Genomic DNA, 59,164 nt, shown 5'->3' with positions numbered 1-59,164 from the left:
TTGCCTAATAAAACATTTTCGATAAATTCAGCTTTGCTAACGATATGTAACACAAACTTTCCATTACTACAGTTTGGCATAAGCCAATATTTCTCCAAATTTGTTTGATTTCAGTCATGATTTTTACAACTGTATACATAAATTGGAAGTATTATAAAAGTGGACAAAAATATTTATCAGCAATTGTTAATAAATTGAAATATTATCATACGGAATGAAAATTTAAGCGCTACGTTTTTTTGATCCAAGACAATATTGGGAAGGCCAGTATATTTCGATGACACCGTTCGCCAACAAATTTTCAATTTTGCGCTCATATTTTTATTCATTGTTATACGTCATATTCTGCCAATCGCATGATCGATAAAAAGCACGAGGTTTCGATTGAAGGTTATTATCGGTCAAATTTCGCAAGGTTACAAGCGGTTATGCAAGACGGGCTGATTACGAAATAAATTACCTAATTATTTTGTCTTTGTCATAGCGTCGATGATTTCCTTTCGTTTTAATTATGGCATCGAGTGTACTGTTATATTAGCCCTATCTAAACGACAACACAAGTAGTATTTTACGTTCGTTTTTCGTGTTTGGAGACTTATCATTTAGAGCAGTGGTCTCAAATTTTTAGGCGCCCCCCTGCTTCGAATTTGTCAAGTCTCGCGCCCAACATCAAAAATAACAAGCTAACAATAAGCTACAAATAACAGATAGTTAGGCGAAAGTATTTTTTATTCAAAAACGCGCAGAAAATACATGGGTGGAAGGTAAATATTCAAAATAAGGCGGGTAAGATCAAATCTGACAAATATTTTTATTTGTCTTCATGTCCCTTTAAAAAATTGTCTACGCCCCCCCCCCCCCCCTTGAGGGGCGCGCCCTTTCGTCTGAGAACCACAGAATTAGGGAGGTTGTACTGTCAACCATTGCGAATATATATATATCGATAATGTGAGATGGATATCAGAAAAAGTATGATACTCGTACATTGCCAATTCTTGCTGGGCCGTCAATCATTCATTTATACCCAGTTTTTCTACCCAGATTTTGTTTTCTCATTTAGTTTAGACTTCGAGAACGTAGCTAACCTAAATGATTATTATTTTTCGTTTGGGCCTCTGCTCCGGGCGATGACGTATAAAAGAAGCCATTGATATCGAACAAACAATGTCTTAAAAAATCTCTTCACAGACTTTGCTTCACTGTCGAAGTTATTCAAGCTATATACGAGGATAACGAGCGCATATCTTGGTTTTCTCATTTGAATGAAGGATTTTTGATAGTGATCCTAAAAACATTGCCTCCCCATCTCCAAGCTGCGCTACGTTAGACATCATCACTGCAGTATTGTTTTTCTGCCACTTTTACTCCGATATACATTTTGTATGTAGCCTACAATTCATATTCCAGCATATTGTAGAAATGAACTATACCGATTACGCTACTTATTGCTATATTCTCATTCACGGGTATTGTTAATAGTATGAACATTTTCGTCGTTACCAATTGGTGTCAAGAATGATGGATTAATATTGAACGAACCAAACCCAAAGATAAGGAGCGGAGGTGAGACCATCAAACGAAAAATCCAGTAGTCAGTCAGTCAGTCGTTTATTTTTCACCAAAATGAAACATACACGTAATGTGAACAAAAATTAGAGAAAACATAAATAAAGGCATTTCATGGTGAAGGGTGACGCGAAAAAACTTAGTGTCCGTTATTTATATTACCTGACGAAATATTTAACGAGATTATCGGTCGAAAACCGAAGACTTATCGATCGATCCCCCAAAACAAAAACAGACAAATGGACAAATACATATCAACATACTTACCGATCTTAAGATCGATAAGTAATGGAGACAATTATCAATTCTGTTGCGCTAGAATGGCTAGATCGTTAACGATGTCGCCGACCCGATTGCCCGCAGGAAATCTTTCGCGATCCCCTGTTAACGCGTAGGCCAACTAAACAGCGAGTATTAAAAAGAATAGCGGCGCTTGTGTTGTGTTTTGGAAATGGTCTATTTAGATAACTCAGATGCCGGGTCTGTGATCGGAATATTGCATATTTAGGAGCCAATTTCGACGCTTCACTGTCCCTTGTATTTGAAGATAATGTTTCTCGCAAATTACTTGACGACTAAATTGGTTGATTTTGTTACTCGGATTATATACTGTTTGGTTGCACGGCCCTATTGTTCAACACCAATGCATGCAATCATTATGCTTTCCTGAAGAAGACACGGAATGTTACAGAAATCAATTTCAGTGTGCAAAATCATCATTTAAATCTTCGCTGTCGAAGTAATCCAAGCTATGTAATCGCGCATATCCATCTATTTCGGTTTGTTCATTTGAATGAAGGATTTTTGATAGTGATCCTAAAAACATCGCTTCCCCTACCCCTAGCTACGCCTATGTTAGACTTCAACAGGAGTGTCTCACTGCAGTATTGTTTTTTGCGTCTCACTTGATGTGATTCGCACAAGCTCAAATATATATATTCTTTGCAACGCAAAGGAATTAAGTTACTCGCACATACTAGATTAAACTAAATTAAAAAGTCGTTTCGCTGGCCGCACACCATTCAAAATTGGCACTTCTTTGCGGGTCGCACAACTTTTCGTTGTGTACCGCATTTGGCCTGCGGGCCGCAGGTTGCATACCCTTGTGCTACATAATAACGGTACGGACAAAACAGACATCGTTGATAACTTCACGAAGAATCTATCATTCGAGCTTTCCTGAATTCATCGATAAGCGACTTAATCAATTAATCGCATGATTAGCAATTGCACGAGGTAATTACTATTTAAGGTTATTATCGATTAAATGCTGAAAAGAAATCTTCGGCGATACAACGTTGTGATATTATTTATGAAAGTGATAATTATGAAATCAATTCGCGTTAAATAAACTTCATTTTCCAGACAGTTAAAATCTGTCACACACCGAATAAAACAAAGAAGGAACCGAGGAGGGGTGCTCATGGAAAGCCAAAGTTGGTCGAGAAGAATATAGAGCTGCAAAATAGTCAGGATGAAACGAGAAAAGTTGAGTGCCAATGGTCAAAGCAATTGTCCAATATAATAATCCTATTTTTCAACAGAACAAGCGATTGACAGTCAGATCGGGTATCATTTGTGTCAGAGCAAATGTTGTATCAGTGATTTACGTTATCATTTTCGGATTAAATATTAGTATTCAATCTTATCACATATTTTATCAACTGTCATGCTGATATGAAATCCATACAATTATACCTATTACACTATATTTTATATAAGATATCTATAATCTGAAGCAGCGCAACAGCTTTACACGATTACACGGTTAGCTATTCCCATATATATATATCGTTGAATTAGCTTGGTAGTCGGGCGTGAGATCGTTTTTGTCTCGCGGTAAATCCAGCTTATCCGCGTTACTGCTCGATGACTAGTATATATTGATTTTTCCTTCCTTGCTTCAATTTTACTGCATGTACAGTGCGTGTTACAGCAGCATGCTGACGAATAAAAAAACTGATTGTGTACCATCAGTATTCCTCTTCTCCCATGGGAAAAAATGATGAAAGTTTCTATTTTGTATTCGCCGCAAGGTGTCGCTATGTACTAAAGGAGGTGTGACCAAAACAAAGGTTACTATCGGTCACACACAAACAGACAAAAGACGATGTCTGTGGTACCGTAACCATAGTACGATTTAGTTGCATAATATTGTCGTCAGAGTTTCAGGTCTTTGTCAGAGTTGTGTTTTTGTTTGCTTGCATATGGTATAGCCCGATACGGTTAAGGATATGACGGGAAGTTTTTTTGGTACTGGTACGGTGAATCACATGAACATGAGACGTAAGACACGCCAAACAGTGCATTGTTTTGCTGACATGATGACTTTTGATAGTCTTTTCGCGATCCCTCGGCTATGCAGTTCAAATATTGTACTTTTTTCTTCCAATAAATTTACTTAATTCCTACCATTTGTTTAAATGTACAATGTTTTTGCACGACGAAAAAAAAATATCTGAATCAGAGTGTGTTAGACGCCCGAACACAGGAATAATACGGTTCGCGTTTTTGATCTACATTCATTTTTTCATGTCAGCATGTGTAAGATGCTGAGATGGGTGAACTGGCACATGTATTTTTACATGTTTTAAAACTTTATTACCGTTTTGCTAGTTTTCCCAAGCGTTTGTGTGTTCATTGTTTTGTGATTTTTTTTTTTTGGGAATCAAAATAAACTTATACTTTATAATAAGGTAGTAGTGGCCATAATACAGTAATAGTCAGATAGTTGTCAGTATCTGTGATGTGCCCTGGTTAGGCTTTTAAGAGTTTCAAAATATTTTATTTTCGAATTAGAATGTTACGATTCAAATATTTCCAAATTTGATTCTGTTTAGTATAAACCATATTATCATTGACTTTCTTTAATTTTTTAATGACTACAGAAAAATATGTTATTATATGATAGTGATAAACTAAAGAATTGTAAAGATACTTTCTGAAATATTATTTTTTTTATATAGAATCTAGCCATTTTTTTCCGATATCCGGATATTGCTTAGAATTGATGTTGAGTTGCCCTTGTGGTATTTCAGTATTTAATTCTCTTTTCATTAGTTTTAGCCTGTCACGAAAAAAATGAATATATATTCCGAGTTTCTATATTAAAAGTATATAATGTCATTTCTTGGTCCCAACATGCCTAGTCAATTTTTTTTCAAAACTTTGTATTTTTGTGACTTTGCATAGTGAATCAACACTCTAAAATGTGTTCCCTAAAAAACTTTTTTCGTCGGTCTGATACAAGAAAAATGTTAACGACGTTGTGGATATATTGTAAACAAACCTGTCACTGTAGGAGAGTTGTGAGAAGTTGTTGTTTTAACTGTTTATTTTATTAGTTTTTAACAGATTTTATCTATAAAAGTTCACTGTATTACTAAAATGGATACAACAAAGATTTTTACATTTTTTATCTCGTTTATATTGATTATGGGAAATACCGCAGCTAATTCCGAAGAAAAGTTGGACAGAAAACTACATTTTAACACATTTGATAAAAATGATCACAAGAAAATAGCATCGAATATCAACGCCGGTGAACTTCAACGTAAGCCCATTGTGCTTGTGCCTGGTGTTCTCGGGAGCCGATTGCAAGCCAAGGTAAATTTGAGTTATTCACCAGGATGGCTTTGTGAAAAAATACGAGACTGGTTTGATATTTGGTTGAATATTGAAGAACTCACACCGTTTTATGTAAATTGTTGGGTTTATGATATTAGTATGAGGTACGACAATCGAACAAAAAAGGTCGCGAACCAGGAAGGAGTAAAAACCAGGATATTAGATTTTGGACAAACTGAAGATTTTGAATATTTGGATAGTGATCACTATGCCCCAGGAAGTCCGTACTTCACCGAACTCGTAGAATCTCTGATCAAGTTTGGATATAAGCGTGGGGATGATTTAAAAGGTGCTCCTTACGACTGGCGAATTACTCCGTCACAAAGTACGGGATTTCTTCAAAACCTAACTAAACTGATAGAAAATAATTATTACGAACATTTCAATCGTAAAGTTGTCCTAATGGGACATAGCATGGGAAATATGTTTACGTATTATATGCTACGCACGAAACCCCAGGAATGGAAGGACAAATTCATCGATTCGTTCATATCTGTTAGTAGTCCGTACATTGGCTCAGTCAAAGCAGTAAAAGCCATCACATCTGGAGAAACAGAGGGCCACGATTTTGCTCTTCCTAAATTGAAGCTGAGAACTGCAACTCGTACTTTTTCATCATCATACTTTCTTCTACCTCGCCCTGAATTTTGGCCAAAAGACAAACTTCATGTTGTTGATACATTGATTAAAAATTATACAGTGTTTGAATACAAGGCTCTATTTGAAAGAATCGGCTGCAAACATTGTTATGAAATTTGGGATAAATATGGCACTGAACTTGGGGATATGGGACCTCCAAATGTGCCAGTACATTGTGTTTATTCATCACAAATACCGACACCAGAACTTTTGATTTACGATCCCGATTTATTTCCTGACGGTACACCGGTATTAAAAACTGGCGACGGTGATGGTACGGTGAATGTTTTCAGCAGTTCATATTGTCTGAAATGGAAAAAATCACAGAAACAGCCTGTATATGAAGTATATTTACCTGGCAACACTCATGTTGAAATTCTCAACAATGCAACTTTACATAACTACATTAAAAAAGTGGCAACCTTGAATCAAGGTGCTAAACTGGACAAGTTCGACACCTTATAACACGTTTCATAACATTGACAATTCGGTACTCCTGAAGTATGCGCATCAAGATGTCGCATAACCGGAACCCTAACCTGGTACACAACCTGAATTCAAGTTGTGCGCCATCTTAGTGCGCATACTCCCGGAGGTCCAACAATTCTACTGTAATTAATTCATTATGCACTTCTTCATGTCTGGTTCAGTGTTAAATATATGAAGTAACAACAAAAATGTATGTAGATTCGTTTTGTTGGACATATTATGTTTGGAATAGCCACCCCGCACCCAACAATGAAAAATAACAGTCCAGCCTAAATATGTCCATTTCAGGCAGCATATTTGGTTCAGGTGTTCACTTTTGGTTTAGTTTTTTGCCTCCCAAATGTCCATTATTCCTAGTGTACACGTTATTGCTATATTCATTGATCAGCCTTGCTAACAACTAGTCAATACCAGTCAAGTAATCCAAATTTGAATACTTTCTTTTATTGCTTTTGACAAGTCATTTGACAATAACTGTATTCGTAAAAGTTTGGTTTGACTGAAAATGGTTCTGAATGTTCTAATGATTATATTTCCAGTTAAATATATTAGCTGATTTGTATGGTCATGTTTTCAAGTTTTTCGTATTGACTGGAACAAACACTGAATATTTTCAATGGAAGTGTAGTATTAAGTACTCTTTACTAATCTGGTAACTAATCATAGGTTAATGAAGCAATATTCACCAATGTATTTCAATAAAAATTTACATGAGTTTAAAATGTCTGTTCTTTTCATTTTTCAAGTTTTGAGCTAAAGCCCTCGAATTTTCATCAAATTTTCCACTTAAAGTGCCAGTAAGCTGTCCAGATTTTGTTCGTATTGTGATGCTATTTTCTTATGATTTTTCGCATAGAACATCTAAACAGTTCAATTATACTTCCATTCGCAAGAATCAAGTCTTGATTAAAATCAAAAATAAATCTTGATTCTAATGATTTTTGGAATTTGTATAATATTCTCAGGATTACCATTTAATCAATAAATCAATAGTAATTGAGATTTATCAATAATAAATCGATAAAAAAAGCAAGTTTGTTGTGTAATATTATGTTGCTTAAAGCAATGAAGAATTTTATGGTATCCTATATTTTAAGTGAATACTACACATTTTGAATAGCTAAATTGAATTTTAAAGATTATTTTCCAAGTATTTCACTGGTTACCTAGATTCTCTGCTGCTTTGTTTAAATGTCTTGTAGTTAACTAGAACATGTTTTAATTTTTCAAACACCTCTGCATGTCTCTCCATTTTTTTTCGGATGTTTTATTATTAATTGTCACGCATAAAATTGTATCATCAATAAGAGAATAGTTGTGCTGTTAGTCTAATGTTAAATATGACTGAAAGTGCAATTTCCTTAATATATGCCCCCCCCCCAAAAAAAAACATACCGGTATGCTACTCTTAGTCTTTCAAACCTTCATTCCAAAAAAGTTCTAGAGCATGGGTAGGCAATTGCTTTTCCGAGTGGGTCAGTTACAGATAATATACTTGGTAACTGCACTGGGTCGTAGGCTCAAAACTCAATATGAAACTTTGAATGAAAAAGCTAGGCCAACGTTTATATAATAATAAGCACAATGTAACAATCGACGTCATTGTGACGTTATTTATATTAAAAAACTATAGCCTAGTCATGATTTCAGCAAACATTTCGGTAGACCGGATCCGGCTCATTGGCCTAATTTGCTCATCCCTGCTCTTGACATCTATTCATTGTTATGGAAGAATAAGATACTGTTTTTTGTTATAGCAATGTTTCTTCCTGTTTGGAATTGCCCATAAAATTTATTACACATCGGGTAGAGTGGTAGTATGTGGGTTTGGAATATAATAAATGAAATATAATATGTATCACAATATTGTTTCTCAAATACTTACTCGTTTTAATGCTTCATATAACTTTGGAAAACTCTTATCTATTGCTATTAAATAATTTAACACATTTTTTGTCACCATAAATACTAATGGATATCGATAAGCTTATCCATAGTCACACATTACACTATTATATTATACATGATTGATAGCAATAACTGGTTTAAAGGTGTTACATACAGTATAAGAAATTAGGTAAGCTGTCTGCTGTTTTGGAAATGTAGCAGGCTAGCAGCCTCCAAAACCGATGCAACATGAATGATGAATCATTCAATAAAAAACTTATATGGCTGATGAGATTGCTTGAAATTGCTTCACTAACATATAGGTTTTCTTTGTTTATTGAGCTCTTAGTTAGGGCTCGTTATTTCCACTCTTCAGAAAATTTTTACAGTAAATCATTTTTCTATCTTTTGTATAAAATAATTTGTTCATGTTGTCTCGTTCACCAGTTTTATTATAGAGCTTTCACCTACTTTTTTATGGTGCATAAATGTGTAAGTAAACATGGCTGACTGTTTGTGATCAATAGCGAGCATGTGATCAAATATTTATGTAATTCCTTTTCTGCAGAGATTTTAAATTTATAGCCTTATATAACATTTGGAACCACTATTTCATGTTTTGAACAAAGATTTCGCAACCATGTTCTTTGCAACTAATTTTTGACAATTTTGTTATTAGAACCTCATGTAGTCTAAATACAGCATGTACAGACAATTTTGCCTGATTTTATAGTAATATTTAATTGAAAATTTCATCTCTGTTTATTAATAGTTCCTACGGTGCTTGTAGCTCTTATTTATCCTACAATAAAGTTTATTTAACTTTACAATTGTTATTACTTTAAAATCGGGCAAAATTTTTTGGACACTCTGTATACTATGACTTCTATAAGAAGGTCGTCATGGGCATTTTTGCGTCTATGGTTGAATGAGTAATTTAAATTAGTCTATTAACTGACTTAATAATGTATACAGTACAAACTTGTTCGATGTATATTAAAACTATTTAGAGTCGAGAAGACTCTTGGATTAAATAGAATAGTCATTTTATTTCTTGCTACATCAACTTTGCATTATTTGCTTAAGGATCTCCACCATTGCAAAGGCATAGGGGAAGAAAAGGTATTGAGTTTTGCGTAACCCCAACTGATAGTAAATTGGCATTTTTGGTTTGAATCCAGCGCTTAGATATTGGGTGAACATTAATCTTGACAATGTTACTTTTTATTGAAGGTACCTTTATTCCTTTTGTTCAAAAACTTGCTTTATCACAATCCAATCCTTTTCCATATTTTATCATGAACATCTGACTTTGAGTTTATTTGAAAAACAAACAATATTGTGAGTTTTGATAAAGGACAATCAGGTTAATTTACCCAAAGAGAATTTTTTGAAAATAACTTATAAACTATATTTATATACTTTAAGTATTGTCTTCGGTCACGATCCTAATATAAAACGCTGGGCTTGTTCGTTGAATAATATCTAAAAATCTTTCGTAAGACAATTTTAAATATTATTGGACACTGCTTGTGCTTGATAACCAATGCCAAATGTTGAAAATCTGTATTCTGAAAATGTAAAAATCAATGTTTAACTAAAAGAAAATATTTAACTTTTTAAAACAACATTCTTAAATCTGGATAATTGAAGAGTTTTGTAGGTTGACGATTATAGGTCTTTCCAGTGATCAGCAGTCGGCACAAATCATTACTAAGCGAGTGCCTAACAAAATTTTGAATGGTTTAAATCGAATAGCTGCTATAGAAACTGGTTCAGAACATGAGTAGCATGCTCGACATTGTACTGTTTTTATTTGTAATGAATTATTTATTAAAATCTTTCGAATCAGGCCAAGATCTCTTACGTTAGAAGTGAAACAATTATTTGCCTCCATAATTTACCTCATGAGAAAAATCCTAGCCATTTATTTATTGTGACTACTGGACATGTTCGAATAAACTATTTCTATCCATTAACTGGCTATTTGTTGTATATAAATTTCATGTGATATTCTCAATTATTGAAATATTGATAATTTGTGTTATTTTAAATTATGCAGATAAAGCAATAAAAATCTCATTTGTACTTTGGTGTATGTTGTCAAAAGCTTGAATGTAGTGTTGTTTGAGATAATAGACTATGGGACTTAATTGAAAACTAAGTCATAGCTCATCCTGCTAATACGCCTGTCATCGCACTTCTAATTAATTACCTTCCGTGAGTTCGTAGGTTCGAATCTCATGAGCGATATTCAAATGCAAGAGGATTGACAGACTCCCCGTCATAGGGTGGTTCACATAAGAAAACGCTGGTCTGTTATAGCATCCTCTACCACCAAGTCCATGCATTTAAAACTAATAACCGGCTAGCAAATTCCATACCCATCTTGTCGTCTTTCCAGGGATAAAAATGATATCTTATTCTCAAATCATTTCTAGTCTTTCAGTCTTCTCTATGCCACCCTTCATTCGAATGACTCTATTTTGAGACTGGCAAATGTTGTCAATACATTATTAAATCTTTTTTAAAATAAAAAGTTTAATAAGTGAATGCGACTTTTTTTCACTGTTGCTTTCAATGTCGACTATGCATCAAACCTGTCATGCGATTTGTAAAAAATGCGACCTGGGAATGAAGCTGACTTGATGCAAGTTTCAATGACTCAACTTTCAAAATTTGCTGATTCAACTTGAGGATCTATGACTCGAATTTAAAATATGCTGACTTGACTCAAGATTCGATTGGTCCATGATCTAGCTGAGATCATGTAATTCAAATATAGCTTTCTGATTTCACTCTAGGCCCATGACGAGACGTGGCTCAAATTTTAAAATTCGTTGACTTGTCTTGACGATCGTGATTTGTCTCAGCGTTTGGAATGTACCCAGCATCGATTTATGGTAATACTAAAAAAAACTGTTCTAAATAGATAATTTATTCATTCAAAATTTATCTCACATAAATACACAAACAAAATATATTAACACCATAACTAGGTAAAAATTCAAAAGTACTCAATTGTTCAAGTATTTTCAGAAAATAGGTAAAGACTAGAATTCTAGTAGATTCAGCGAGAAGTGTACAAAAATAGGAAGCAAGGTCTGGCCAATATAATGCCAGGGTCCAAGGACATCTTCAATAACAAAAAACTACTCTTACATTGGCACACTAGTTGACATAAAATAGCAGTCAGTATCCAAACTTGTTAAGACTTTTGTGTCATTTATTACATAGTTGATTTGCCAGCTTGTGATATAGAAAAGAAAGAAGCCCTATTCATATAGAGAGAATCATGATGTACAGCGTACAGCCTAACGTACCCCCTCTCCTCCCCCCCCCCCCCAAAAAAAAAAAAATTATTTGGAACATATTCTAGAGAGAACATAACTTTTATGCAATGCATCCTAGAGAACTAAATTTTTTAGGTACAATCATACACAGAGTTCAAGTGTTAAATAAATTTTCATAGAAATACTTCATAAGTGATTGATGAGTTTTGTTTTTTCGATTACCCTGTACTTGTTAGAACATCACATTAAACAATCAAAGTTATTTCGAAAGCTGGAATTCTGAGTCAAAAATATCAACTGAAGCTTGAAGATCCAAATTTTGTTATCATGTGGTCGAATAGCAAATTTCTTGAAGGTATAAAATAAAGCCAGAGTCCAAATTTTTGTCAACCAGGCCAGGAGTATTTTTAATGGCTCAAAGTAATTAGTTAAATTGTTTTTTTTTTGTCCACAGCATCCATTGATGCCATGAATACACGATCAAAATTTGTAAAATAGGAAGACATTTGGATTGAAAGGTGAATTGCAGCAAATAGCATCACTGCTAATAATTTGTTCATTTCTGTAGCTAGGTAGAAAACAATAATTCATTCTGCTGGGGGTTCAGATTCCTCTGTTGCGGGTGCCGGCTCTTCTTCAGTTGCAGGTGCTGGTTCTTCTTCAGCAGGGGGTGCCTCACCCTCTTCCTTTTCTGTTGTATCTTCAGCTACTTTTTCCTCTTCTGTGGGTTTTGCTGCGTTCTCCGTTTCAGCTGGGATTTCTGATACAGAAGCCTCTCCACCTTCTGTTGTGGCTGTCATTGCAGCAGGAGTGTTTGCCCCCTGAAAATCAATAATACAGATGAATAGTATTGATGTCTACTTTGCCCACGGAACAAATTTTTAATTTAGTTCAATCTGTTATGTGAATTCCAATCCCTTTGTGTTACAAAGCCTATACCTGAGTACAATTTATTATCTATGCATATGATGTTTGACAGTTAGCTTGTGCGAAGCAAACAACACATGTCATAAAATCAATAACCATTTTTGTGCCTGCAACCAGTAGTGGCATTCAGCTGGTTCGCACCGGTTCTATAGAACCGTCTCACAGAATTTTATGACATCAGCGAATCGGTTAGAATTACATGACTTTTTGTAACAGAATCGCCTGAAAATATGACATTTGTGTGATGGAACCGGCTGACAAAAAATTTGAATCCCATCACTGGCTGCAACTACTCTCATGTTAAATAAAGGTGCGCCCACGGTTTCATCCAATTATTTGTATCTGCCCCACTTTCATTAACACCCCTGCATACCCCTGGCCTAATGGTTAAAATGCTAGACGATGGCATCGCAGATTCAAATTCTCTGTCGCCACCTCACCAAGGGTGTAATAAATCGGGTAGATAATGCCGACCGGGAAAATTTCAGTCCTTCCAAACTATAATAAATCCCTACCCTTGTACAGAGCCTTGTTCAGAAGGAAACGTGTGTGAATACGTTGTATAAAAAACTTCTGACTAGAATATGAATCCTGGGTGCCCGTATATTGTGATAAATATTTGCTTGTAATATGCCTTCAAGGCCACTAATAAGGTGAATGATTCAGCAAATCTCAAAATTATCAGAGCAAAGCAAAATGTATAGAGAATAAACATTTGTGCAAACAAGATCAAATGTCTTTGAGGCAAGAGCTCATTATTAAATCATCAACCTATCATTCTGGTGTTTTTTATATTACTCCAGGGTATTTGTGGCATTCTTCTGAACAAAGCCAATGCAGACGGACTTTGCCTTAAAATTATTTTTGCTTAAAACCAGGTCGAACATCCAGTCATAAATATTTCAACAAGTTTAAAATTGTTACATTGTGTCTCGGTTGATTCAAAGCTGTAAAAGTCCTCCCTTATACATTTATTGATTCCATATTATCATATACAGGGTGTCCATGAAGTCTTGAAATTTTTTATAATTGCAAAGTGAATTTATCGATACCATATATTGTTTGGCCTTCACAGATGTATTAAATGAAGTAAAAATACTTGAACAATTATTAATTAGAAAACAACAAACCTGGTGAAGATGTATTAGGAACTGACTTTATAACAAAACTGAAATTGCAAATGGATTTTATCGATACCATATATTGTTTTCGCCCTCACAATTTCTAGGTGTTTAAGGTGTCCATAAGATTAATTTTGTATATGAAGTCAGTTCTCAATATATCTTGACCAGGTTTGTTGTTTTTCAAAACTGAAATTGCAAATGGATTTTATCGATACCATATATTGTTTTCGCCCTCACAGATGTACCAAATGAAGTAAAAATACTTAAACAATTACTGATTGAAAAACAACAAACCTGGTTAAGATATATTGAGAACTGACTTCATACACAAAATTAACCTTATGGACACATTAAACGCCTAGAAACGCTCTGGGCAATAAGTCACAAATTAGTGTAGCCAAAACACAAACCCTTTATTATAACATAGATACATCATTTACATCTATCTGACATGAGGCTCAGGATGTTGCGTTCTATCACCTCTCAGATTCTCAAAGATCCAGTTGCGTAATAGGTATTATTATATAATTGGTTGATTATTTTGATGTTATGGCTGCTCTGAATAAGTATTAAGGCAAGCAGCTATGTTAAAAGAAGTATATCATATCACTGTCTATCACTTTGCTGGTATCTGCACAATTTAGTACATCCTGATGGATATTTTCTTCATTAGAATTTTCAGCTTCTTTGCTATCACTGAACAAATCACCTTCCAATACTGTCTTCATTTATTTTACATTGGTGATACAATCGAAAAATTACAATCAAACCATATACATATAACAATTAATTGCACCCAAAATAATCACAAATTCACAATGATTTCTACGAAAATACTGCATTCAAAACTGCAACACGTCTAGAGGAAATTTTCTAAAATTTGTAATACAGTAATATATATATGGAACTATGTAAAGCAGATATACAGTCATAAAATCAGACAACTGAGCAAAAAAGGAGTTTATAGTTGAAGAATGGTCACAATCTAAAATTCACTCAAGATGTTATACAAAGTATTGGATGAAACAATATCAAATCGATATACCATCGATATCTGATGTTTTTGACAATTTGTGGATTTTTCAATTATATGAGTATCTGCTCCTAGCAAGGTCAGGTGTGCTCATTCAGAGTTGGAGAAAACCCACACGTTTGACTATTGAAATGGGCTACAATGAAATACAGAAAAGTATTACAAATATGAGATTGAAAAATAAGCTTTCCAGACTAAATTTATATGGTAAAAAATCTTACAATTTTATGGAATAGACAAAATAAAAGCATTTGAAGTTTCTAAATTGGAATGTTTCTATAATGAAGGATGGTTCAAAACACTGCATTTTGATAGGAAAAACTTTAGATGTGAAAACAACGTAACAAATATTTGTGTTGAATTTTTCCACATACTGTCTACTCTGAACAAGGCTTTTGAGCAGTAAGCATAATACAGTATCAGAAATAGATAAGGACACTATATTAAAGAGACATTGATAAGCGAATTCAAAAGAGTGCAAAGGGTATAGTGAGTGCTATACAGGTTATGGACTCAATCTCAATATGGCACAAAAGGTTGAAAAGTTAAATTAAAATCAGTAAGAAGCTTATGCCCAACAGGGCATAAAAAGCTGACAGACAAAAGTAATTTTAGTAAGCATGAGAGTTTACGGAATTCAGTTGAAACATCTCCAATTCACAATGTTCTGAATTTTGATTTGTAATGAAGTATATAAAAAGTAAGAATAACGCAACCTGAATGCCGTCTCATCTTGATGGATGAGGCAGACTTTATATTTTTCGATTGTTATTATAGCGATTCGACCTTACAATTCATTATAATCTTCATCTTTCTAGTTACCGTTAAATAGGGCCATAAAGTCTTGAAACTTTTAAAATTGCAATGGGAATTTATCTATCCCAATTATTGTTTTGGCCCTCACAGATGTATCAAATGAAGTAAAAATACAATACTGATTAAAAAACAGCAAACCTGGTTAAGATATATTGAGAACTGACTTAATGACAAAATTGAAATTGTAAAGGGACTTTATGGACAGTCGTTCAGACATCCTTGCGACAATGGCAACGTACGGATCTAAAGTAGGAAGTATACAAAGATCCTGCTGTTGAATACACATTTACTAGAACCTCAAGTATACTTTGAGGTTTTTTTCGTGTGTGGGGTAAGATAAAATAATATTTAAAAATTTATTTTTTGCCATGGGATCGAATTTACTGATCTTCCTCAACGTCATCTTGATCCATCATCTCCTCTAAAGCAGTGTCAATATCCACACCCTGTTCTTCGTGCGCCTTTCCAAACATACGTGTAAACTTAGAATGCGAGTGCCCTCCAGACCTGGGTGGAGATTTAGGCGGGTGTGGTGCTATCGGGGTTGCTGGGGCTTTTGAACTTTGCAGCACGCTAGGCTGTGCTGATTGTTCAGATAGCATGTACATGGGGGGTGGAGCAGGGGCGGGAACAAAGCTAGATTCTTCATTTTTAAGAGTGGTAAGTGCAAGGCCACTAACTTTTGATGAACTTCCTAATGAGGAGGGCTCTTCTGTGAGATGCAGAGCCACTGATTGCTGTTGTCCAGAATTGGAGGAAGGTTTATCACTCAAATCTAATGCTTCTTGTTCAGAATATTCCAACGAGGCAGCAATACCATTAAGAGGCTGGTAAGAAGCATCCATAGCTATTGAGGAAGTGTGTTCTAAAGTTACAAGTTTGTTTTCCAACGGCATTGCTGCTGAATCTTCGAACTCAGGTAAAGATGCAGTATCTTCTTTGTCATTATCGGCATCCATAGCAGCAGCCATTGATTGGTCAACATCTTCAGGATTGTCCATTTTCATAGCAAACAAGCGATTATTAATGCCTGCATTACCTTTATACAGTGCTTGTGCATGGCTTTGTTCGAATTCTGAACAATCAGGCTCTTCTTCTTCACTACGAAGAAGGGGAATAGAAATACTTGCTTCATTCTCTGGCTCATAGGCTAATGGAAGAGACTCCCCTCCAACCGGGTAGATAATAGGGGCCGTTGATGATGTGGGCAGACCAGACATTGCCAATGAAGATGTCTGTTGTAGCGTTTCATCAGCTATTTCGGTCAATATCTCTTTAATTATTTCAGCAGGTTCTTCAATTATTGGTTCAATAGACGACACATTTCCAATTCCATTATCTGGGGTTTGCGCAGGATGAGAAAACTTTTCATATTTCTCCAAGTCCGGTGTTTTAGCCTGGTGAAGATATATTGAGAACTGACTTTATAACAAAACTGAAACTGCAAAGGGATTTTATCGATACCATATATTGTTTTCACCTTCACAGATGTATTGAATGAAGTGAAAATACCTAAACAATTACTGATTGAAAAACAACAGAACTGGTTAAGATATATTGAGAACTAACTTCATATACAAAATTAACCTTATGGACACCTTAAACACCTAGACACGCTCTGGGCAATAAGTCACAAATTAGTGTAGCCAAAATACAAACCCTTTTTTTAACATAGATACATCATTTACATCTATCTGACAAGAGGCTCAGGATGTCGTGTTCTATCACCTCTCAGATTCTCAAAAACCCAGTTAAGTATTATTATCCTAGAATAGGCCAATTGTTGTGATGTTATGGCTGCTCTGAACAAGTATTAGGGCAAGCAGACACAAGAAGTACGGTGTATTATATCTCTTGTCTGTCATTTTGTTGAGATCTGCACAATTTAGGGGAATTCCATAGTGTATGTACCAGTTTAGGCCAAATATTAATTCAGATTTCCTTATTTTAGTTCTATTACGAGTTCAGGAATGTCTGTGTTAGCCAAGTGAATATACCCCCTGTCCATAGGTTTCAGTCCCTTTACATAACTTGATGTAAAATAGGCAAACAAAATTAGTTACCTTTATATTGGCACATACACTTCTGGAGCACCCTATTTAGTATAAAGTGGTGAATGTTTCATTAGATTTTCAGTTAAGCTCCTATGCTATAACTATACAAATTGCCTTCCAATACTGTTTTCATTTATTTTACATTGGTCACAAACAAACTATATATACCAATTAATTGCACCCAAAATAATTACAAAATTCACAATGATTCCTACAAAAATAATGCATTTCAGACTGAAACGTGTGTAAGAGAAAATGCCTACAATATGTAATATATATATGCAACAATGTAAAGCAACAAAAGGGATTAATAGTGGATGAATGGTCACTACCTGAAATTCCCTCAATATGGTATACGAAGTGTTAAATGAAACAATATTAAATCAATATACCGTCGATATCTGATGTTTTTGACAATTTGTGGATTTTTCAATTATATGAGTATCTGCTCTTAGCAAGGTCAGGTGTGCTTATTCAAATTTGAGGGAAACACACACGTTTGACTATTGAAATGTGCTACAATGAAATACAGAAAAGTATTACAAATATGAGATTGAAAAATAAGCTTTCCAGACTAAATTTATATGGTAAAAATCGTACAATTTTATGAAATAGATAAAATAAAAGCATTTGAAGTTTCTATAATGAAGGACGGTTGAAAACACTGCATTTTAAATGGAAGAACTTTAGATGGGAAAACAAAGTGAAAATGTTCATGCTAAATTTTTCACATACTGTCTACTCTGAACAAGAATCTTGAGCAGAAAGCAAAATACAGTATTTGAAAATAAGATAAAACCACTATATTAAAGAGACATTCATAAGCAAATTATAAAAGGGTGGTATAGTAAGTGCCGTACAGGTTAAGGACCTCAATCTCAATAAAGCACAAGTAGATGAGAAGTTAAATTAGAGTCAGTAAGAAGCCCAACAGGTATGTGAGTTTTCAGTAAGCTGAAACGCTTCCCGAATTGTTTAAACAACAAATGGATACATAGAAGAAGTTGCTCAGTGGGTTGCTTGATGCGGTAATTACGTTTCAGGACAAAGAGTGTCTTTCCAGGTTAATCCGGAACACATCACCAATTTTAGATCTTGGCAAATGTTTACCATAAGTTATACTGACCCCAAAATGATGAAACCTGCAAGTCAGCTTAATTTTGAATGTCATTTTATATATTTAGACAAGAGTAGTTAATATTAAGCCGACAGAAAAAGTAATGTCAGTAAGTATGGAAGTTCACTGAATGTAGTTGGAACATCATTCAAAGCATGATGTTTTGTATTTTTGAAAATAGATGACACAAAACTTACAAGGAAGTACGCAATGCAACCTGGATGCTGTCTCATCTTGGTGAATCATCCATAAATACCAATTTACTTGGAAATAGATGAGACAGACTAGGTTATTCCAATCCTATATTTCACGATTCTTATTATAGTGATTTAACCCGGCAATTATTAAAATCTTTGTAGTTATATATTGTTTTTTCTGAAGAAGTAGAATATGATCCGACGAAAGCTTGCAAATATACTTGCTATTTTGTGGAAAGAGATTATATTTATCTTTATAATACTATTTCGTTCAAACACCCTTGTGGCAATGGTAACATTCTGATCTAAAGTAGACAAAGGGCTTGCAGTCCAATACACATTTACTAGAACCTCAAGTATATTTGACAAATCTTTTTATTTGTTTGGGGTGGGATGAAATAATATTTGAAAATTTTTATTTTGCCACAGAATTGAATTCACTGATCTTCCTCGACGTCATCTTGATCCATCATTTCCTCTAAAGCAGTGTCAATATCCACGGCCTGTTCTTGGGGTGCCTTTCCATTCATGGGTGCTGCAAACTTAGAGACTTTTCCTTTGAACTTCCGAGATGCTTTTAGACTATCCGTGGGTGGAGATTTAGGCGGGTGTGGTGCCATCGGAGGTGCTGATTGTTCAGATAACATGTGTATTGGTGGTGGGGCAGGGGCGGGAACAAAACTAGATTCTTCATTTTCAAGAGTGGTAAGTGCAAGGCCACTAACAATAGGAACTGATGATGAACTGCGATCTGAGGAAGTCTCTTCTGTGAGCTGCAGAGCCACTGATTGCTGTTGAGCAGAATTGGGTCTAGAATTGGAGGAAGGTTTATCACTCAAGTCTAATGCTTCCTCTTCTTGTTCAAAATATTCCAACGGGGCAGCAAGACCATTAAGAGGCTGGTAAGAAGCATCCATAGCTATTGAGGAAGTGTGCTTTAAAGTTACAAGTTTGTTTTCCAACGGCATTGCCGCTGAATCTTCGAACCCATGTAAAGATGCAGTATCTTCTTTGTCATTATCTGCATCCATAGCAGCAGCCATTGATTGGTCAACATCTTCAGGATCTTCCATTCCCATAGCGAAGAAGAGATCATCAACACCCGCATCATCTCTATACGATGCTTGTGCCTGGCTTTGTTTGGATTCTGAACGATCAGGCTCTTCTTTTTCGCTACGAAGAAGTGGAATTGAAATACTTGCTTCGATCTCTGGCTCATAGGCTAATGGAAGAGACTCCCCTCCAACTGGGTAGATAATAGGCGCTGTTGATGAATTGGGCAAACCAGACATTGCAGATGAAGATGTCTGCTGTAGCGTTTCATCAGCTATTTCGGTCAATATCTCGTTATTTATTTCAGCAGGCTCTTCAATTCTTGGTTCAATAGACGACACATTTCTTATTTCATTATCTGGGGTTTGTGCAGGATAAGAAAAATTTTCATGTTTCTCCAAGTCCGGTGTTTTAGTTTGGTCTTTTACAAGAATTCTCCAAGCTTCTCCATCTCTGGGCTTTTCTGGTGATTCTACTTCTCTAGTTTGATCCTCTGCTTGTCTCTGAAAATCATCCTCCATGTTGTGTCCAATTATATCATCTTCATCCAAGCTATCATGCAGGATTCGTTCGTCGCATTCCATTTTTTGTCCATCTTGAGTTGTTAAATCTACAGTTTCCTCATTATTTTCAACTGTTTTATCCACGATTTCAACCAGACCACCAGGATGTTCTCTAAAGGTATATTTTTCAGCTGTTGAATCGTCCTCGTTTTCATATGCTTCATCTTTGCTTGATTTTTTACCTTCTTGAAATAAATCTTCATGTGAATGACTTCGTAATTCTAAATCTGGTTTCGGTGAGGAAATTTCTGTCGAACTCGTTTGTTTCAATTCACTCATACTTTCATCACCACCAGTGGGCGAAATAGAGCGATAAGAAGGGGGTAGACTGATGGGGTAAATTTCATGAGCGTTTGGTTTTTTCATTTCCCTGTCGCCAACGATAAAATCAGTTTCTTCAGTATCTTGAATTGAGCGAGTTGTTTCCAAATTCAAATATTCATCAGCAGTTTCTTCTCTAATTTCAATCAAAGCTGCTTCCGTATCTTCTCCAGTTTTTAAAGGAGTATAAACTTCATTGCCATCCTGTTTTTCATTGTCGTACATGTATTGAGGCGTCTGGTGTGATTCCCTTTCAGAAGCAGGACTTTCAGCTGGCTGTTCAGGCTCATCACCATGTTCTGAAACCTCCGCATCAACAGTCACCTCATAAATAACATTCCCCTTCAAATTTGTTTTTATCCCCGACTCTTCACCTTTGACTGGTTCAACTTCATCTTTAATTTCCGACGTTCCAACAACTGATTCTGATTGTTCAGAATCTTGGGTCATGGGTGAATCTTGCTTCTTCTCCTGAGTTGTAGAAGTCAGTTTGGCTCCCTGTTCAATCTCCTGCAAAAGAGATGATCGTGGTGTAGGCGGTTCTGGGTCTTGCGTTGTGATAGGTTTTGAATCCATACTATCTTCAAGCTCTTCAATGAGTTTCCCATGCAAAGGGTGATGTGCATCATGGACATGTTTCTGAACCCGGCTCATTTCATTTCCGCCATCTGATTTATCTGCCTTCTCAGCATTCGCACTATCTTCAACTGTTTTAGAGTCGTAAGACAAATTATGGCTCTCATTAGGAGTGTCTGTACTCCATGGAACTGAACCAGGAAGAGGAGAGGAAAGCTGGGGCAAATCCGGATAAATTTTAGAGTAAGAATCATCTGCATCCTCGGCGGGTGAAGAAGGGCTTACTGCAGGTTTGAATCCTGAATCAGATGAATTAATAGAAGCTTCACTCGCAGATTTGACCTTCGAAACTGTTGGCTCTTCTTGCAGTTGAGAAGAAGTGTTTTCTCCCACACTAGTATAAGATGTACTTTTAACTTCGTCTTCTCTATGTGGCTGGAATGCCAGATTCTCTTCAGCTAAGTGTGAACTTAAGCTAGATTGAGATTCGCTTTCCACATGTCGCTCAGAATATCCCACTTGATATTCTGTAGATCTGGTAACAGTGCTAGAATCTGTAGAAATTTGACTCTTGGATGAAATTCCTTCATTACTTCTTGGTGTCCTCTGCAAAGAAATGAATAATTACATTATTTATTGAAAAAACAACTTAAATTTCATTACAGACTTTAAATTGACTGGAAGAACATTTGCTAAGTTTATTACACAAACATTCATTACACGACAAAGCATTAAACAGGGTACAGAACTAACATTCAAAAATTTAAAAGGTTTGGAAAAAAGCTAATTCACCTCATAGCTATCACCCAAAATATCTTTATAAATTTGGCTATCACAACATTCAAACTAAAGTTTGGAAATACAACATATATTTGTACAAAAATTTTGGGAAGGATGAGAAATTATCAACACACTAGTTACCATAAAAAAAAAGGGACGAGCAAGGACTCAGTAAAAAACAAGTAAATTTTAAAGGTGTATATTAAAGATATATAAATAGATTGTAGGCCAAAAACACACAATAACCAGCCAATTTTTACAGGGCATCCTCACACCCTACTGTACAATCAATAACATCAAAATTAGGGCTGGACACTTCGAATCGATTCGAATAGTGAATTATTCGAATCGGTTCAGAGCAAATTTCGATTCGTCGTCATCCTTTTTTTTTTCTTTCTGCAAATGGTCGAGGTGAATTACCCAAATTTTTTTTTTGATGTTTTCAGTAATTCATTTGTTGACAGGACCAATTACAATGAAAAAAGTGACAGTTACATATTTCTCCCAAGTATTCGAGATCTAATTCGAAAAAAATATTTGATTTGATTCTGAAATCATCAGGTATTCGAAATAGCCCAGCCCTAATTAAAATAGAACGAGTTAAACAGCATGCAAAAGTACTGACCTTACAACACTGAATACTCATGCAGACATCGACAAATCAACATGCAGATGAGAAGATTCATTTGTTTCTACTGATCCATCTACGAGGTGTTCAATTATTAAGATGATGAATTTATTTGTGCACAGAAATTAGGTAGGCCTATACAGCTACGGTACAAGTGTATATTGAAGAGGAAATCTCTACGCAGTTTAGCTGTTACGCGTGTACTCTAGATAAGTCTAAACTTATTGCAGCTTATTGTGATGAACCTAACTCAAATTCAAAAATCTTGACCCTTATAGAACTGACATGTCCAAACTATGACCTGCTGGCCAAATCCGGCCCGTTGGGTAATTCAATCTTGCCCGCCTGATGCTGCCACAACCAAACTAAATCAAAATTTTGGTGCTTTAGATGAAAAATAGCATATAATAAATTTGTTCAGATATCGATTAAATTTAGTTTGAGCACGAAGCTTATTGTTTCAACTTTTGCTTTCATAACACTGTAAATATTTTTCATGAAATGTACTTTTTACATCACACTTACATGGCCCGCCAGTCTTGGTGGGCAATATTCTTGGCCCCGAGTTCAAAAACCTTGCCCACCCCTGTTCTAAAGCTTATAAACGGTCCAAGAGGCAAAAGCTGCTAATATTGCCTTAAATCCCATATTCTTGCTTAGATACTAGTTCTGATATGCGAATGCCACAAATGCAAGAATGTGGGAGTGGTGGAAACTGTCACTAATGTGAGTAAAACGGTGAAACATCTAAAATGAAGATTTTATCTTGTCTGATTCATATTTAAACCAGATAAAAATACAACAATCTGAGAGCTATCCAGGACTACAAACCTCAGTTACCATCTTACATAGTAGTTAGGATTTAATATAACTCGAGGCGCCAATCAAATTTCGCTTAAACGAAATTAAAAAGGGTCTTTATTGGATATTTTTTTTTGAACTACGGTACTTTGTCTTTTTCAAACATTTTCTCCCTTTCTTATGAATCCACTACCATGATTTGTGTCTCCGCACAATTAAATGAAATACACAATCCTACAATACCAATCTATTACAATACAATGAAGGACATTGATCCAGAATTACACTTCTGAACGGCACACACACAATTGATTACAAACACTGAAGACAATACATATTTCGCAAGATGCAGCAATAGATACACTGAACAAGATCGTTCAACTACCAAATTTTCACAGAATAGAATTCAAATATTCATTTGTTTTCAAAGTTAAAATTTAATTCGCAACAAACTGTCTTAAGAAGACTTTATGACCATACGCAGTTAGGACAGCTTAATCGTATGACAAACAACAGACTCTCTCTTGTATGGTTATCAGTCTCAGGCAGATAAGGGAATAGCTGAACAATTTAAGCGTATGCCCAGACTTGCTATGACGCGGGAAGCTGCTACTGAACAGTGGTTATGTGAGCCACTAGATGTCAATGAGAGCTCTATCTTTTTCCTCACATATAATCAACCTCCCCATGATAAAATTCTAATCTGACTAGATAATTAGCGAGATGATGGGAAGTGTATTTCCAATGTTTAACAAATTTAATGTTTATTTTGAAACAAAGCAAAAACCCACTACTTTGAATTATGCTTGTGCAAAAACAGCCAATGACAAACCTACAACACACCGGTATGATTAAGAAAGAGGAGTATATCAGTATAATATATCTGAACAATTGTGTTTGTGATTTTTAGCAGTGCTGTAATGGATGATGTTTATACTAGCCAAGTGCAATTTAGGCCCGTCTATCAATATCACTATAATAAAATAGTAGTATGTAAGCTTTCTTTGAGCAAACTTTTGCTGGTGAGCTGTGACTAGCGCCATATGATTAGTGCAAAACATTTGCAATGAAAAACAAGTTTTCAATAAAATTTTTAGGCACTCACCCCAGTAGGTGAAGAATCTTCTTCATCTTCTAAAACTGCTGTGAGACTAGGAGCTCCTGGTCTGTTTGTCAAGTCTTTAAGTGTTGGTTCTGGTGGACGATTTTCAATTCTTCTTGCCTGGTAAAAATAATTGCTTCAGTAGTAAATATTGTACTTTGAATTTTTTTTTTATCTTTGCTAGGATATTGATGACAAACTCAAAGTTTCAAATTTACAAATAATGATACAAGCAAATATCAAGGGCTTTAAACCAGTAGGATGAAACTTAAAAAAGATGTTTTGATAAAATGAGTTATAATTTGATAAAACTACCAGATAACTACCAGAATAAAAAGCAGCTATATTGTTGTAATCTGTTTTAGAAGCTCTTTTGTCTTACTACCTTCAATATTGACAAATATTCCATGCTAGATTAAATAGTGATTTCTCAAACAAAACATATCTGATCAGGAGCTTTCAAATAAACAATTTGGTGATAATGTTATATACATAATTAGAAGTAATACATTATATACAGTGGAGGGCTTCAAATTTTTTGTCAGCCGATTCCATCATACAATTGTCATATTTTCAGGCGGTTCTGTTACAAAAAGTCATGTAATGCTAACCGATTCGCTGATCTCATGAAACTCTGTGAGACGGTTCTATAGAACCGGTGCGAACCGGCTGAATCCCACTACTGATAATATATTTGGTAATTTTAAAATCTAGTTTTATTAGCTAAGAAAACACACTTGAAACATCAAATATTTTGAAACAATTTCAATTTTAGCCTGGTTCTGTTTCAAATTCAAACTGTCACTGACCTGCAAATGATTTCTTAGTGTTTCTTTTCTCTTAATTGAACAAAATGCTTCTATTTATTTCTAACCTAATATGAAGCTTTCATATACAAGCCAATTCTGACTTTATTTGACCAATATCTTACATTCAGTGGCGTGCTTAAAAGGGGACCAAAGGGGTAGCATGTTATAGGGGTGAGTTTGTTGCTTAGTTTGTCGATTTAAATAATAATATTACAAACATTTTACTCTTACTGACATTTAATTTATTTATTCTCATGTATGAGAACATCTTTAATTTGTTTATCCCTAAATTATTTTTGAAGTTAGGTACAAGGTGCAGCATTATCAGAAACTCGCCCCGGGCAGCAGAAAAGTTTGACACGCCACTGCTCACATTCTTTCTGTTCTGAGAACTTCTGACACAACCATTAGTATCTGTTTCAGTCCCTGTCTGAATTATCCAACCTCTTTCATAAAACGTAACAATCTCTGGATGGTTACTGACCCTGACACATAGTAAACTCTAATCTTTGCTGTAATTCCAAACTCTGTGTTTTTATATCTCAAATTTAATCAGAAAAATTATACTGCTTTTAGCTAATGCATAAAAACTCATAAATAAATTGACAGTTCTTCAATAAATGAACACAGAATCCAATACTATATAAATCAATTAATTCTCCATAATGATCCATCTCAACAATAAATAAACTCATTCTTGAACTTCACCAACTTTTTCTCTGCAATGGAAATAATGGGAAAAATAAACAGAAAGAATTTGTTAGTGTCTGACTATTTTAACCAAAATATAATAAAGCTATGTTAATAAGGCGAGTGCTTGCGCACCGCACAGATCTCTTGAAGTTCCTGGGAACCTTTCCTAGCAACTAGTCATATTTAATTACTTAATAACTTGCTGTAAGATCAATATATTTCACCAACTCAAAAACTTTTTTTTCTAACAAATCCTGATTGCCATGCTGTTTGGTATCACTATAGCAAAATAGAATCAAATTACATAACCTTATAGTGTACTGGCAAATATCTTCCATATATGAAAGAAAATTATTGCATACAGATTATACTTCATTTTAAAATTCATTCAATATATCTATAATATAGCAAATTTTCACTCATTCAAGATATACCATTATGATAATTGCCTTGAAAAGGTGAGAATTAACCACAGTTATTAACTATAAAATTTGATCTTCAAAATATCAAAATAGATTTTTATACATTTTTATTTTATACATCCTATTATTATTCAATGAAGGTTAATTTATACCAAAGTTCATTGACCGAGAGCCAATATTGGAAGCCTAAATTTATTTGCGGGCCAGGAGTGCCCGCAAGGGGCCGATACTGACATATATAATTGAGATATCGAATTGTTAATATATCGAACTGAATTGTTGGGAATATACGCATGCTTAAACTGTGATAATGACATAACAATTGGTGGTATCTAGAACACAAAGGAAACGTTTTGGGAACCACTGACTTAAATCATTTTGATAGGGAAAGTAAATGGATGTTTAAACATCAAACTATGAAATCTCTTTTCAAGTCAAAATAGATTCTTGTACAGTAAGAAGTATTTAATTGAACCTACTCCATAATGAGATAAGCTTGATTCATAAACAACTGACCTTTTGTTCTTCAATTTCTCTCATTCTAATCGTCTTAGCTTCTTCTGAGAGTTGTTCAGAAAGAATATCTTCCATTTCAGCAGCTCGTAATTCATCATTGAGTTGTCGATCTTTTGCTGATAACTGCACAAAAATGAAAAAATTTAGATACAAAACAACGGATAGACTCCAGTAAGTGACCCAGTGCTAGTTCAATTCAATGCATTCCAGTTCCTGTATACCTACACTGAAAGACTTGATGATACTTGGCAAATGATAAATTGACAAATACCATAATGTCCTATAAGTAAGCCAATGTTAGTCTAATTCGACAATTTAAACAAAACATGGTTATGTACCATAAACTGTTATTATAGTCAACTCAAATTTGCAGTTTGGATATTTCAAATGATTTGATGATGTATAGATGATTGTTTAATTAGGATGAAATGTAGTTAAATGCTTTATTCATAGTTAATTTTCAAATACAATATATTTTTATCTCAAATGTGGTTTCAATTTAATTAGTTCTATTTGGCAATAGTTATTTTTCACGATTTTTTTGAAAACATTCGTTTGAGCGAACAAATTCAAACAAAAATTTATAACTCGAATTGCAGCTTTCACTGACTACCTTCTTCTATAAAGCTTTCAATCAAAATTTGTGTTATTGAAGTGACAAATTATATGAAACAGTTCACATATTAACCTCAGCGATTCAACTCTCGATGCATAATTCTGTGCAGAAGACAGATTTGCATTGATTGATTTCTTGAAATTTTTGAAAACTCTATTTTTTATGATAAGTTAAAGTACGGTACCGGTAGCTTATATGACCATTAACTTATAGGTGCTTTTAACAGAAAATGACATAAGTTACAACGATCAATCAATCAATCAATTTTATTTCGGTCACTCTGGTATGAAACAAAACAGTAACAAACGAACAAACACAAAACACAGAGGACCTGGAGGACGGGCATAACTTAAAGAAAAGTTTAAAACGTGAAAATACGCGTCCGTCCCGTGAGATGTACAATGGGTTAAAACCAAACAAATGGAAATAGTGGAATATAAAAAAGAGGAAACTTGTTTTTACCAATTTATCTGCAGCTTCATTTTCCTTGAATTTGTACAAAAAATGTGCGATATATTCCACTGGATCCATGGGCCGTTTTTCAACAACTTCGCAGAGCGCTTCTGTCAAAACTGATCCCAGGTGTTTCTTCAAATACTCAGAATCCATTTTATAATTTTGTTATTTAAAACTAAATACAGATATTTTCGCAAAACTTTATAGATATTCACAGTACAATTGCGACCTCAAGATCGAAAAACCTGCAAAACTAAATGTGCGACTGAAGTAAAGTTTCGTTTTATTCCAACGGTTGCTAATGGTTACTGTAATTTCGCTACAGCGAATTCTAGTGATAAATCAAGATGGATTTACATATTTATCCTGTGGGAGACGAATGACGATAAAATGAAGTAACAATAGATAGATAGATAATGATTTATTTCCGATACATGTACATAATACAATGAGCATAAGCAAACAACAATAAGCATAAAAATGTATACGGAAGGGGACGGGCAAGACTTCCAAGGTCAACAAGGTCGACCGACCCTTAAGGTAAGATTCTACCAAGACAGGACACTCTAAAGCAGGCATCATAATTACAATAGAAGAAATATAAATTTTTGAGTTTTAAGCCCGGTTAAGAGGCCCCAGAAATCAATTCCCCGAAAGTATTGGAATAGGAATAAATATTAAAAGGAACAAGAACATCACATGATTACGCAGATCATGTTTTTAATAGTAATTGAAAAAGCGAAAAAAAAGAGAAAGAATAAGAAGGGCGTCGGGCTAATTACAATTAATTAAACTTTATGTTAGACACGAATCAAATCGTGAGAATGAGGCAATTTCTATGAATAGGTGAAAAATTAAAAATACCATACTTCCCAAGCTATATAGTACATATAATTATTACTTCAGACTATATATAATAGCATCTTCAATAATTTTCACAAAGACATATGAATAATCCATATATAAGATGGTGAATTCCTATCCATTTTATAAATCTGATAGCATATACTGAGATTTGCACGATATTTCATCATATTATGATCCGCTGTGATCCAATATAACTAATTCTAATCTATTGTCCAATTTATAGTTCAACAATACAAGTAACCAGTGAATTATTTTGTAACACATTTAGTTGTTTTGCACAAATTTGTATGCATCTGTTACGACCCTTGTTTTGTCGTTGGCGTGATGTCCATATTGACAGATATTCTGAACTTGGATACTTATTTCATAGACTGCCGGTACGCCTATTGTCTACACATCGAATCGCAGTATTGCTGTTTTCATTTTGCATATATAAAACCATCAAATCACGTTCTCTATCCCATACCCTTGCATATTTTTTCCATCTATTCAAAACGACCGAACTAGGACTTGCACGGGTCACGTGTCTTTGTTTAGGCTACTGGACGGCAAAAAAACAAAAACGCCCATTTAGCTCCTGTTAGTTGCAAGTTGGATTATACGTTTCCGTTTTGTTTGGCTGTTGAAAATGGGTATTTCGTATTGTTCCGTTGGCTGTACGTATAGTACAAGTACGAAATGGATCTTCAGTTATATTCCACTGTTTTCAAAAGATCTGGAACGTCGCGCAATGTGGATATCATCTATTGGAGGGACTGCTTGATGTCAAGTCTAGAAGTCATCTCGCTTGTGTTTCACTGTTTGCGGACAGCACTTCGTTGATGGTGAATGATGATGTGCCGTTATCAATTTCTTTAAATATTCATAAGGCCTACTTGCTTGTCTACTTACAGACTTGACTTGTGTAAGGAATTAATCATCAATTACCATAAGGTATTGTTTCCTTACTTAGCAGGTACCGGTAATCTATTAGTAAGTGTGAAAAGTTGAATAGACAACTAAAGTTTAATTAACGCCAGTGCTCATGCAAAAAATAACCAGAATTCAATTAAATTCGCCATCTAGGAATACCCTCGCCACCGCCTCTCTGATCACCCTGGTAGTTTCGCAGGTACCAATCCCATGCGGAGATAGTTATGTGCGTGAGGATTGCAGCTCTTCTCCCACTGAGGGTGGTTCACACGGCCGCCGGCGACGTTCCGGATCTTTTAAAAACAGTGGACTATAACTGAAGATCCATTTCGTTGTCTATACGTACAGCCAACGGAACAATACGAAATACCCATTTTCAACAGCCAAACAAAACGGAAACGTATTATCCGACTTGCAACTGACAGGAGCCAAATGGACGTTTTTGTTTATTTGCCGTCCAGTAAACAAAGTCACGTGACCCGTGCAAGTCCTCTATAGTCTATATTGCTTTCTTGTGTTGAAAATTTTAATTTAAAGAGTTGGGAACTAATTGAATCTCGCAACTTATCGAAAATATCCTGACCGGACACTTAAAACATCTTTGTCATGTTTATGCTTTGTGAGCATTGATTGCGAGATTAAATTTTTTTTTATGTTGGACATAATTTAATTTCTCCGTAAAATAAAAGCATGATATCTTGCGGAAGTGAACTAAACTTGCGCTTCAAGGAAAATTTCCATCCTTCATTGTCGTGTCCAACTGGGGTCGAGAGTAAATATATATATATACATTTTACCTAATACCAAAAACAATTTGGGCACAATGAGTCACAAGAATTCCATATACGTAAACCTATTTATTCATGGCTGTAGTTTCATCAACTTTAGCAGGTGATTCTTCGAACTTATTTGTTTTCAATCGTTTGTAATCCGGTTCAACTGATAAAATGAACAAAACTAATGCAACAGAAATGCAAATTGCTGCGATTGTCGCGATGCCAATGTCGAAATTTTCTTTCAATATTCTCATGATGCTCGTCCAAAAGAATAATCCCAAACTCGTGATTCCACCAAATACAGGCATCATACGCAACTTGTTATTTGGGTAAGTTGTTTCCATTAGGAATTCTACAACAGCTGGACCGTATATACAACGACTGGAAAGAGCCGCAGTGTACCCGATGTATATGAGCGGCAATATTTTGTATGTATGCGCGTAATAAAGGCAACAAAAAGACAAAATTGCTGTCGTGGCACCTATAAAAAAGGAATGAATCGTTTATTTTAGAAAAAATATTATGAACCTTCTTGCAACATACAGATTGAAATAATCGTCTGTAAAAAAAAAATGTCACAGAAAAATATCGTCCCTACAAATACATACCACATGTATGGAAAATTACGAATCCACATATATATATATATATATAGTAAAAATATGTGATACCAAAATTTGCCCCAAGACCCGAGATTTCATAATATTTCAATAGACATAGTTTTTGTAAATCAAAGGTGCACTACCACGATGTATTAGAGCTGGGTATAATGATATAAAAAGTGTACAAAATCTGAAAGTTTCAACTAAAACACTGGTATCTTTTGTACAAAGCTCCCGCCAAAAAACACCCCAGTCAACGGTCGAAATAAGGATATTAGTAATTATCTAATAAGCGCCTGTGTTAGGAATGCAGATTGCGATGAAAATTCAATTATTTCCTAAACCTAATTCTAACCCCAACGAAAAAATTACTAATTTGTTATTTTACAACGTGGCGGGGGTGTATTTCCCAAGTCTCACATTTTTCATTAGTGACGGGGCTTTGTACCAAAAATCCAAAAACTGAATATTCCTCACCTATTATCGAGACCAATTTGAAAGATTTATATTTATCCAAGATTCGACCGGTTACGATTACTATAAGTGACGTCACTGAAGCCCGTATGGTAGAAATGTCGCCTGGTATCCTATTGTCAAGTTCAGGGAATGATGACAGAACAAATGATGGCATCAGAAACACTGCGTAAGACTGTGCAACATCACCAAAAAACATGGCTAAACTGAGCAAAATGAACGGCTTCAAGTAAATAGCATTCCATACTGCTTTCAATCGGCTTCTTTGTGTTGTAGTTTTAGGTGAGATAGCAACAGATATGAGAATGTCTTCCTGGGACCTATTAGGTGGAGACGGAGGGTCATTGTCGCAGTAAAGTACAGCCAGCACGAGCGCAATTAGCAAAACGATACTGAAAAATCCATGTGTAGCTGTAAACAATATTTTTACCGGGATGAACTCAGTGCCGCTGCCGTCAACAGGAAAATCGACGTTCGGGATAGCGTATGGGTATATCAGAGAGCTAATAATGCCAGCCAAAGTTTTAGCAAACACGGGTAGCACAAAGGCAGTCGCGGTTTCATTTTGAGGAAACCATGCAGCTGCTAAGAGAACTTGCGCAGTGCGGGTCACACCGTTGATAAAAGCCATAATGATTCGTCCCAGTGCCGTGACGTAGAACAATTGTCTGAAATAGAGTAAAATGCATTTACACAGTGTTACACTTTTGTTATATAGGCAGTTATATCTTAACCGGCTTTGTATTATTTTAATTCACTTTTTTGACTTGTACAAAATGGTAAAGATATGTAAATATTGTATAAGTATAAACCGATATGAGGGATATTGATATTTTGACGCCAAACCTGTTATTGTTTCGTGTACCGAAACTTCTGTTTACTTGATATTTATATATACTGTTTTCTTCGTATGACAAAATGAAATAAACTCTTTTTCTCTAATACACCTTCGTATGCCCATCAATATTTGCACAAAGCGCGTGAAATTATTCTCAAAACGAAAGCTTACCTTGAAACAAATCCGATTGTGCATAGGATAGTACCAATTAGAAGTAAAGTTAGCATTCCCAGAATTAGAGCTCGCAAAGATAAAGTATCACCAAAGTAGGCTACACCAAAGCCCACAGGAAAAGCGACCAGTAACCCAACAACAGCTAACATATCTGCTTGATACGGAGTAATGTCGTAAAACGATGCTACGACATCATGTAAGACAACGAATCCGTTTGTGATGTAGACTGGAATGAAAGTAATACCGCAGAGTATCACAAGTAGAAGCCATCTTCGAGGGTACGCCTTGTATTCCATCGTGTGTTATTTTATAATGCTCAATCCTAAAATATGAAATAGTGAGATTAACTAGTTAGCTCAACGTTTCCCAACCGAGTGGGAATTCCCCAGGGGAAATTTTGATGTTGTCGGGCAGAAAATATCACTTTGCATTTACAGTATATTAAAAAAAATATCGTTTAGTTTTGTTATAATGGGTATTTATGAATACATTATGTGTTATTCAAACTGTGCAAAAGCCAGTTTGGCTAACTTCACGCCGTGTAGTTAGCTATTGAATAAGATAGTTTGGAATTACCTTCCCAGTCTATTGAGTACACAGTAGTTTATGCCTGAACTATTGATAGCGTTTTCCCCTGACGTTACAGCTGAAGATAGTAAAAATGGTTATCGTTTAATTCCTTGTAGCTCTGAATCTGACTAGTCAGTCGACTTTTGATAGCCAACTATGACAAATTTAAATCAATTTCGGCGATTCAGAGTTAATAACTCTTATATATATACTTATTATGTATTCTCAAAAGAAACCAAAAACCATTTGAGCAGTCTTACAAAGACAGTCATATGAGGGCCTTACAAAAGTATGTGTACCAATATAGAGGTCAATAATTTTGTTCACCTCCTTTGAAGCCTATAAGCCTTTGAAGGGGTATATTCACTCGGCTAACATAGACAGTCCCCAAACTCGTAATAGAACTAAAATGAGGAAAATCGGAATAAAATCATGGCCTGACCCTAACCTGGTACACACGCTACGGGAGTGCCCATCTGAGCGTGCCTGGTTCTATTTGTCTCTATACAAAATGCGTATTATATATACTCTGATACTTCACATCGTTACATTTTCTACATTGTAAACGATATTGGATTGAGCTCATACTTCACAATGTCTCAACCTATACGTATAAAAGATAACATCACGCACAAAATCTTTCGTGTCACATATATTTTTGTTTGTATTGAAATATGACAAGACTATTGATCGAGCATACGTGGACTTTAGAGCAAAAGAGTTGGGCCCTCGAAGAATATGTGGAAGATGGTTTGCTGTCAATGTAAGTTTTTTATATCTTGTATATTGCATTATGGGTACTCTCGAAGTATGTGAACCAAGATGACGTACACCGGAACGTAGTATGTGTATCAGCCTATCAGGTTAGGGTTAGGCCATAATTTTATTCCAATTTTACTTATTTTAGTTCTATTACGAGTTCGGGGACTGGCCAAGTGACTCCCGTAGTATTTGTATCTGAAATTATGGCCTAACCCTAACCTGGTACACATACCACACTCCGGTGTCCGCCATCTTGGTTCACATACTTCGGGAGTACCGCATTGTGAACTCATACTAATATTGAGATATATTATATTTGCAATTTTTACTAGAATCATTCACATTGTAATGCGATTTAAAACACAGCCCCATTCGCTAGTTTTGAATTGGCATAAAAAGAACTATTTGAAATTTGTTCAGACCTATATATACAAACAAGTGAACATGGTTAAAATTATGATTAATTGCCATAATACTATATGAAACATCGCCTTATATTTTCTTACTGCGCAGATTGATAAACAATGCATATTTGCTCCATTCGAAATACACTTTATAAAATTTTATTACGCTCTCCTCATTTTAGTCCTATTACGAGTTTGAAGACTGTCTGTGTTAGCCAAGTGAATATACCCCGTCCATAGGTTTCAGTCCCTTTACACAACCTGATGTAAAATAGGAGAACAAAATTAGTTACCTCCATATTGGTACACAGGCTTCTAAACCGCCGCGCGTGAGGGACACAAGGTACACTACTATTGTAATAACCAGTGGTTTCATTATCTGTGGCCTCCTGACAAATACTCTCAACGCTTGTGGCCCCTGCTTTTTCATAAAAATGCTTAGTTTGGGGCTTTTAACGCGTTTGTATCAGGTATTTTATGCGCTATGCTTAATAAGAGATATGCCAACAATAAATAAGAGCGAAATAATAAATGCATTACAGTAGAAGAAACCGCAGTCAGCTTGCTTTTAATCAGTGGTTCTCTAACTTTTTAAGCCGCGTCCCCGTATTAGAATTTGTCAAGTCTCGCACCCCACCGAGAAAATAACTAGCTAACAATAAGCAACTAATAACAGATTGTAAGGCGAAAATATGTTTTTATATACAAATAAGGCGGGAAATATCAAATCTATCAAATATTTTTATTTCTAATTAACTTCACTCCCCCTCAAAAAATTGCTTTGTGGGGCACGCCACACCTTTTGAGAACTACTGCTTCTAATTATTGTATACATCGCGAATATTGAAGGCATCTTCTCATGCCCATTAAAAAATTTGTTCGACTGCCCTTCGGCAGGACCCAGTTTGAAATTCTGATATAGGTCCATTTTCTTAGTAAGGAGAAATTTTAGCAGCGGATGAATGGTGTAACTAATCACGTCCCATAATTTAGAAAAGATTTATCAGATGTTTTCATCATAGTATGTGCGGTGAGTTAATTTTAAGCGGGTTGATCTCACCATGATCAACACCTCAGTCAGACTGTGATACATTTAAAATGATATGCAAAAGAGAAGGGTCTTAATTTCTTTTTGAGTATTGTTGCCTGATAACCAGCTTCCCCTTCCTCACATAATAAAACTGGAATACTAGTGAATGATGTAATATGCGAACGATAGTTTTATTGGAGAAAATTCGAGTTGACTTTCAAACAACATCTCGTTAAGTGCGGATCACTTTTAGGGCGACATAGGAAATCGGAGAAGTGGCTTCGATCAGAATTGAAAGACTTTGGAAAATGTGTGTGATTATATTTTCATTACGAGTCCCTTTTTTCTATTACGACGCTAAAAAAAAAAAAAGAAACAAAAAAATCAATACTCAAATATTTTTGCACTTTTGAAATAATAAAATTCTAATTAAAAGTCACGTTTGCAGTTATTTTTAATGTGTTTACAATAATGAATATTACATTTTATTGGGACACACTGTATATATACTGTAATTATTCATTTTACCTTTCGGTGCCTGCAACAATTTGAGCCATGAGTCACAAGACCCCCATAGACGTAAACTTATTTTTTCATTGTAGTAGTTTCATTAACTGTAGCAGGTGAGTTTACATCAAGTTGTGTAAAGGGACCGAAACCCAGGGGCAAAGGTTGTATTCACTTGAATAACAGAGACAGTCCCCGAACTCGTAATAGATCCAAGAACAGGGAGATACAAGAAGAATAGATACAAAGAAGAGGGAGAATACTACCAACATGATCAACAACAACATAATAACAAAACTATCAATATGTACAATTCGTGTCCAATAATTTGAGACATTTATGTTACCTTACATAGACGGCAAACTATCTTCCACCAAACCATCTTTGTATGCTTCAAAGACAACTTTTTTGCTCTAAAGACTACGTGCACTGGATCAATAGTGTCATATTTCCAGACAAACGATATTTCCAGACAAACGAAATATATGTGACATGAAAATTTTTTTGAGTGATGTTATTCTTTATACGTGTAGGTTGAGACATTGTGAAGTATGAGTTCGATCCAATATATATATCGTTTACAATGCAGAATATGTAGCGATATGAAGTAACAGAGTATACGCATTCTGTATAGAGACGAATAGAATCAGGCACGCTCAGATGGGTATTCCCGTAATGTGTGTGTACCATGTTAGTGTTAGAGTCTTAGACCATAATTTTATTCCTATTGTCATTAATTTAGTTGATGTAAATTTAATTTAGTTGATGTAAAGAAGACTTAATTAGTTACCTCCATATTGGTATACATACACACTTCTAGAACGCCATCATATGACTGTTCCTGTGAGATTGCTCAAATGGCACTCGATTTGTTTCGTAAATGCATAAAAGTCTAAGATATATATATAAGTGTGTTAACTCTGATTCGCCAAAATTTACAGAAAAATTTGTTATAGTTAGGATAGGATGTACATATTTATCCCAGGATCATATAGCGAACCACGGCATAGTTACCGGTTATCATTTCAGGTGGGGTACGGCATTAGTTATCCATTTAATTGTTTTCGGAAGCATGGACTTGATGGCGGGGGAAGCCGTAACTGACCAGCGGTTACCGTTACGAGAACCACCATGCGGTGGCTAGGATTCCAGCAATCCTCTCGCACATGACCCTATATGGCTATCATATATAGCGAGAGAAATCAAACGGTAACGAACGCTTTTTGTAATATATAAATATAAGCAAAGGTATTGTAATTAGCCATCAGTAAATACAGAACCTATTTTTATTATCTTCAGCTCTTTCAGGCATAAACTATTGTGTACTGAAGGGACTGGGTAGGCTATTCCAAACTATATTACCGCCTCCCTATTCCCGTTAGTAAACCAGAAATCACGCGGGCCTCAAGCAACGGCGGAGATGCATACCGGCTTGTTCAATAACTAACTACACGAAGTCAATATTTTTTTTTCAAAAACGAGCGAGAACAATTGGTTTGAAGTTATATAAGGCTTGAGAATAGTAATTTCTGGATTAAAATAGGATACTTCCGTAGTATGTGCACCAAGATGGCGCACAACCTGAACATAGTATGAGAACCAGGTTAGGGTTCAGGTTGTGCACCAATACTACGGCAGCGTCTACAATAGATATCTAGTGTGTACATTGTACAATTGAGGGTTTCGTTATGATGAAATAATATGCACCGAACGCCCGTTGATATGATAGACGCAGACAATGCGACATTGCATCCAATAACTTTTTATTTTACCCAATGGGAGGCTCCAAACAATGAAATTGGAGTAGAATAAATTTTGAAAAACGATTTTGCATACTACCAGTCTCGTTCAATGATTTTCCGGACCTCCTGAAGTATTCCATATTTATAATAGAGAGAGAAATGAAAATAAGACGACCAAATCGTTGACCAAACCACGGCCACTCGCTGGGTCAACGTTTCAAGTGGGGGAATGGAATAGCTAACTGAGTAATCTATTTATTTATATTTGGCTCAGGCATTAGAAAATAACACATGATGGAATACACGGCGTACCCTCGAAGATGGCTTCTACTTCTGATACTCTGCGTTCTCACGTTCAGTCCAGTTTATATTACAAATGGATTCGTTGTCTTACATGATGTCGTAGAATCGTTTTACGACATTACTCCGTATCAAGCAGATATGTTAGCTGTTGTTGGGTTTTTGACAACCTTCCCTGTGGGCTTTGTTGTAGCTTACTTTGGTGATACTTTATCTTTGCGAATCCTAATGTTGGGAATGCTGACTTTACTTCTAATTGGTACTATCCTATGCACAATCGGATTCATTTCAGGGTAAGCTTTCGATTTGGGTGTTATTTCACGCGCTTTATGCAAATATTGGTGGACATACGAAGGTGTATTAGAGAAAGAAAGAGAGAGAGAGTTTATTTCATTCTGTCAAATGAAGAAAACAATCTATATATATACAAATATCAAATAAACGAATGTTTAGGTAAACGACTGGGAGGCAACGATACGACTTTTGGGGGTCATCGAAGTCAATTGCCACCCAATTCAATTAAATAGGCATAAAAATAACAGGTTCGGCGTCAGTATATCAATATCTCTCATGTGGATTTACTTATACAATATTTACATGAATTTACTATTTTCTATTATGATTTTTAAAATAGTTAAAAACCTAAATAAAAGTAAATTAAAATAAAACAAAGCCGGTTAAGGTATAACAAACAATATAACAAAATTGTAACATTGTGTAAATACATTTTACTCTTTTCCAGACAATTGTTTTACGTCACGGCCCTGGGACGAATCATTATGGATTGTTTCATGTATACCCGTACTGCGCAAGTTCTCTTAGCAGCTGCATGGTTTCCTCAAAATGAAACCGCGACGGCCTATGTGCTTCCCGTGTTTGCTAAGACTTTGGCTGGCATTATTAGCTCACTGATATACTCACACGCTATCCCGAAAGTTGATTTTCCTACTGATGGGAACGGTACTGAGTTTATCGCAGTAAAAATCTTGTTTACTGCTACGCATGGATTTTTCAGTATCGTTTTGCTAATTGCGCTCGTGCTGGCTGTACTTTACTGCGACAATGACCCTCCGTCTCCACCTAATAGGTCCCAGGAAAACATTCTCATATCTGTTGCTAACTCACTTCATACTACCACACAACGAAGCCGATTGATGGCGGTATGGAATGCTATTTACTTGAAGCCGTTTATTTTGCTCAGTTTAGCCATGTTTTTTGGTGATGTCGCACAGTCTTACGCAATATACCTAATGCCGTCATTTGTTTTATCGTCATTTCCTGAACTTGACAATAGAATACCAGGCGACATTTCGACCATACGGGATTCAGTGACATCGCTTATAGTGATTGCAACCGGTCGAATCTTGGATAAATATAAATCTTTCAAATTGGTCTCGATAATAGGTGAGGAATGTTCATTATTTGGATCTTTTGTACAAAGTCTCATCACTAATAAAAAATATGAGAATTGAGATAAACACGTTTCAAAATAAAAAACGAGTTGGTGACCAGAGACCGCCGACTTATCGATCTTCCGCATGTTTAGTTAGTAGGCGATCCCCCAAAACTTCGCTATGACTCAATATCAACACCGCGTGTCCCATCACTAATTAATTAATAACTCGCTAATTATATATAAATTATCCAAAAACACTGTGCTTCTGGTCCGAGATATGATGAATGCACATGCAAATTTTAGAGCAGATTCAACCTCGCTTTTGTATATTTCGTATTATTTCGGATATTGCGTAACATACGAAAGTGTCTAACAGACAAACAAACAGACAAATACCTATCAACATACTTACTGATCGAGATCGATAAGTAATTAATAATTATCCTGTTGGGGTTCGGAATTATTTAGAAATATGCGCAGTCTACATTACTAACCCAAACTCCAATTGGATAATTACTAATTTTCGTATTTTGGGCGGCGCGGTGGGTGATTTATGCTTTGTACAAAAGATTCAAGTATTTTAGGTAAACTGTTCAGATTTCAAGTTTTTTTCTGTCTGCATAAATGTTTCTACATTATTATACCTAGCTTTAACACATCATGGTAGTGCACCTATGATGGAGATGAAAATTTTGAATTTCACATATCTTCACGGCGCTCCCGAATATTTGCACCAAGATGGCGCACAACCTGAACATAGTATGTGTACCAGTTTAGTGTTATCAGGTTGTGCACCATCTTGGTACACATACTTTTCAGCATCATTTTTCACTATGTGGGTTCGTAATTTGCCGTATTGTTTATAATTTTAGCTGCCTGTGTGAAGTGTATAAAATACGGCACTACTTAAGTATGTGAACCAAGATGGCGGACACCGGAACGTAGTATGTGTACCAGGCTAGAATTAGGATATGATTTTAGGTACAAATACTACTCTGTTGTCCGCCATCTTGGTACGCATACTTCAGGAGTACCTAAAATACACATTCTATGTATTGTATGAAAGATATTTTTCTGCGACATCTACTCCACAGGCGATTATTTAAATTTTATGAGCAGTCCTACTCGCCTCATACCAATATTCTGTATGTTCAGAAATATATAATAGTTTGGCCAAAATAAAATTTTCGATTTTGTTCTTTCACAGGGGGCATGACAGCAATTTTGTCTTTTTGTTGCCTTTATTATGCACATACACACAAAGTATTGCCGCTTATATACATCGGGTACACTGCGGCTCTTTCCAGTCGTTGTATTTACGGTCCAGCTGTTGTAGAATTTCTAATGGAAACAACCTACCCGAATGACAAGTTGCGTATGATGCCTCTATTTGGTGGAATCACGAGTTTGGGATTATTCTTTTGGACGAGTATCATGAGAATATTGGAAGAAAATTTCAACATTGGCATCGCGACAATCACAGCAATTTGCATTTCTGTTACATTTGTTTTGTTCATTTTATCAGTTGAACCGGATTACAAACGATTGAAAACAAATAAGTTCGAGGGATCACCTGCTCAAGTTGATGAAACTACAGCCATGAATAAATAAGTTTATGTCTATGAATGTTTACCCGACCTTTAACCCCAGAAAAATTTCTCTTATACTTTCCCTTGCAAGATTTTCGATGCCTATTTTAAAAATGTTTTTGCTATTTGTCGCTTGCATTTATATTAAAAATATAAATTCAAGTGCTACTTACATGAACTGATAGCTAATTGTAGCCTACTCTATCGCAGCATTTTCGGGACCTATTTTTAATTATTGCAATCAAACTAAAGTTTCTCGGGAGACAAAATAACAATCAATCATTTTTATACGAGTATTTTTGTGCGATGCGATGTTTACAACCAAGCTTAAATATATGTCTGTTATTCAATTGTCTGTTCTTCAATTGTTTCGTCAATGTTAACTAATTGTTGATTGATCATTGCCACGGTAATAAACAGTGAAATCGATGCTCGGGGAAACATCCATGTAGGTCTCGTGAATCGTGGTCGTGGCTCCAATTGTTTTTGGAGCTCAATGGTGAAATGTGTAAATCTGTATACTTTCGATGGCTGTGAGAAACCGCGATGGAAGATGAAACATTTTATTTTAACGAAAATTTAGTTTGCTTCTATGGACTTTTCCCCGACCTTTAACCCCTGACAATATTCTTCCTATATTTTACTAAACAATTCTCAGTGCTTATTTTAGGAGTAGTTTCGCGACTTTTAAGAGTGGTTTCGCAACTCTCGCGACTGTAAAATTGGGTTCAAACCATCATTATATTCATCGCATACAACAATCTGTTTTTTTAAAAGTACCGGTAAAAATTTTAGCCTAGTCTATCCCAGCTATTTCTACACTTATTTTTTATTACTGCAATTAAACTGACACTTCTAAGAAGACAAAGTGATCATTGAAATATTATGAAGTCAGGTTGGGGCACTCCTCCCTCTCTCTCTCATATATAAAAAAAAATCTTGGTATTTAGTCGTTATACTCGGCCAGGGATACTCAACTAGCGGACCGCGGTACGAAACCGGACTTCCGGAATATTTGGTTGCGACCGCATCCACCTAATTACTTATCGATCTTGATCGGTAAGTATGTTGATAGATATTTGTTTGTCTGTCTGTCTGTCTTAGACACTTTCGTATGTCACGAAGGCGAGGTTGAATCTGCTCCAAATTTTGCATGTGCATTCATCATATCTCGGATCTATTGATTTTGGATGAATTATGTCGTATAATTAGCTAGTTATTACTTAATTAGTGATTGAACACGCGGTGTCGCTATTGAGTCAGAGCGAAGGATACACGCCGCTAGATCGATAAGTCGGCGGTCTCTAATTGCCATCTCGTTCTTTATTTTGTATCATTAACTCTACTTTGGATTTGTGAAGGGTTCCATTTTATTAAATGACTTTATAAGTTTTAAAGCTTATTTTATAAATTGCTCACATTTGCATCTGACTATATATGGAACGAACTGTAACGCCATACTAAATAATGCGAATAGATTATTATATATATTTAGAGCAGCAGCGGTGGTGTTATTTTATGGCGGGGACAAAAGATCCCAAAATACTCGAAGCATTGTTTTAACTAGAATTTTGCGAATTGACCCGACACAAAATTTCATAAAGCAAGGTTCGATAGAACTTGAAACTTGAAATACGTCTAAGGGCGCCGCCAGAATTACAAAAAGAGTGTGTGGAAACCGAAAGAAATCTGGAAATTTCCATGAAACGATCGCTACAATTCGGCAGACCACTTGTGGAAAAAAAAAATTTTTTAACAGATAGTGTCTGTTCTGTTAGTCGGGTATTGATTTTGCAGTTGCGCACAAAGTATTTAATTGACGAGTAATCGGAGTACATTTATATTGTCTTGCTTTATTAATTTAATTGTGTTGTGTTTAATTTAATTGTGTCGACAAAAGATAACGGCTACGAAATATCACGACTATAAAAACTGTTTCAATCTGTCTGATATCTAGTTTTGATTCCTGATAATAAAGAAAAGAAATAAAGAATTATGTGTGGTACGAATCAAATACTCAAAAGGTCCGCATTCCTACCGCAGTCCACCAGTTGAGTATCCCTGCCCGAGTATATCCAAGGTTTGTTGTATAAGAAGGAGATAGAGAGAGGAGTGCCCCGACCGGAATTCATAGGTAAATATACTACAAAATTCCACTTTACCAGATTATTTTTCCGCAAGTAGCTTACGTCGACGATGCATCTTGTTTTCGATCGAAAAATATGACTCCGTCACCACGCTTATCACGGAAGCAATTGACAAGCAATACGCAAGAATGGCGCCAAACTATGTCATTACATAAGATATCATCAACACAAAATTGTATTTGTTTCTTCTTGTTTTTATTATTTTATTCTCAAAACTGCAATTAAATGTTATTTTGATTTTTTCAAAAGGGTGAAAAACCCTGGAGAACCACCAAAAACCGTGCAAAAACAGTGAAAGCTCACTTAAAACCTTTTGAAAACGTGCAAAAACCGTGAAACTGCAACACATTTTAATGTTACTTTGATTTATTCTTACACGCAAAAGTGCGTTTTGATATTGTTCAAACTAAACCTTACTTGAGTTATCATTTCCATTTTGTTTCGGAGAAAACCTCAAACATTTGAGATCAACTCCTTGAGATATTCAAATTTTAATAATTTTAAGCAATTTCTGGTTATTTTATTTTTGATCATCATGTTAGTATTATTATTTTTTAATGTTTACTTGAAACTTTTCGTGAAAGCGACTTCAAGACAAGGCCATATACAAGAAATCACTCATCTATAAATGGCCAATGGTTCCTTGATTTGACGTCACTTTCTTAGAAAAGGTGGAAAGGTAAACATGATTAGATTCCAGAGGCTGAGGGTCGGGACCCTTTGTGAAATGTAAAAATAAGAGCATTTTTCGTAGCTTGGAACATTTTTTTGGCCCTCAAGGCTCTAGAAAACTCATGTTATCCCGGCAATTAGAAATTTCAGAATTATCGAAAAAATTAATGAATCGCCGACTGGAACAAATACCACAAATTCCCGGTGTATCACCAGCACCCGAATACAAGAAGCATTTCTCAAATATATGGACACGAATGCCTCTTTTTAACAACAATTCTCCTGAAATCATATTATGGAAGAAACTGGAACTACGTACTACTACGATAACTTTCGTGTACCGGTATCATGGTATCGGTGCCCGGATTGTCCGAGCTTTTCCATGTTCTGTGACGATGATGATTCATGCTCTCATTTTCAACATGGACTAAAATACCAAATAATCCGAGCCACAACTGTATTACCAAATCTATTTAGTACCGGTACCGTAGCCCAACTTACCATCTTAGCAATTGATGGTAACTGGGAAATTGATGACAACTGGGCAATTCGGCGTTAGGAGACAGCAACTATAATCGACTTGGCGATATCTTTTAAGGAATATTTTGCTAGACATTTCACTCCTGTCAACTAATTTGATATCCAGTTCGGCAATTCTTACAGAATTATTAGTATACATGATGTGGCAAGATTTTTTTCTTTATTTGTTTGTAGATTTTTTTTTCTTAAGTAATAATCTTACATTTCTCTTTTTGTTCTCTTCTAATTTTATTATGTGATTGTGTGAGTGTGTATTAATATTGATTGAGCAATTTAATATTAATGAGTGAGCAAACACGTCCCCCTCCCTGTTGACAACATCTTATAATCTAAAATCTGTACGATCTAAACTTTACTTAAGGTTTCGTCTGCTCTACTGATTCTGTAATCAGTTTCATTTATTTGTTTCATCAGGTATTTTATAGTTCAAGTATGGAGTCAAAATAAACTTTTACTTATACCCACTGAGAAAGCTTCCGACTTTCGCAAATCACGACATCCGCTGACATGCGTTTGCGGAACCACTAAAATTAATTTCTAATTTTGTTGACATCACCACACAAAACGTCGAAGTGAAAACCGAATCCCATACAACCAACAGAAATTTTTGAAATACATAACAGTTTCATATTCAATTTTGAGCCACCTCCGGCCCAGTAACCAAGTCTATAATCTGTAACTGACCCAATTCAAAAGGTAATTCCTCATCCCTGCGTTAGACTTATTAAAGCATCGCTGGTTACAATCTCGTGCCCAAATCTCATGCCCATTATCTAACCCAGGACGCAATAAATTAGATAGGCAATGCCGAACCGTGAAGATTTCGTTCCGTCCAAAATAAGGTGCCTCTTCCTTACCAGTAGCGTGTCTACGTAAAATTGCGCACATGGCAAAGTTTTAATATGTACCTCTTGGTTGAAAATTTTAAACTACTGTCGTTGAAGTGAGAAACTTGTACGTTATTATTTGAGTGAATTTCTCAATTTGAAATTATTGCATTTAAAATATTTTACGAATAAGACTTTTGACACTCTTGCGCCTCTGTCCAAACGTCGCTCATGGCGCAAGCCGTAGCTGCCATACCCTAGATACGCCACTTCTGACATCACGGTGGCTGTTTTTCTAGGACCTTATGCGGGGCGAGCAGCGTGTAAATATACGTCATAAAAAAACAGCCACTTATCGTTTTGTGGTATTCAAGAAAAAAAACCACGCCATGTTTTCAAATACCAAATTATTATCATCGCAAATTGCATTCCTAACTCCAACTTGATAATTACTAATTTTTCCTTTTTGAGGGTTGGCGAAGGTGTTTTTTGTGGGGCTTTGTACTAAAGATCCACATTTTGTTGAGTTGGTCAAATTACACTAGAACGCAAGTAAGTTTACTGTATTTGCTTGTTTTCAAAATGGTCTCGTTCTTGGTACATATTTGGATTTACATTTTTTTATTCGATTTATCGTCAGTTGAATTACTTTTCCGCAGCAAATACTATTTCGACATTTATGTTCCGAGCGCGCTTTATAAGCTTCGGTTTCCCGATTTCACGATTATTATTGTGTTTCATGGTTTCAGTGCGAAGTAGTCAGAGGTATGTGGTTTTATTTTAGTTGATTTAACAACGACTCCCAAATTTTCGTCGGTGTTCAGAGTGCGACTTCTCGCCGTTATCGAGTCGAGTATCGTATCATAGCTATCGTCAAATTTACGTTTCAAGGGTAGATCTCATATTTGAAAAATTTGAATTATGATAAAAAAAACTATGCAACTCAATGGTATGTTTATTCCTGCTACAACGTCCTTGCATTATACACATACGGATCCACTAGCGCAAAGGCATTGAGGAAAGATTGGCAGTTAGTCGCGCGTAACCTCTACAGATAGTTATATTTAAAAAATATTGTTTATATTGTGGTCAAGTTTTATTTTTTGTAATCCCCAACACATGAGATATCTAATTTTTTGAGTGGCCTTAAATATATCAAATAACATGTGAATATAGCATGATGTAAAGGATTAGTTTTCAAACCCATTTATAAAAAAATAAACTATGCGTGGGTTTCATTTTATTTTGAAGTGAATTGTATACTATATAATGATCACTACCAATTATCATTACGTAAATTATTATTTAAATGATATTCAGCTTCAACAAGGATACATACAATTATGTGGAGTTAGTATAAAAAAGTGATGGAAAGTTGAAAGGTTATGGATAGTGATGATACTTTGTTGTCTTTTCTCTCTCACGACGCTCAAATTTATCTACTTTTTATTATTTCAATGCAGCCCATATAGACTTGAAGTAAAATCATGGATTCTTCGTTACCTGAAATCATGAAAAATATAAATGAAACGGAGGAATTATTTAAAGGATTCCAAGACACGGAAGATCCGTTTGGGGATTATTATTACCTTCCTGAGCATTTTAACTCATCAGAATTTGAATTCACACCGTTATGTGGCCTTGATGTATCGAGACCAAATAATCTTGCTGCGATAATTCTGACTACAATAACTTCAATAGTTGGAATTATTTTGAACTCCGGAGCAATATTTCTGATGACTGTTTTAAAAGAATACAAAAAATCGACACAGTTTTGGTAAGTTTTTCTATATGCCTAGTTTATAAACGTTTGCTGTGGACATGAATAAAGGACAGGGAAGTAGCCAGGGATTTTCAAAAGGGGGGTGGGGAGAAGATTCAAAACATGAAAAGGTAAAAATGAATCATAAAAAGTTGGAAACTATTGCATTATATGATTAGACAATACAATTCACTTTATATTTCCATTCCTGAGATTTTAAATAAGGCATATATATCTGTATCAGATTAAAACGGTCTTTATAAGCTTAATAAGTGTTTTAAAAGTACAACCGCACGAAAGTTCAATACATTCTCTTATTTTTTGCTCGTTTATTTCTTGCCCAAGCCGCGTATTTTTGTAATTTTTTTTTTGCATGTGTGCTGGGGTGTAGGACTGGGCACTCGATTCGAATATTTGATTATTCGAATTATTCGAATCGGTTCAGAGCAAAATTTCGAATCGCCATAATTTTTTTTTCCACCAATGGTCGATGTCAATTCTCCAATTTTTTTTCGTCGAAGCCATTTTTTTTCAATGCCATTCTGACATATGACCATTTTTTGAGTGAGTTAAAGATAAATAATTGTTTTTTATTGCGTGTGAACGCTCAGCAATCTGGACAAGTGATGTATTCTATGTTTCCAGTGATTTATTTGTTGACAGGTCCAATTACAATAAAAAAGTCGCATACAATTACATATTTCTCCCAAGTATTCGAGATTCGATTAGAAAAAAATATTCGATTTGATTCTGAACTCACCAGGTATTCGAAAATGCCCAGCCCTACTGAGGTGTGTCCGGAAAATTCGTCATAAGAAATTTCGCCTCTTAGGCAAAATCGCCGCAAGAGCATTTTGCTGTAAAACTAGTATCCGTGATGAAAACAGTTAGGTTTATAGGGTCAGGGTATGCTCTTAAATAACGAATCTGTCTAAATAAAAAAGATACTTCAAAAGTCTATCTGTTTTTATCAAAAATACTTGTTTTACAGCAAAATGCTCTTGCGGCGATTTTATCATGCGGCGATATTTCCCATGCGGCGAGATTTTCTACGGAAAAATTTCCTGCGGCGAATTTCCTAGTACCGTGCTGAGGAGCGGGCACATAGTATTTCTCACATGGTATCTATCTATGAAGTCTTAATTATAACTCCTATTTCAGGTTATTTCTTCAACTTCTGATTTCAAACCTGATCTTCCTAGTTTTCCTTTTCCTACAAACTATAAATGAATTGAACAAACGTTGGATCATGGGATCGGTGCTGTGTAAACTCGGAGAAGCCTCAATGTTTTCAAGTCACAATGCCGGAGTTATCTTCCTTTTGGTAAATATCCTGATCAAACTATTTTATTCAAAAGTCTTGCTGCATACTAACACAAATGTATTTCTGTAACATTACGTCTGACCGGGGTCATAGTTGAAAAGTGCTTGTCTGCATAAGTCTGACCCCTTTCAGACGAAGCGTTACAAAAATACATTTGTCTTAGTGTGCAGTAAGACTAAGTATTACATAGTATGGTCATCTTTTTTCTTGCTACATGCGTTACACGCATATGGATACATTTCCACGAAGGCACAGAGCAAGGAAAGGTAGTTAGTCTTTCGCAACCCCACTGATAGCTATTCTGATTAAATTGACTTTTTGTATGAATTACATTGTGAAAAATATAACCATATCGTATGTGATACGGATTTTTTAAAGTTACGCCGCCGAAGGGTAATACCTATAGGATGCACAATGATTTTTCTTCATAGTCACAATCACAGTATTATGTTTAACATAATGGAGAAGAACTCATTGTATTTTACCTCCGCTATACAGGGACTTAGCCACGAATTTTCAAATGGAGAAGCGGGGGTTCGGAAATTTCTAATTGCCAAGTTAGATTGTATCAGATAGAGAGTCCGTGGGTTTTTAAAAGCCTTGAGGGTCTCAAAAAACGTTTCGAACTACGTAAAATTGCTATGTGTGATACAGAATAATGCTTTTTTGGTGCTCCAGAAGTATGCGCACCAAGATGTCGCACAACCTGAATCCTAACCGGTACACACATAATATGTTAAGGTTGTGCGCCATCTTGGTGTGCATACTTCTGGAGGTCCGCTTTTTTACATTAAAAAGGGGGGAAAGGTCTCCAACCTCATTTCTGATTGCCTCTGCTTAACGGAGTGCTATATGTTTCCTACTACAGGGCACATTTTTCAAGTTGTTCGCGAAAAAATATCAAAAGTTTTAACGCAACGGAACAGTATTAACATGATTTATCATCGATTTTTTTCAGACTTGCAACATATGGGAAATCGTTTCTCGATTTACTTGTAAATTGCCTTCGATCGTTGAACGTTGGAATCAGAACGAGATTGTCGAGATTGCGAAAAAAGTTCTCATTTTTGTTTGTATTTGGACCCCATGTGCTCTCATTAACTTGCCTTTATATAAATACAATAATCTTAACGATTGTGATCAATGTGTTCTGGGATTCCCATTCGAAGCTAAAGAACTTTGCCCAATGGTAAGATTTTTTTGTCTGATCTATGAGTGTCAACTCACAGAGGAATATTTTTTGTATAATTTGTTTGACGTAAGATTCTGGGCGTTAGACTAAGAGTGAGTAGAGTACTGATAGAGGAGTTGCAATTAACCACTGACGATAAGAGCGCTACAGTGGCTCTCAAACTTTTTAGAAGTTGTCAAGTCTCGCTCCCTACCTCAAAAATAACTAGCTGGCAATATGCTACAAATAACAGATAGTACGGCGAAAGGGTGCTCCCGAAGTATGCGAACCAATATGGCGGACAACGGAACGTGACATGGGTAACAGGTTAGGGTTAGGCGATAATTTTTTTTCCAATTTTCCTTATTTTAGTCCTATTATCAGTTCGAAGACTAGCCAAAAGCATCCCATAGTATTTATACCTAAAATCATGGCCTAACCCTAACCTAGTACACATATTACATTCCGATGTCCGCCATCTTGGTTCGCATACTTCGGGAGCCCCGGCGAAAGTATGTTTTATTCAAAGAAACACGTTGCAAATACGTGGATGGAATGTAAATAATGAAATAAATGAAAAGTTTTAAAATGTAAATATCCAAAATAAGGCGGACACGATTAAATATATATAACAAATATTTTATTTAAATTTACGGCCCCTCAAAAATTGTCTACGGCCCATGTGCGGCGCGCCCCACAGTTTGAGAATCACTGAGAATCTCTATTGATTTTGAATAAAATTGCTTCTTTCGTTTCAGTTGGGCTTAGATATTTCGAGTTGTGAAGATATGATGGAGTTTGTTGATACAATCGGATCCGAAGAAGACGACGAACCTTACGTCGAATCCGAAAGCGGCGACTTCTATGAGTTTCCAGTAATCGATCCAAAATTTGACCAAATTCTTAACTTGACAAGATTAGAGGAATTGACAGCTTGCAAGTGAGTGGGTCTTCATTAGTATGAATAGGATAGAATTTACATATTTATCACGGGAGAGGGGGAAGCCGTTAAGACGACTGAATCAGATGGCGAACCACAACCCCTTGTCCGGTTACCAGTCCATGTCTAGTATGGGATTAGTTAGTCAGGTTTTTGTTTTCGGAAGCATTGGCTTGGCTTGGTGGTGGAGGAAGCCGTAACCGACCAGCATGCACGTGAACCACCCTACGGCGGCGAGGAGTCCTGCATTCCTTTGGCACATAACTATCCCCGCATTGGATTCGAACCTGCGAACCTACCTAGGGTAATCAGAGGTGCAGTGGCGCGCGTATACCCAACGCTTATCACGTGCGCCATACCGTGATAAATAGGCCAATAAGATTGCGTTATGTGGCGGACCACCACCTCTCGTTCGGTTACCAGTTCAGGTCGTATATAAAAATAATTAGCTCTTATTCTAGTAATCTTCATTCCGCCTTCCTATGCATAAAACTCCTTTTCCGTTTGTAGTTGTCTGTTCGGGGCTCCCGAAGTAGGCGAACCAAGATGGCGGGCATCGGAATGTAATATGTGTACTAGCTTATGGTTAGGCCATAATTTTAGGTATAAATACTACGGGAGGCTCATGGCTAGTCTTCGAACTGATAATAGGACTAAAATGAGGAAAATTGGAAAAAAATTATCGCCTAACCCTAACCTGTTACCCATGTTACGTTCCGATGTCCGCCATCTTGGTTCGCATACTTCGGGAGCACCGTCTGTTCTTCTCTTTAATTGACCATAAGCTAATGATACTCTTAACTTTTGTGCGATTTGAAATAGTTTATAATGTTTGTTTGAATATGTATTACAAGAATTCTGAATAAGTAAACAGCAGTATGGTCTACGGCTTTTCATTTCCATATTTAGGTGGTGGTAGATGTTTGAAACAAGCAATAAAACTATTTGTAATTTATAAAAATGTGTATGTATTTGACTGACAATCTGAACTGTTATATATATGTCCTGGAAATCACCGGTCAAGAGTATTGGTAATTCTAAACACGATTACAAAGTAAAATTTCCCTAAAAAATTAAATTCCGCCCTGAGAAGAAATTCCCCCGGTTGGAAAATAGTATGTTAACCGGTTAAAGGTACACAATCAGTAGTGGGATTCGGCCGGTTCGCACCGGTTCTATAGAACCGTCTCACGGAATTTCATGAGGTTGCATGTCTTTTTGAAACAGAACCGCCTAAAAATTCAACATTTGTAAGATGGAACCGGCTGACAAAAAATTTGAATCCCACCACTGTTCACAATGTATACAGACTTGGTGGGTATTCAAACGAAAAATCACTTCCACATCTGATTCACTGCTCTGGAGTCACCATATGATGCATAAAGGGTTTCTATGGAATACGTGCGCTAGATTTCAAATAAAAAAATTGGGATCTTTCATATAAAGCCCCGCCAAAAAACACTCCGACAAGGATCAAAATAGGAAAATTAGTAAATATGCAATTAGGGTTATGAATGCAGTTTAGGCTTGGAATTCATATTTTCAAATAATTTTTAACCCCAACTGGATAATTACTACTTTTTTATTTAAAAAAGTGGTAGGTGGTTTTCTCAAATCTCACATTTTTTTTATTAGCCTTTGTACAAAAGATTGAAATATTGCATGAAAATTCAAACACATCGAAAATCCCGTTTTTACTTCATGAAGTCGCAAAACAGCCTAATACAAATTTTCCTTGCAGAAAAATCTTTCCATTCAGCCGCTTATGTTACAACTTGTCGTTTAGATACGAGGAACCGGGCTCATTTTTCGTCTGGCTGTTGGCATCCTTCACATTGTTTTACGCATCGCCGATTCCTATTATGGTTGTTATGGGATGTTTCTGGATTTATGACATCATACAACGAACACAGAAAGGAAAAAACAACGCCAAAAACAAGGTAGGATTTACATTTTTTAATCCTCTTTCTTTTAAAGCTTAGTGTTTACATTGCAGGGGAATTAACTATTTTGATCTAGACGTGCGAGACAATAGCTACGACAATCTAGAATTTAATTAAGTCAACCCACGGATATTAGGATTGTAATATTTTTTGGATGAAAAGCAGCAAATACATCCGAGTCAGTAATAAAATTACCTTTTCTTAATTAGGGACATTAATAGTTTCATTCCGATTTCCTGTTTTTTACTTCTATTACGAGTTCGGGGACTGTCTGTGTTAGCCAAGTGAATATCCCCCTGCACATAGGTTTCAGTTTACTTACACAACTTGCTGTAAAGTAGACAAAAAAAATTTAGTTACTTCCATGTTGGTACACACACTTCCGGAGCGCCGAAACGTCTATATATACAACAAATCACCATCTTTTAGGTTCCAAATCTACAAAAAATTGAACAACAGATGCCAGTTCAATTGACCTGAATTTATACACAGAAAGTATTTCGAATATTGTTATTGTTATAGACTTGCTGCCGCTTCAATAACTGACCATAGATCTACTCGATATTTATTTTTCCTTATGGAGCAATGTATTGTGTATTATTATAGCCATGTTCAAAATATTTGAATTCGAGACTTATTGCCAAAAATAGTTCGATGACTTACGTCAGTTTTCAAACCAAATGCAAGTGATTGCCTATCTATTTGTCAATCAAATAGGCGCAATAGAAGTATCGAATGAGTTTCCAATCTTAATCATCGCATCCGCGCGATAGTTTCAAGGGCAAATGTCGCCGATAGTTATTGATAATTGTTTTTGAACAGCAAATATCGACCTAAACATTTTCGCAATTAATTCAAATTTACAACATTCTGAATTGTAATTGCGTGTTTTAGAGTTCAAGGGGAAAACGAACGTTATATTCACTTGGTTAACACAGACAGTCGCCAGACTCGTAATAGAAATAAAATTAAAAAAAATCGGAATAAATTATGGCCTAACCTGGTACACATACCACCGGAGTACCGATTATTCGATACGAATAGGTGATCGGTGGGATAAATTATTTGCGTACTCCATACAACTGCTGAGCACCCACGAAGCGAATACTGAACTGAAAATATCAATACAAGTTTTGAAGTATTGCTCTGCATAGTATCGTGGCTATTGATCATAAATAAACAACAGAATGTGACGTCAATGTAACCAAAACTGACGTCATAATGATGATTCAAATTGACATGAAGTGATGGTACGACGTTCCACTAACCCGCCGAACTGACTAGTACCCAAGTACAGTGTTTACACCAGACAACGTTTTTTTGAAGTGAAGCCCAAATAGTGAAATTTAAAAAGATTTCAAGGCCAAACAATTTTGTTGGAAATTTCATAATTTAACCACGTAATAAACTTGTTAATTTGTTTAGTTGAAATGAACGTAACGTATGATCGTTTAATATATGAACAAAAACCCTTAGGCAAAAAATTTATATGTAATGTGATAATGTTCGATTTATAGAACTTTTTTGTGTATCACTGCCATAATTGAAATATATTGGAGGCCCATTAGAAAAAGCTCGGCGGCCTACTATTAGGCCGCGGCCCACGGTTTGCCGACCACTGGTTTACGCAAAGGCCCAGGAGTGTGCAACCTGCGGCCCGCGGGCCGAATGCTGCCCCCAAGGAAAATTTGTGCGGCCCGCTGAGCAGCGCCACTTTTGAATGGTGTGCAGCCCACGAAACGAGTTTTTAATTTAATCTAGTATGTGAGAATAATTCCAATTCCTTTGCGTTACAATGCCTATATCTATGCTTGTGCAAAGTCAACAATGCATGTCACAAGATCAATAAGCCAATTTTTTGTGTCTGAAACTACTAGAAAGCGTATGTTAATTAAAAGTGCGGCCCGCGGTTTCATCCAGTTATTGGTATCTGACCCTCGTGTATTAAAGGTTGCACACCCATGCATTAATCCATTATTTTTCTCCTTTAGAATCTCACGACACCAATAATTCTTGCATTGAATGTTGCTTTCTTCCTGTGTTGGACGCCATGGAACGTCATCCACATGAAGAAGGCTTACGGTGGAATAGAAGGACGGAGCGGAAAAGAGTGTTCTTCACTCATCAGTTATGCTCGGTTCTCAGCTTTGGTTTATAATGTTGTTGCTCCTGTTATATATGTGTAAGTTGTTTTTAATCAAAGTTAATTTAAGCCATCTTGTAAAGCAGTTAGTTTTAAGTTTTAGGCTAGTTTGAGGTTGCCGCTGACAAGTAGACCGAATGGTCATCGCGGTTATCCTGCCACCCGGTACAAATATTTTTGTGAGCTTACTTGTTTTCAATTTTGTTATGCTTTGCCGAGATGGCTAATAAAAAACGATTTGATTGATTGATTGAGTTACACAGAACTAAGTTTTAAAAGAAATATCACAAAATCCATGCATCTGAAACAAATAACTGGCTAACTAATTCCATATCCGACATGGAATGGTAACAGGACGAGAGGGCGTGGTTCGCCATATGATTGAGAGGTATTATTGTCCTTTCTCTCCCCTGGGATAAGACTCTGTGCTATAGACTCTGTATAGAGCGTTAATGACATATGTACAGTTAACCGATATGCCCATTTCATGACACTTTGGATGCCAGATATGGTCCAGATATCCAAGGCAATTTCATGAAAAATAATCAAAAACTATTACGTTCGGCAACTATACGTCATAGCTAGAACAACGCACGTTAAAGATTTCACTTTGCATACTCATTACGAGGTGTGATAAATTTGGTACTATCACCCCACCGAGTGCTGCATTGTAAAAATTACCTCAATGTCAAAATATTGCCCTGCCAATAACATAATTATGCCGGATCAATTATCAACATAGATGAAAAATAGCTGGGTTAAAAGATTAACACTTATAAAAATACGTTATTTTTTTAAAATTCAATTAAGATGTCAGTTTTTCGTCTAGATGCCTCGTTATTTTGTTAAAAAGTCCTATAAGCAAAAATTATTTTTTTTACCTTTTACAGTCAGAATGAGTCAATATTGAGTATACTTCACTGTCACCCTTTTGACGAAATTTTTTGTACGTTCCCACGACCTATTTCAGACTAGAAAATGTCAAAATTTGACGTAAATTACGCATTTTGTCCTGAATATGCTTCCAGGTGATGCCAATCAAGGATGTAATTGGAGAATTAAATGGCTGTAGTTGCCAGAAATAGTGGGGTTACTTAAAATGAACTTTTCATAAACAACCGTGCCACGTTCGCCATCCGCGTTTCCAGTTTCGAAAAGAATGACATTTATGAATTTTTTGTAAATAAACTGCTTGTAAGGCAAATCGGGTGATATTTTTTTTGTTTTAAGGTTGCGCATAGGAATACGTAAACAAGTATTCAGACTAAATTGGTTCCCCCTGCCAAACACGCACTACTCGTTCAATGAGCCTGCAATAATATTATAATTAGACAAATGGCAACAAAACGCAGAAAAGTTGATGCCAAGTGCAAAGGGTTCAATGGCGCCGAAAATATCCAAATGAAATTTTTTGAGATGCAATGCAATGAGGAAATAAATTGATATTTTATTTCGAGATATGTATCACTGCTTGATTTTTATGATAAAAAGGATCATCCGTTCGGTTTTCAACTTTTCTAAAATATGTGTAGCCCGCCAATGACTTGCGATCCTCAATTTTGGCCCGTGAGTGACAGAAGGTTGCCGACCCCTGGGTTGGGCCATAATTTTATTCCGATTTTCCTTATTTGAGTTTTATTACAAGTTCGGGAGCTGTCTGTGTTACCCAAATGAATATAGCCCCTTGTCCATTGGTTTCAGTCCCTTTACACAACTGTATGTGAAGTGGGCGAACAAAATTAGTTACCCCAATATTGATACACAAACTTCTGGAGCCCCGAAACAAGTAATCAGACTAAATATATTCCCTTATCTACCAGCACGTACTAAAATATTTGAAGATGCTTTTCTCGGAACCAAATTTAAATATGTCTTTTACGGCAGGGTTTATCACATTTTTGGTGTTATGGAGTCCGTGAAAAGGTTGACTATTATTTACGAAGCCCCATAATAAATTTATAAAAATAAAAATTGAATTACCGTCATGTTGCCAAATTTCGACGCTACCGTTTTCCAATCTTATGAATGCCGTTTTATGCTTCTTTGGACAGTTATAAAATTTGCCCAGTCATTATTTTAATAAGTAAACAAATAGCTCGCGGAGTCCCCTAGGTTTCTCTCATAGAGCCCCCGGGCTCCGTACGGAGCATTTTGAGAATCTATGTTTTACTTGACTATGATAAACTGAATATATATATATCTTCAAATTTTATATTGTTTTCGAGGCCATTCCTCTTTGTTTGATTGAGACAAACCACGCAATAAAATCAAATTTTAAAACTATTGATCTTGGTTAGAACTTGTGATGGCAAGAGGCTTTTAACGACTGCAACCGACAACGGCGCTGTTTAAGCTGGCCCTGTATTGAATATTCGAGTAACGCCCATATTTCATTTTATTTTTCTCGAAATACTCGTCAATACTGGCAAATACCGAAAAAATAATCTAAAAAATTTGTTTTCAAATATAAAAATATTTCAAAAGTTTCAACTTTTTTTAATTTTTTTCAGATCATTGACAGGGAAGTTTAGAAGGCGATTGGTGACGTCAGTAACTACGTCAGCAAACTTTTTTTCTCGACTACTGAACAAGAAAGAAAAAGATTGGCCTGAGTTCAATGAGATCACCACTACATCTGTAAACGACGAAGAGCAAGGACACGAAAATAATAAAACGGAAATCGCTGGACAAAATAAAGACATGACTTTGGCGAGAAAATCGCCGCCACAAGATACGAGTGTCTAGGACATTCGCAGAAAGAATTTTCGAGCTAAGAGTCCTGATTGGCACTCACTATCGTATTTAACCCCTCAATGAGGAGAATTTCGTAAACGAAACTTACTAAAAGTGACGTCGTTATTCGGTTTTGATTCGTATTTTGCAAATTCAGTAAATTTGAGCTGTTATTGCATCACTGACTCCGCTATGTGACGTCATATGGCAAAAACTGTGACATCATAATAACGCTTGAAAGATTGAACACATACTCAATGATACTCAGTCTTCACGCCAATAAATAAAGAATATTCTATTTTATCGGTTCGTCTCTGTTTATAATGACGAAGAGATACTAATCTTGATGACACGATTCAGTATCAAGTCGTTTTCGGCTGAAATTCTCGATTGCGTTCGGGGAATTATGATTCCCGGGAATTTACATTGCTGAGCGGCTTCGTAAATATTATTAACAATCCCCAACTTGAATATTTATGAGCTTGAGCGACAAAGTGTCTACACGTCCATTCGAAGTTCTACTGAGAATATTATCAATAATTATGAGGTTTCTATTTTAAATTTACAATATATTTTATGTGTTTATCTAACTTTCATATTTTCAAATGTTCCGGATTTCCGAACTTTCAATTTCAATTCCCAGCCCAAATATCTACAAGCGTGAGAGACAAAGTATTTACACAAGTTTTCGAAGTTCTACTACAAATAATATTATTATTTAGTGTTTCTTATGTCTCTAGTGTTTCACTCTATTTTAGATTTACGAGATTTTTTTGTGTGTTCACCCAAGTAAGCTTTGCCGGATTTCCGGACTTTTGTTTAGCGAGAATTTTCACAATTTTTATTTCGCTTTCACATGAATAAACTTTTATGAGACTGAACGTATTGGGTTTTTGAAATTGCGTTTAATGAGAAAACTGAACAGGTAGAAACAGCATCCCTGGAAAGTTATCACCCAATTGTGAAATATTATGTTTGTTCTATTTGTGCGAAGCTTTTCTGCGCCTTTAGCTGTACTATATGGATGAATGTTACTATATGCGGGTACTTACTCCCGTGCTATCAAACACGCGTTAGCGGGGTGAACCCCGATTTGAACTCTTTAGAGGTCAATCGGATAGATTGTAATGTCAAATGTTCGTATATTGTAAAATTGCACGTCACAGATAGGTCGATACAAAGAAAGCTTTGGACACTCACGTAGTATGTGTACCAGGTTAGCGTTAGGCCATAATTTTATTTTCATTATTTTAGAAATTTAGATCTATTACGAGTTCGGGGTCTGTCTTTGTTAGTCGAGTGAATATATCCATAGGTTTCCGTCCCTTTACACAACTTGATGTAATATAGACGAACAAAATTTGTTACTTCAATATTGGTGCACACACTTCTGGAGCGCCTTCAATTCTGCTTTAACCGGCATCACGCACACAGTGCTTCAGTGATTTCACTATTGGGCATATGAATGCTGGTTGACCTCAACATTTCGCGAGTTAATAGCTAAAACGTTGAACAAACTATGACGCATATTATCATTTAATTGACCTACATTTTCTTTGAAAATGCTGTAATCTTATAACATGTTGCCATTTATGGTAATTGCGGGTATTTTATGAGACTATTTTGTAGAAACCCCCGCCATTAATGCCAAAATGTGAGATTTGAAAGAAACACCCCACAACTTTTTACGGGCGCTTTCTGCAAAATATACTTTTTATGATCATCTTGTAAAATGCAGACAGGGTAACCTGATGGGTTTGCTTGTAATCAATTTTGTAAGAAGTAACAATGCAAGGAACGCAATTCAGTAATTTAAAAGCCATCTCACGCGGGAAAAAAGCATAAACAAAACAATTAAAATTAGCGCATGTGGGAAACACCAGAGTATAAATTTACATTTTTCAGTTCCGGGAT

General features: G+C 35.7%; 4 protein-coding genes across 4 annotated transcripts; 2 read left to right on the top strand and 2 right to left on the bottom strand.

Moving 5' to 3' along the window:
• Positions 1 to 4,888: 4,888 nt before the first annotated feature.
• Positions 4,889 to 10,296, top strand: LOC120327684 (lysosomal phospholipase A and acyltransferase-like). Its single transcript, XM_078114186.1, has one exon. The coding sequence runs from the start codon at positions 4,954 to 4,956 to the stop codon at positions 6,295 to 6,297; it is 1,344 nt and encodes a 447-aa protein (XP_077970312.1). The 5' UTR covers positions 4,889 to 4,953; the 3' UTR covers positions 6,298 to 10,296.
• A 6,527-nt stretch (positions 10,297 to 16,823) lies between these two features.
• LOC120328708 (uncharacterized) lies at positions 16,824 to 28,392 on the bottom strand. Its single transcript, XM_039395240.2, has 4 exons — positions 28,112 to 28,392; positions 27,034 to 27,156; positions 24,597 to 24,713; positions 16,824 to 21,888 (listed from the first exon to the last, which is right to left on the bottom strand). Exons 1-4 carry the CDS (start codon positions 28,256 to 28,258, stop codon positions 19,207 to 19,209), a joined length of 3,069 nt encoding a protein of 1,022 aa, XP_039251174.2. The 5' UTR covers positions 28,259 to 28,392; the 3' UTR covers positions 16,824 to 19,206.
• A 2,345-nt stretch (positions 28,393 to 30,737) lies between these two features.
• Positions 30,738 to 33,044, bottom strand: LOC120327852 (choline/ethanolamine transporter flvcr2a-like). The gene is made up of 3 exons (XM_078114372.1): positions 32,746 to 33,044; positions 31,740 to 32,404; positions 30,738 to 31,141 (listed from the first exon to the last, which is right to left on the bottom strand). The coding sequence occupies exons 1-3, from the start codon at positions 33,042 to 33,044 to the stop codon at positions 30,738 to 30,740; spliced, it is 1,368 nt and encodes a 455-aa protein (XP_077970498.1).
• Positions 33,045 to 46,677: 13,633 nt separating this feature from the next.
• Positions 46,678 to 58,131, top strand: LOC120328366 (chemerin-like receptor 1). Its single transcript, XM_039394828.2, has 7 exons — positions 46,678 to 47,011; positions 48,158 to 48,320; positions 49,279 to 49,509; positions 50,250 to 50,431; positions 52,218 to 52,371; positions 54,366 to 54,556; positions 57,028 to 58,131. Exons 1-7 carry the CDS (start codon positions 46,722 to 46,724, stop codon positions 57,260 to 57,262), a joined length of 1,446 nt encoding a protein of 481 aa, XP_039250762.2. The 5' UTR covers positions 46,678 to 46,721; the 3' UTR covers positions 57,263 to 58,131.
• Positions 58,132 to 59,164: the final 1,033 nt, after the last annotated feature.

Source organism: Styela clava, chromosome 7 (genome assembly GCF_964204865.1).
Source record: "Styela clava chromosome 7, kaStyClav1.hap1.2, whole genome shotgun sequence".
Taxonomy (NCBI): Eukaryota; Metazoa; Chordata; class Ascidiacea; order Stolidobranchia; family Styelidae; genus Styela; species Styela clava.
This window is presented reverse-complemented; position numbering and strand designations above follow the sequence as displayed.

Coding starts and splice junctions, on each gene's coding strand:
- LOC120327684 (XM_078114186.1), top strand. CDS start 4,954: ATGGATACAACAAAGATTTTTACATTTTTTATCTCGTTTATATTGATT.
- LOC120328708 (XM_039395240.2), bottom strand. CDS start 28,258: ATGGATTCTGAGTATTTGAAGAAACACCTGGGATCAGTTTTGACAGAA. Junction 24,714..27,033: donor GAGAAATTGAAGAACAAAAG/GTCAGTTGTTTA, acceptor TATTTTTACCAG/GCAAGAAGAATTGAAAATCG. Junction 21,889..24,596: donor AAGATTCTTCACCTACTGGG/GTGAGTGCCTAA, acceptor ATTTCTTTGCAG/AGGACACCAAGAAGTAATGA.
- LOC120327852 (XM_078114372.1), bottom strand. CDS start 33,044: ATGGAATACAAGGCGTACCCTCGAAGATGGCTTCTACTTGTGATACTC. Junction 32,405..32,745: donor ACAATCGGATTTGTTTCAAG/GTAAGCTTTCGT, acceptor ACTCTATTTCAG/ACAATTGTTCTACGTCACGG. Junction 31,142..31,739: donor CAAATTGGTCTCGATAATAG/GTGAGGAATATT, acceptor CCTTTTTTATAG/GTGCCACGACAGCAATTTTG.
- LOC120328366 (XM_039394828.2), top strand. CDS start 46,722: ATGGATTCTTCGTTACCTGAAATCATGAAAAATATAAATGAAACGGAG. Junction 52,372..54,365: donor AAAACAACGCCAAAAACAAG/GTAGGATTTACA, acceptor TTTCTCCTTTAG/AATCTCACGACACCAATAAT. Junction 54,557..57,027: donor GTTGCTCCTGTTATATATGT/GTAAGTTGTTTT, acceptor AATTTTTTTCAG/ATCATTGACAGGGAAGTTTA.